The sequence below is a fragment of the Suillus subaureus genome (assembly GCF_016647635.1).
Source record: "Suillus subaureus strain MN1 chromosome Unknown BJ212scaffold_98, whole genome shotgun sequence".
In the NCBI taxonomy this organism is placed as follows: domain Eukaryota; kingdom Fungi; phylum Basidiomycota; class Agaricomycetes; order Boletales; family Suillaceae; genus Suillus; species Suillus subaureus.
The window spans coordinates 1-60,404 of NW_024538654.1; the positions used below are offsets into that span (position 1 = coordinate 1).

A 60,404-nucleotide genomic window follows, 5' to 3' on the forward strand; every position below is an offset into this window, starting at 1 on the left:
TTGCCGTAATGAAGCCATCTGCATCCATATCCTCTGTAGCAGATTTTTGGAGGTACCGATGTGCAGTACGCGCAGAGGCAGTTGATTCATAAACGAGGATGCAGCTATTGTCGTCAGCCATTCAAGGGCTATGGGGTGCGTGTCGAAATGGGTGGCATATGCAAAGATCCGGGTGGTGGGCAGGTGGGAAATTGGGGTGCCAGTGAGTAGCAAAGCATTTGCTCTTAAAGTCAGGGTGGTTTCTAATTGGTAGCAGTGGGTAAGTTACATGCCAAACACGGAAGCTAAACCCGTCTTCACCTTCTTCCATATCTACGTCGTCGTCATCGTCCCCCTCTGTGTGCTTGCGCTTCAGGGTCAAGCGGGGACAGACTCCCATGTCAGGGTCGTTTTCTGAAAGCTGAAGTTGACATACTATTAGCGCACCTTGGCAAATCTTGCCTGGGCAGTGTCAGAGAGAGGTACACTTTGGTGTTCCCTATGCGGTTGAGTAACGTGGCCCGCTCTGGATCATTGGATGGATGAGTGGGAACTTGTGATTCGTACGGAACGGATTCGTCGTAAGACAATGTAGTAAGGTCTGGCGCGGAGACCCCGTCAGGAAAATTGTCCATGGCGTTTGAAACAAACTAATTGCTCTAAACCGAACTAATGGCTACACGAGGTATACACCGCACCTGTTACCAAATTAGGTAATTTCAAGCCGGTAGTGCTCAGCATTCTACTTGCTTACACCCGAGATAGCCAACAAAGTACTACTGGCAGATGCCAATACATATACTGCCTCTGTCGAACTATCTCTTTACTGTGCAGATAATGAACAATTTTATAATTTAACCATGAGCGTGCATCTGGAAGGATCAATTGTATGAGTTAAATTCAAACTATATTAGCTAGGCATATGGAAAGTTGGTCCAAGAATCTAGATGCATCGCAAATTGACTTGATTTGCTAAATGTGTGGACGGCTGTGAGATTACTTCAGATGTTGCAACAGTGGTCGTGCATATTATGCGTCACGCTCCTATCCAGCAGATAAGTTTTGAGGGTGGGGAGTTCCATCCTACAAAAACCTCATTCATTTTCCGCCATTATGCCACATGAAAATCAATACAAGCCTTGAGTGATAACGTTCTCGAAAATTTTCAAAGGCGCGAAAGAGCAGTCAATCTATTTATTTGTATTTCGAAATTTTGGTTCACGCAATGGACTACAGGAGTCCTTTGTACTATCGCTCAATCGAGGTGAAGATGAGAGAATTCAATATAGTAAGGAGAGATTAATTGAATACAGAGATGATGAGCGAAGTAACGAGATTACTATGGCGAGATAAACAGCTAGACTGCTATGAAAGAGGTGAGAGCTTTGTAAAATGAATCAGGTCTGACGAAGTTTGGCTAGAAATTGATTCGGTTTGTGTGTGGGAGTGTCTGGTTTTTGCTGGGCCGGCGCAGGACCTTCGCCGAGAGCGTGATGGTCTGAAAATGTGCATAGACCTTATAAGAATCCGAAGAAAAACGAATCCAGACCAAAACACGCTGGAGTATAAGATAGGAGGTGGGTGCATGGGGTGGACAAAAATCGTCGAACGACACACAGATGGGGATGAGCGCAGGGGACAAGAGAGAATGCGACGTCGGTTCTCAGACCAGAGCCCTTAAGAACGAGGCAACCTGAATATGTGCTTATAATCGAAGCACACATTCAGGAGGATCTTCACGTGGTGAGTTTACAAAGGCCGTATTTCACGTGTCAACGTTCGCGGGCTCACGATCCACCCTGAAACGGTCACTTCTTTAAATTGTGACGCAGAAAATACTACACCATTTTCAGCACTCCCGACCTGGTACTGGGTGGAAGTGCTCTCCAGTGTGTTTCCTCAAGCGCCTTGTTGGTAATCTAGATGCCCTTAGCAAAGTTGTGGAGATGGGTCAGTTCAAATGATTCATGTCGCTAAATGTCCGCAGCTTTCACGGGGTTCTCACTCAGCTAGCACATGATTTGTCCTCGCTCCTTAACTCTAGTCTGCTTCTCCATCAAACGTAGTATCCAAATCCAGGTTCTGACTAGGTGTAATGCAGATGCTCTAACTCGTTAGAGGAGAGTTTATTCTTTGACAACAGGGGTCGCATACATTCAGCTTCCCAACATTGGCGACCAGTGTCTCAGCGGTCACCATCGTATCGTGCTATGTTCGTGCAGGAAGGCGAGAGGATAAGGAGATGAGCATGTCGGACCCTGTGCTAGCCCAGGTGTAGTCGTCCCACGTGAGTTTCTAGACCACCTGCAAGCAAGGGTTTGACTAACAGGAACAAATTCATCATGCCTGGGATGCAGCCAACCTGTGCATCTTGCAAGGACACGTGTACAGTACAAGGAGGTCTGGCTTGACTGGCTTTCAGTGATCACCATCCTGACGTGTGCACTTTTAGTGTCGCCACATTGCACTGGATACCCGTAAATGCCGCGTCGCGCGCCCCGCTTTCCATCATGAAGTCAGATGCACCAGAAGCTATGATGGCCATAGAATTAATCTGCGTGCCCATCGTAGCAAAATGCATTTGTCGTACGTATTTTGCACAATCACTCTTTGCTACACGTGTTCTATACATGCGCTTTTCGTTCTCCGTTTCAACAGGTTTCTCTGATTCTGGCATCCCAGAACGAACCCTCCTCAGTATCTCAATCTGAAGGCTGAGGTGTGTATTAGCATTTGGCGATACATATTTTCATTCTAACTACCTACATAGTTCTCTTTTCATTTATAGGTATGCACTGCCGTAGTATGAGTCTCTTAATCCGAAGACTGAGTTCTCCTTTCGTTTCTAGTCCGAGCTTACTTCATTTTAGACTGGCCTTTCTGTCTCTGCCTCCCATGGCAACGTCTTCCAAACCGACAGATGAAAGCTTACTTCCATATGACGCACTCCCGAATGACCAGGACCTTGACTCAATAATAGCTGATGCGAAGTTCACTGCTGATATTAGAACCGATTTCTACGACCGCAGTCTGGCGAGTCGCAGGAATGCCCTTGTCGGAGTGGCATGCTCGAGTATCTTTAGCTGCTCATGCATCGTTGCAGGCATTGTCACTTTAGCCAATCACGGAGTCTTCGGAGTAAACGTAACCAACATTCCCGCAGTGAGCGAGGGTGTTAATCCGTTGCCCCTGGAGGGGGAGATATTGTCCCTGGCATTCAACTTAATCGTCACGTTATGCACCGAGTCCATAGGCCTCGCACACGGCATCTCATTGCGCTCCGCGCTAGCCTCAGAGTCTCGGCTTCGTTTCAACACCAATCTGCGCCTTCTGACTGCAGCTCGTGGATGGTGTAACCCTAACGGCGTCCTGTTTAATGGTATCTCGGCTGTCCTCCTCATCATATCCTACACCTCGGCTTCACTCGTCGTATGTCCCAACTATTCCTTGACATATCAGAATCTTGCCATCGCAGGGATATCTCTCCTCGTTTTGGGCATCGCACTCCTCCTCCAGGTGATGATCGCATTGTCAGGGATGCGGGCTGTCAAAATATTGACATGGAGCTCCTCACCTTTCGACTTGACTGCCGCACTGGTACATCACACGCAATTGACCCCTGCTACTTTCCGGTGCATGCGTTGTGTGTCTGACCTAGACGCGTTTGGAGGTCCAGCGAAGCCATCAGATATACAGCCCTCTGCGTGGCATGCTCACCCTAACATCCGGAAAGTTGTCATTTTTCTCTGGGTGATCGTTGCAGCTTGCGCTGGATGGGCCGCACTCTCCACGTATATCCAGCGCAAGGACTATGCTAACATGGGTGCACTAATGTGGTCGTTCTTACCCAATATGCAGTCCAGTTACATCGCGTATGATCTACCGGGTGTCAATTTTGGTGAGGTGTGGATCCTTCTCTTGGTCAACATGGCAGTTATTCAGGGGTCGTTGACACTTGGGCTCCATTGCTCGGAGCTCATCGCGAATGTCATTCGAGACGAAACGCAGTGGAGGTCCGCTACCGGAAGGAAAGGACTTAGAACGGCAACGAATTCTATCTTAACTCATCCGATTTGTCTTGTACTTTTTGCCACAAAGCCTTTCCTGCGTGAGTCATTCCCGTCTAGTATCTTTTATAGGTGTTATTGAATACCATCCTCGACGATCACAGACTGGATTTTTGGGCTTTCATTCTCCGTACATGACGTCGCCTCTGACGGGACACTACGGATTTCGTACATAGTCATGTATACTGCCCAGGTTCGCACTTTACGCGTATGTAAAACTGCTACGACGTTTTCACACCCTCACGCAGATCTGGAACTTATGCATTGCACTGTTTATATTTGCCTCTTTCTTCACTTTTGTCGCACTGCGCCGACCGCGTGGCCCCCAGCCGGCTGCATACGGCCACCTCCAGACACTCGCCAACCTCGTGGACGAGTGGTCGCCTGTGATGTGGTGGGGACACAAGGAAGATGGAATTCCGTATTGTCATGCTGGTAGGGTGTTTCTGTGCTCATGATGATGCTACGTTGTCATTTTTACAAAGGGACGAGCGATCACCCGCTGCCGGATGTGAAGATGGACTGCGTTTATGCTGGCTGCGATACTGGGTCTCTGATACCCCTTTCGTGAGAGGTACTTGCTTTGCTTTTTTTTAAGGGCATTTCTTGATATCTCTTTTTAAACATAGGAGCTACAAGGGCTCCGTTCACCTTCGGACATTTTCCAATGTTAATTACAATAAGAGATTCCTGTATACCACGTTTCCCGTTGTGATTTCTTCTTCATCTCTTGCAAATAGCATTTGAAAGTCTCGCCGATATCGCACCCTCAAAAATGCGGTATAGCTGTCTGTGTGAAGGATGTCATCGAGGCGCAGGAAGGGCGGAAGGGATGCCATCAACGAAGCGCGAGAAAGGCTAGAATTCTGTACATGCCTGCGTAGCATTTAGTATATTGCCATTGGTAGATTGTCATCTGCAATGAAGGATCTTCCAATGGTACCCGAACTTGACGGAACTACACTCTAGTTGCCGAGGATAGAAATTGGAGATTGAACTGAGCATGGTATACATTACACAACGGCTAGCCTACTGGGGAACTTGAAACACCAGCGATGTCATACTGAGTCGGAGACGTCATTTTTCGGGAGGGTTCCGTTTCACCTCAGTGGCGGAGCAACGAGCACAGGCATTTAGAGAATGCTCGTTAGAGTCCAAATGTTTCTACTAAACATCTGGTGAACATTTGAATCCTATGTTATGGTGCTCGCTTCGGGGCGGGACTAGTGTCCTGTAAATTTGGTGTATGCTAATTTACAGGTGCTAATTAGCCGTGCTAATTAGCGCTAATTTACTGTGTTAATCTGGGAGGCCCAAAATGCCCTGTTAATTAGGGTTAATCTGCTTGATATGCTGTATCAGCCGATCTGCTTGAAGTGTTCATCTGCCGGAATAAGAATGTTGCAATATTGCTCGATTTTTGAGGCAAGCCATTAGCCAACGTCAAACACTGACCGAGGGTCACCAATGGTTGACTCGGAGACAGCACTTGCACACGAACACACCATGTCCACCATCGCATGGTTGAACTCTCCGTGTTGTGCTAATCAAAATCTCGGGACACTTCAAGATCATATCAAACTTCGACAGTGGCATCGTTATAAACCTGAGGTATGTGTTTCTGGCTAGCACCTCAACCTCAAATCAGTGAATCACACTCGTACTATGCAGAATGTAAATCCCGCCAAAAAAATTGCTTGTTTGATGGTGAGACATGAACGAAACCATTTTCCGTAAGCGCACAGCGTCAGATATGGATATGTTTGAAGACCTTCCGCTCCCTGGACGCCGTCCACCTCAACTGAGACCCTTCAACTCTAATCCACCCAACGATGCTGGTGATCCCAAATTTCCCGATGCTGGTGTTGAGTGGCTGAATGATGAGCGAGGACTGCCGAGCAAGCTTGAAAAGGTTGACGACTCATACTTCTTGCTTGGAGAGGCAAATGCAGATATTGAGTTGCGCTCTCCCTATCTCCGGGACTTCCTGGACGAAACACCCTGAAACGTGAATCCCCATGCCAAGGTGTTAACAACATCGTCCATTGTTGCGTCGTCGTCGTTAGAGGCACTTCCTGATGCAAAAACCTGGGATGTATGGCCGTAGAACCACATTTACCCTAATTAACAGTTAAATTCGTCAAATTTACAAGTAAATTAGCGCTAATCAGCAGACTTGCAAATTTACGCTAATTTACATAGGTTAATTTGACCTCCCGGATAGCCTCTGCTAATTAGCCCTGGTTAATCTGGCCTCAGACCAGATTTACAGGACACTAGGCGGGACAGTCTAAAGTATAACTTTGGAAGCCAACCATACAATGGATCATCGACCAAAATCATAATGCTCCAAGACTAGATAAGGTACTGGGACAGTCCTGAATAGTCTCATGTTGAATAGACATAAAATCGGAAAAAAAAGAATCACAACGATTCAGCAATTGCTTGAAGGTCGAATCTAACGTGTCTCCGCCAAAAGTTGTCCCAGATATGAATGGCATGAGAACAAGACGAACTACCCACAATGCAACAAGCAGCATAAAAATTGAACGTGTATCGTTCAACGGCATGGCTGGTTGTGTGCACCGTGAATGCATGGCCAGCCTGACATGGATATAGTTCCTCTGTTTTAAAAAAGAAAAAAACAAATGCCCGTTTTTAAAAAAGCAAAGCAAGTACCTCTCACGAGAAAGGTACAAGAGGCCCAGCACCAGAACTAGCATAAACACAGTCCATCTTCACATCCGGTAGCGGGTGATCACTTGTCCCTTTGTGAAAATGTCAATGTAGCAGCATCGTGAGCACAGAAGTACACTACCAGCATGACAATACGGGATTCCGTCCTCCTTGTGTCCCCACCACATCACAGGCGACCATTCGTCCACGAGGTTGGCGAGCGTCTGGAGGTGGCCGTATGCAGCCGGCTGGGGACCGCACGGTCGGCCCCGTGCGACGAAAGTGAAGAAAGAGGCAAATATAAACAGCGCTATACATAAGTTCCAGATCTGCACGAGGGTGTGAGGACGTTATAGCAGTTTTACATAGGCAATAGGTGCGAACCTGGGGAGTGTTCATGCTTACCGACAACCTTGGTGGTGCCCCGTCAAAGATATCGTTATATATCTGGAATGAAAGCCCAAACATCCAGTCTGTGATCGTCGAGGGTGATGTTCAATAACACCTATAAAAGATACTAGATAGGAATAACTCACGCAGGAAAGGCTTCGCAAGGAAAAGTATGAGACAAATCGGGCGAGTGAAAATTGTCTTCACTGGGTTCATCATCGTTCTAAGTCCTTTCCTTCCGGTAGCGCATCTCCACTGTCTCTCGTCTCGAATGACATTCGCGATGAGCTCCGAGCAATGTAGCCCAAGTGTCAACGGTCCCTGTATAACTGCTATGTTGACGAAGAGCAGAATCCACACCTCAAGATTGACACCCGGCATAAAATACAAGATGTAACTGGACGACTGGTTGGGCAAGAACGACCATGTTTTTGTGGTCATCGGGATGGAAGTATCCTTGGAGTGGTTGTGCGAAATATATGTGACGAGTGCGGCCCATCCAGCGCATGCTGCAACGATCACCCAGAGAGAAATCACAACTTTCCGGATGCTAGGGTGAGCATGCCACGCAGAGGGCTGTATTTCTGAAGGCTTCGCTGGACCTCCATCGGTGTCTAGGTCAGACACACAATGCATGCACCGCAAAGTAGCAGGGGTCAATTGCGTATGATGGACCAGTGCGGCAGTCAAGTCGAAAGGTGAGGAGCTCCACGTCAATATTTTGACAGCCCGCATCGCTGACAATGCGATGATCACCTGGAGGAGGAGTGCGAAGCCCAGAACGAAGAGAGGAGTCCCCGCAATGGCAAGAACATCATATGTGAAGGAAACGTCGAGACATACGACGAGTGAGGCCGAGCTATAGGATATAATGAGGAGGACAGCCGAGATACCATTAAACAGGGTGCCATTAGGGCTATACCATCCACGAGCTGCAGTCAGAAGGCGCAGATTGGTATTGAAATGAAGTCGAGACTCTGAGGCTAGTGCAGAGCGCAATGAGATGCCATGTATGAGGCCTGTAGACTCGGTGCATGATGTGACAATTAAATTAAGTGCCAAGGCCAATATGTCCCCTTGCAGGGGCAACGGATTAACACTCGTATTCACTACGTGCATCTTGGTCATGGTTACTCCGAAGACTCCGTGATTGATCAAAGTGACAATTCCTGCAACGATGCATGAGCAACTGAAGATACTTGAGCATGCCACTCCGACGAGGGCATATCTGCGACTCGTCAAACTGCGGTCGTAGAAATCGGTTCTAGTATCTGCAGTGAACTTTGCATCAGATATCATCGAGTCAAAGTCCTGGTCATTCGGGAGTGCGCCATATAGACGCGAACTTTCATCTGCCGGTTTGGAAGAAGTCGCCATGAGAGGCAGAAACAGGAAGGCTAGTCTCAGATGAAGAGAGGCTCAGACTAGAAATGAAAGGAGAACTATATAGATAGTTAGAATGAAAATATGTATTGATAAATGCTAATACTCACCTCAGCATTCGGATGGGGAGACTGAGGAGATTTCATTCCGGGGATGTCTGAATAAAAGAAACCTGTTGGAACGGAGAACAAAACGTTCATGTGCAGAACACGTGTAGCAAAGGGTTATTGTGTAAAGTATGTATGACGAATGCGTTTTGATACGATGGGAACGTAGATTTAATCTGATGACCATAGCTTCTGGAGCATCTGATTTCGTGATAGAAAAGCGGTTGTGCGACGCGGCATTTATGCGTATCCAGTACACTGTTGATTTACATCGCATTGCAGTGCGGCAATACTGAAAGTGCACACGTCAGGATGGTGATCACTGAAAGCCAGTTAAGCCTAACCTCCTTATATTGCACATATATCCTTGCAAGATGGACAGACCTGCCATTGTTTGTCGACCAAGTAAGGCCAATGATGCACAAGATTAGAAGTCAAATGAGTTTGCAGGTTAGAGTTATCGGAAAGCAGTGATATCTGACTGCATGTACGTAAATTGCGCAAATACGACTTCAATGCGACTTCGAAGATGGTCACCTTGGTAAGAACGTCAGGTTGATCAATTAATGCATCTCGGGCGTGATTGATTTGTCCCTATTAGTCAAACCCTTGCTTGGATGGCGTAAAAACTGATATGGGACGACCACATCTGGGCTAGTACAGGGTTCCCCAACACGTTTGTCTCCTTGTCGCTCTCACCTTCCTCTATGAACATTGCACGATACAATGGTGATTGCTGAGACAGTGGTCGCCAATGTTGGGAAGCTGAATGGATGCGACCCTCGTTGTCAGAGAAAAAGCTGTCTAACGGGTCAGTGCATTACACCTAGTCAGAACTTGGTTTGGATGCAACGTTCGATTGAGAAACAGACAAGAAGTAAGCAGTGAGGACCCTATGAAAGCTGTGTTGACTTTTAGCGGTATGAATCATTTAACAAACCTCGATCCACCGTAGAACCCCTGTTCACCAATACACGTGTAAAGAGCTCCCCAATTTTGCCAAGTGCATCAAGATTGCCAACAAGGCGTTCGAGGAACCACACCAGAGAGCACTTCTGCCCGGTACCAAGTCCGAAGTGCTGAAAATGATATAGTATTCATTGGATCATATAAAAGAAGCTGAGGAATCACACCGTTATATTGCATTGGATTCCGCAGTCTATAACAAGAAGGGTGAAAATACAGTAAACGTACAAGATCTTCACTTCACGAGCGCATCGCCCCTGCGCAATGTGTCAATGAGAGTTACCCGACGTCGAAGTTGCACATACCTATTAACCATAGCTTATTTGTGTGCCAGCTCATTGTTAGTAATGGCTTTGCATTGACAACAGCAATCTCTTGTACTAAACGCGCCTACACCGTCTTCCTACTCTTGTTTTTGCTGGCAGCTAATACAGCATGAATACCTGCTCTCATGTGCTGTTTTCTGGAAGCGTAGCAGGTCTCATGACATTCTTCTCTGAGCGCTTCTGTAATATGCACTTGACAGCGGGGGAAGCGGTGATGAGAGCATGGCAGAGGATATGCAGCGGCAGCGCGCAGGTAAGAATGCGAATATAAAGGAGCATACGGGAGATAATGCGCTCTACCCTTGCACACTTTCTAAGCAGGGAAGATGGGAGTCGGACGCTTGCAGAGTGAGCATTTGTGAAGCATCTGGAGTTGGAGGAGGGAGATAGTATATTTTATAGCAGTGAAGTATTCGAGTTGAGGCTTGATGAAGACCTCTGGTTGAGTGTTCGTTCAGCAGCAGTAGAAAAGAGGCAGGCAACAAATACCATGGAGGACCGAAAAAGCGAAGAAAGGTAGTACTGACTGCGTCTTGAGATGATGCCCACGACCATGCGCGGTCACTCGTTTGGAAGAAAGAAAATAACATTGTATGCGAAGGAATCAGCCTACAATGCAATATGAAAGATTGTTTAGCAACAAGGACACTCGAAAAAAAATATGGGAGACCTGACTTGCAGGAGTACTTGTGTGAATCTTGATGATATATTTGCGAGCGTGCCAAATGAATCGGTGCCCACTTGAAAGCACTGGGAGGTTTCAGTGACTAGCAGTAGATGTGCGCTCGCCGTTTGAACTTTGGGAGCCACAGTGGCACAGCATTTTCACTATGCCCGATACCTCCTGCCATATATAGGAACGACGATCTGCCAGTGCCTGGCTTCCGTATCCTTTATACTCCCTCAGTATATCGGAGCCTCTGCAAACATTAACATCGACCAGTACTTTCCGCATCGATTTCCATCAGTGTGTATGACATGTTTCAATACATCCTACTTCTAGGATCCCTCGATGAAATCACATCAGCGACACAATAGGATTCAAGTCCATCTGGCCATTCCCAATCACGATTGTCAGAAGTTACCCCTCACACTTTGATGTTGCCTTTGTCGTCAAAGGTCATGAGTTGTGGCGGAGTGGTACAGGATTTGATGGTAAGTCTTTTCAGTCACGCATTCAAACTGCAATACTCGGGCCAATGCAGGGTTACGCCTTGCACAAATTACCTTCCCACTATGGCAAATTCCCTCGCCTGCCAGTGCACGTCGAATGATTTACCCTCTACGTGATCTGCAACCTGCGACCGATTTGTATTGACTTGCCTGTTTAACTCGTCACTAACGGGGTTTTGCATCCGTCGTTGGTGTTCAAGATTTTTTGCAAGCAGGTTATTCGAGGCAAAGAATTGGATCACACGAGGTAGATGTCTTGTGGGCCGATGGTGATGTTCTCGAGCTTGCTGACATCAATCCTTACCTTAATTTTCACTTGTTCGATAACACATGTAGAGTGCATATGGCACAACTTGGTCTTCAGACCGCCGTTTGGCAATGACTTCGTACCAGATCTGTTCCCGTTGTGAAGAGAATTGGTGTTATGCGTGTTATGGTAATGGCAAGTTGTTGTAATCGACTAGCGCACTCTGAGACAGCAGAACGATGCATCGATGAATGTTGACTTTGAATCTCAATATTTGTACGAGATTTGAGGATATCATGACTGTTTCAGACAATTCGCAGTCTCGTTTTTATGGATGTTTGAATTGAGGGTATGACATGGTCCTCTGCTTCAGGTCAAGACCGCAGTTAATATTAATACGCACTCAGAACTCAGATACATAGTTGGTGGTGATTTGTTGGTTGGTCACTACATATAGACTGACCACAGGTCCTACCACAGCATGTAGTATGTACTATATGCGATACGATCCCACCGAGACTCTGATTCTTTAATGTCGGCCAATTTCACTCATAATCACAGCTCACCTGTGCACTTCCTATTCATATTCCAACTCAACACATCCTCCACAGCTCGTATAGATTTGTCCATTCATCCATTAAAGTCCAGGCTACAGCAATATTAAGACGAACTACCTACAATGCGGCAAGCACCATAAAAATTGTACACGTATCATTCGATGGCATGGCTGGTTGTGTGCCCGTCAATGCATCACCAGCCTGATGTGAATATAGCTCCTCTATTTACAAAGAGAAATTGAAAAAAATGTCCTTAAAAAGCAAAGCAAGTACCTCTCACGAGAGGGGTACTAGAGACCCAGCACCGGAACCAGCATAAATGCAGTCCATCTTCACATCCGGTAGCGGGTGATCACTTGTCCCTTTGTAAAATGTCAATGCAGCATCATCGTGAGCATAAAAGTACCCTACCAGCATGACAGTACGGAATTTCGTCCTTCTTGTGTCCCCACCACATCACAGGCGACCACTCGTCCACGAGGTTGGCGAGTGTCTGGAGATGGCCGTATGCAGCCGGTTGGGGGCCACGCGGTCGGCGCAGTGCGACAAAAGTGAAGAAACAGACAAATATAAACAGTGCAATACATAAGTTCCAGATCTGCATGAGGGTGTGAGGACGTCGTAGCAGTTTTACATACGCGTAAAGTGCGAACCTGGGCAGTGTACATGAGTACCTCAGGCCCTTCTATTTCCCCGTCAAGTGCGTAGTAGGATGGGACAAATGAGAGCCCAAACATCCAATCTGTGATTGTCGAGGATTGTACTCAATAACACCTATAAAAGATACTAGATGGGAATGACTCACGCAGGAAAGGCTTCGCGACGAAAAGTACGAGACAAATCGGGTGAGTGAAAATCGTCTTCACTGGGTTCGTCGCTACTCTAAGTCCCTTCTTTCTGGTAGCGCATCTCCACTGCCTTTCATCTCGAATGACATTTGCGATGAGCTCCGAGCAATGCAGGCCAAGTGTCAACGGTCCCTGAACGACTGCTATGCTGACAAAGAGCAGAATCCATATTTCGAGATTGACACCTAGCATATCATACTGGATGAAACTGGACGAGTCATTGAGCAAGAACGACCACGTTTTTGTGGTCATCGGGACGACATAAGGTTCCTTGTGCGAGATATATGTAACAAGTGCGGCCCATCCAGTGCATGCTGCAACGATCACCCAAATAAAAATGACAACTTTCCGGATGCTAGGGTGAGCATGCCACGCAGAAGGCTGTATCTCTAATGGCTTCGCCGGACCCCCATCTGTGTCTAGGTCAGACACACAACGCATGCACCGCAAAGTAGCAGGGGTCAATTGCGTGTGGTGAACCAGTGCAGCAGTCAAATCAAAAGGTGAGGAGCTCCACGTCAATATTTTTACAGCCTGTATCCCTGACAATGCGATCACCACTTGGAGGAGGAGTGCGATGCCCAAAATGAGGAGAGGTATCCCTGAAAAGGCAGTACCCGCCCCAAAAACTTGTAGTGGTGGTATTGGTGACGTGGATTGTACATCGAGAGATACGACGAGTGAGGCCGAGCTGTAGGATATAATGAGGAGGACAGCTGAGACGCCGTTAAGCAGGGCGCCGTTAGGGTTATACCATCCACGAGCCGCAGTCAGAAGGCGCAGATTGGTGTTGAAACGAAGCCGAGACTCTGAGGCTAGCGCAGAGCGCAGTGAGATGCCGTGTGCAAAGCCTATGGACTCGGTGCATAACATGATGATGAAGTTAAGTGTCAAGGCCAATATTTCCCCCTGGGGAAACCGAGTACCCAGCTCATAATCAACCAGCTTGGTCACGGCTACTCCTGAGACTCCATGATTGGCTAAAATGACAATGCCTGCAACAATACATATGCAGCTGAAGATGCTTGAGCATGCCACTCCGACAAGGGCATATCTACGACTCGTCAGGCTGCGATCATAGAAATTGGTTCTAGTATCGGCAGTGAGCCTCGCATCAGATACTATCCAGTCAAAGTCCTGGTCATTCAGGAGTGTGTCATACAGTGGATGCGAACTTTCATCTGCCGGTTTGGAAGAAGCTGCCATGGGAGGCAGAAATAGGAAGGCTAGTCTCAAATGAAGAGAGGATCGGACTAGAAATGAAAGGATGGCTCAGTCTTCGAATTGAGAGACTCGTACTATGGTTATGCATACCTAGAAACGAAAGGAGAACTATGTAGGTAGTGAGAATGAAAATCAGTATCGGTAAATGCTAATACTCACCTCAGTATTCGGATCAAGAGACTGAGGAGAGATCGTTCTGGGGATGCTGGAATAAGAGAAACCTGTTGGGGATGAACAGTGCATATTATGGACACCCAGATTAAATATATTTCACTTACGACCACAGCCCCTGGTGCATGGTGCGACCTCATGATGGAAAAACGGCCATGTGACGCGGTATTTATCAGGGTATAGGGTCGTTATATTGCATTAAAACAGGCTAAGCGTAAGCTTATCACTGGTAGAGAGTGATGCAGGAGCGGTGCTAAGCAGTGGTTGTGTGATATTGTTCTGAGGTGAATCAAAATCCTGTTCTAGGGTTAGATCCAATTGCCATATATGTGCCCTTCCGAGAGCAAGCATGATCGATTTGATGCATATGCTGGCTTCTTAGTACTTTCAGCTTTATTCTACGCCCATATTCCATGGCGTTAGTAACTCATCAACTTCAAACTCTGAGCAAACAAAGTCCCGGAGAACACCCTTACAGAACTCACAATGAAGTGACCCCAGACTCTATAGCTCGACCTATGTTGCAATCATCACTGAACAGCCAATGCCATATCATATCCACCAGCTAACTTATTCACGCACCATCCCAGATTTCAGCCTTGGTTTACACACCGACCTGGGCAGCACCTGTTTCTTCACTCTTGTTGCTTGCATCCCGCCTCCGACATTTTTTTTCCACAAAATCTGGTTGTCGTTTCAACATTAATCCTGCATCTCCATGACACGACTTTTGTCATCTTCATACCTGCCCTGCAAACATTGAAGTTGCCTTTGTCGTCGGAGATAATGAGTTGTGGCAGAGCAGTACAGGATTTAATGGTAAGTCTTGCCAGTCACGCATTCAAACTACGATACTCAGGCCACATTGACGCAGGTTTACGGATTACACAAAGACGTGCCATATTCTCCCACTATGGCAATTTCCCTCACCCACTGGTGTACATCGAATGATTTTGCCCTTTACGTGATCTGCAACCCCCGACTGCCTTGTATCAACTTGCCTGCTCAACTGATAGTCAACGGTGTTTCATATCCGTCGTTAGTGTTCGGTATCTTTCGCAAGCAGAGCATTTGATGCTGAGGTTTGGCTCAAACAAGGTTATGGATCAATGGTGATGTTCTTGAGCTTGCTGACGTCAACATATGGCACAGTTTGATATTCAGATTGCCATTTGACAATGACTTCTTCGTATCCGATCTGTTCCCGTTGCGAAGAGAATTGGTATTGTGTATTACGGTAGTGGACTCGATAAGCGCACTCTGAAACAGCAGAACAATGGATATTAACTTTGAATCTCAATATTTGTAGGAGATTTTGAGGAGATCATGACTGTTTCAGACAATTCGCAGTCTCGTTTTCATGGATGCCTAAGTTCAGGGTATGTCATGGTCATCCACTTCAGGTCAAGACCCTTTCCTATGCAGTTGTTATCAATCATGATGTACGTTCAGATCTCAGATACACTGTTGATAATGATTTGTTCGTCGGTCACTACATACAGACCTACTACATGCCTACTACAGCAAGTAGTACGTACGATGTGATACGATCCTACCAAGACCCTGACTCTTTAATGTCCGCCAATTTCACTGGCATTCACAGCCCCACCTGTACACTTCTGATTCATATTCCATCCTCTACAGCTCATATAGATTTGTCCAATCATCCATCGTGGTGTTATAAAGTCCGAGCTGGAGTAATGTCACTACCTACAGCGCAGCAAGCAGCATAAAAATTGTACGCGTATCATTGAACCCTTTGAAAAAAGAAAAACAAGTACTTCTCATGAGAGGGGTACCAGAGACCCAGCACCGGAACCAGCATGACAGTACGGAATTCTGTCCTCTTTGTGTCCCCACCACATCACAGGCGACCACTCATCCACGAGGTTGGCGAGCGTCTGGAGGTGGCCGTATGCAGCGGGCTGGAGACCGTGCGGTCGGCGCAGTGCGACGAAAGTGAAGAAACAAGCAAATATACACAACGCTATGCATAAGTTCCAGATCTGCACAAGGATGAGGATGTCGTAGCAGCTTTACATAGGCAGTAAGCACGAACCTGGGGAGTGAACATGGCTACCACCGACGTATCCATATCTATTTTCCCATCAACAGCATCATTATATATTTGGAGTGAAAGCCCAAACATCCAGTCTGTAATCGTCGAGGATGGTGTTCAATAACACCGATGAAAAATACTAGACGGGAATGACTCACGCAGAAAAGGTTTCGCGACGAAAAGCGCAAGACAGATCGGATAAGTGAAAATTGTCGTCACTGGGTTCGTCGCCACTTGAAGTCCTTTCCTTCCGGTAGCGCATCTCCACTGCCTTTCGTCTCGAATGACATTCGCGATGAGCTCTGAGCAATGCAGCCCAAGCGTCAACGGTCCCTGAATAACTGCTATGTTGACGAAGAGCAGAATCCACACCTCAAGATTGGCACCTGGTATAGCATACCGGATGAAACTGGACGACTCGTTGGGCAAGAACGACCACGTTTCTATTGTCATCGGGATGGCAGAAGGATTCTTGTGCGAGATATATGTGACAAGTGCGGCCCATCCAGTGCATGCTGCAACGATCACCCAAAGAAAAATGACAACTTTCCGGATGCTAGGGTGAGCATGCCACACAGAGGGCTGTATCTCTGATGGCTTCGCTGGACCTCCATACGTGTCTAGGTCAGATACACAATGCATGCACCGCAGAGTAGCAGGGGTCAATTGCGTGTTATGGACCAATGCGGCGGTCAAGTCGAAAGGTGAGGAGCTCCACGTCAATATTTTGACAGCATGCATCGCTGACAATGCAATTATCACCTGGAGGAGGAGTGCGATGCCCAAAATGAGGAGGGGTAACCCAGTGAAGAAAATGCCCTCATTAAATTTTCCTGGCGTTATCATTTCATAGTAGGTTCCCGTGAAGAGTGAGCTTGAGCTGTAGGATATTATGAGGAGGACAGCCGAGATGCCATTAAGAAGGGTGCCGTTAGGGTTATACCATCCACAAGCTGCGGTCAGAAGGCGCAGATTGGTGTTGAAATAAAGCCGAGACTCAGAGGCTAGCGCAGAGCGCAATGAGATTCCGTGTACGAAGCCCAGGGACTCGGTGCAAAATGTGATGATTAAGTTGAGCGTCAGGATCAATAACTTCTCCTGCAGGGGCACCTGACCCAGAAGTGCATCCATATTCGTGTTCGTCATGACCACATTGGTTTCTCCCGAGACTCCGCGATTAGCTAAAATGATAACACCTGCAACGATGCATGAGCAACTGAAGATACTTGAGCATGCCACTCCGACGAAGGCATATCTGCGACTCGTCAAACTGCGGTCGTAGAAATCGGTTCTAGTATCAGCAGTGAACTTCGTATCAGATATCATCGAGTCAAAGTCCTGGCCGTTCGGGAGTGCGTCATATGAATGCGAAATTTCATCTGTCAGTTTGGAAGAAGCTGCCATGGGAGGCAGACACAGGAAGACCAGTCTCAAATGAGAGAGGCTCGGACTAGAAAGAAAGGAGAACTCAGTCTTCGGATTGAGAGACTCGTACTACGGCAGTACATACCTATGAATGAAAAGAGAACTATGCAGGTAGTTAGAATGAAAATGTGTCGCTAAATGTTAATACGCACCTCAGTATTCGAATTGAGAGATCGAGAAGAGTTCGTTCTGGGTATGCCAGAATAAGAGAAACCTGTTGAAACGGAGAACGAAAAGTGCATGTGTGGAACATGTGCAGTAAAGAGCGATTGTGATGTAAAATAGAAATCCATACGGCGAATGGGTTTTGATACGATGGGCACGCAGATTAAATCTTATGACCATAGCTTCTGGTGCATCTGATTCCTTGATGGAAAAGAGGTCATGCAACAGGGTTCCTCTAATGGGTCGGAGCATTACACCTAGTCATAACCTGGTTTTGGATGCGACATTCGATGGAGAAGCAGACAAGAGTTGAGTGGTGAGGACCCTGTGAAAGCTGCGTTGACTTGTAGCGGCATGAATCGTTTAACGAACCCCGAACCATCGTGGAGCCTCTGTTCACCAGCAAGTGTACGAAGAGCTCCATAGTTTTGCTAATAGCATGAAGATTACCAACAAGGTACTTTTAGGGACCAGATCGGAGAGCGCTTCGGGCTGGTACCAGTTCAGAAGTGCTGAAAATGGTGTATTATTTGCTGCATCGCATTAAAGAACCTGGGGAGCGATTATACTGCATTGGATTCGGCAGTCTAGCATTACAAGAGGAAAAATACAGTAAACGTACGAGATCCTCACTTCATGAGTACAATATTACTCCTGCGCGATGCGTCAATGAGAGTCAATTTGCACATACCTATCAACCATAGCTTATTTGTGTGCCAGCTCCTTGTTAGTAATTGTTGGAAATCAATCCGTCAACATAGTAGTATAGATATTTCTTTTTGTTTGGTGTCACGTTCACTACCTTCAACGTACTTACTAAATACGGTAACTCCGCTCCAGGTACATTCGCTCGTCTCGTTTTCCCCTTCTTCCCCAGTCTGTTCATACTCGACTGGGGTAAGTCTCACTATATGATACTCACATTCCTTACTGACGTAGTACAGGACTTACGAAGTCCTTGTCTCTTTAGGTACATACTATATGAGTCTGTTCATACTTGACTGGGGACTTACAAAGTCCTTGTCTCTTTAGACGTGTGACGTCTCTCAGGTTATGAGCCCTGCTTGACGCAGGCACTGATATCGCTACCGAGACCCATCGGACACTCTCGCACATCATGAACTCCTGAAATATACCATACCCATTGCATATCACCAAGATCAATATAACACGTGTTTTGAACCATGACTGAAGACCTTCGAGGGCGTGTTGGAATGCTCGGACCCGCTACATTTGACCAACCAACACATTCACCCGCAAACCTTGGAATCCCAACTATGAACAACTCACGTTCGCCCTCGCGTTCGCGATCTGCCACACCTCACCGTCCAAACATCATTGACGAAAACACATCTGACGAAGATGAGACTCACTTCACACTGAAGAAGTCCATTGACCCATCAAAATTCACCCATCTCCTTCGTCTACGTCCCAAGCTCACATCTACCAACTACTCAACCTGGACAAGCACTGTATACTGTGCACTTGAGACCATTGGGCTACATGTTTATGTAGACCCAGACTTCACGCAGCCACTACACAGCTTACTCAATGAAAGACACCACCCTGTCCGTTGGAGCAAAGTGAACATGTTCGTCTGCTCAGTCCTCACCTCATGCATGACAGAGGAAGTTATGGCCCAATTAGCACACCTTCAGCATGCCTCCGAAATCTGGACAGATACAAAACGGCTATACTCGGGTACCACAGCGACAGATTGGACACTCGTCATGGCTTCTCTTGTCACCACCAAATATAATGACGGGGAAGACATCAATGCCCATATAGCAAAGATGAAGGGCTATCGCCACGATCTCATCCTAATGTGACGGGACATCGATGATGAGTTATTTGCGTGTTTCCTATGTATATCCATGCTGGCAGCTTGGAACTATGTGTTTGCAGCTCTCCCTGACCATTACAAATCTGTCGAAGTTGAATGGTGAATCAGGGACGAGTTCGGTGTCCGTACAAGCCAATCAGGCGCATCCAGTACCACGTACCAAGCCTCACGTGGAAACAAAGGCCGAAGCAAACTCAGCCGTACACCCATACCAGGCCAACCTTTCTGCAAGAACTGCAATATCTCTGGTCATTGGACCAAAGAATGCTACTCAAAAGGTGGTGCAAAGCAAGGTCAGGGACCCCATCGTGACAAGCAGAAGTTGAAGAGAGATAGTAATAAGGGGGACGAGAAGGATGACAAATCCCACAAGGGGAAATACAGGTCGAAGTCAGGCAAGAAAGCCAACCAAGCTGTTGTGGACAAAGATGATGTCAGCGACACCGACGAAGATTCCTCAGACACTGAACACTCATCCTATATCACCAGTCCTCCCTCTCGCTCCCATTTTGGCTGGATCCTCAATGGGGGATCAACCACTCACATATGCACCGAACGAACAGCCTTTGCTACCTTCACCCCATCAGAGGAGCATATCCAAGGGATCGTGAAAGACAGACCTGTACTCCAAATCCTTGGACATGGATCAGTACTAGTTAATGTCTCTGTGAAGGGATGTCCTGACCATATCGTCAAATTGATGAATGTCCGATACTGTCCCAATGCCCATGACAACCTGATGTCAGAAAGCCATATGGACCGAAAAGGGATGGAGATCACGAAGTGAAATGGGCGACTCACCATTAAGAAACCCAATGGTGAGATTGTGATGGAGGGAAGACTAACCAACAACCTATATGAAATCCATAGTGTCATTGCACCACCCACTGCGAGACACAATATTGCCCTCTCTACCTGTTCAGCACCCAACCTCGAATTATGGCATGCTCGCTTTGCCCATATCAGCCTTGATAACCTCCGCTACCTCACCCGACATAACCTCGTGACAGGTATGGACCTCCGAGGCAATGGTGACCTCCCACCATGCAACGGATGTGCGAAAGGGAAACACCCCCAGGCCCCCTTCCCATCTACTGCAACTCGAGCAAAGAAAACTCTTGATCGCATCCATATGGATCTCCAAGGTCCATTCGACAAATCCATTCAAGGCTATCTCTACACCCTTGCCATTGTCGATGACCATAGTTGAAAAGGGTGGAAAGAATACTTGAAGTCGAAGGACCAAGCCCCAGCCTTCATCAAGGCACTCATCAAACGACTCGAAACATACACTGAACATCATGTCAAGATAGTACGCTCTGACCATGGGGGTGAATTCATCAACTCGACACTGGGAAGTTATTTTGAGCAGAAGGGCATCACACACGAATTTTCAGCCCCTCGTACACCTCAGCAAAACGGAGTTGCAGAGCGCTTCAACTGAACCACACATGAACATGCTCTTGCAATGCTCGAAGATGCCAGCATGTCAAAATGCTTCTGGCCCGAAGCACATGAGTATGCAAGCTATGTCCAGAACTGAAGCCCAACCAAAGCACTCTCAAAAATTACCCCCAATGAAGTTTTCCATGGTCGTAAACCAGATGTATCTACCCTCCGCATTTTTGGCTCTTGCTGTCATGTCCGAGTCTCTCCCAAGTTTCAGAAGAAGCTCGAGGCTCATTCCATTGACGGTATCCTCTGTGGTTTTGAACGAGGCTCTAAAGCTTACAAGGTCTGGATTCCCTCTAAACACAAATTCATCTCGTCTCGTGATGTCATAGTCTATGAGAAAATCTTCAGCCAACTCAACGATGAACCTGTCCCTACTCCTAATATCTCCACTCCGAGTGAGGGGGTGCCAAAATTGACTACCATTGTTGACTCCCCTACTTGGACCGAGGGGGTGATGGATGGAGATGCCAATCCAACCACGAATGAGACACCAACACTCGTCAAAGAACCCCCAACACTCGCCAAAGAACCCCCAATGCTCGTCAAAGAACCCCCAATGCCTACACCAGCTACTCCACCAGCTCAACCTCGACATTCAGAGCGTGTCACACGACCATCGTGGAAGAAACAAGCAGTGGACACCCAGAAAGCCAAGTCTGAGAGGGAAAAGAATGATCAGAAGGCAAGACGAGAAACTCGAGCCCAAAGGCAATGTAAAAATGACACCGACACACCACTGGTTGAAAATACCACTGTCGGCGAGGTTGCCCAGCTCGCTTATCTCGCAGCCTATGGCCAACAAACCCCAGAACACTTTTGGGCAGCTTCTACCTGCACCAAGGCAGACCAATGGTGGAAGGCAATGCATGAGGAGATCGAGATGTTGCAGAGAAGAGGTACATGGGAGCTAGTTGAGAAGCCGAAGGATCGAAAAGTCATAGGGTGCCGATGGACATATACCCTCAAGCTTGGCCCAGATGGCAAAATCACACGGTACAAGGCACGGCTTGTCACACAAGGATATTCACAGATCCCAGGTGTTGACTATAGTGACACATTCTCGCCAACTGTCCGACTTGACTCACTTCACATGATACTGCACTTTGCAGCTTCACATGGCTGGTACCGAGGACAAGACGACGTCACCAGGGCATTCCTCCACAGTAAGATTGACCACGAAATCTATATGCGACAACCCGAAGGTTTCAGCGATGGCACCGACAGAGTCGCGAAACTCTTACTTAGCCTCTATGGGATCAAACAAGGCTCGCACCTGTGGAACAAACATATGCACCAGGCACTAATCTCCCGCAACTTCGTCCGCTGTGCCTCTGACCATGCAGTGTATACCCGCCATATGAAGACAGGCACGTCAATCATAGCATGGCACGTGGACAATGCCATTACTGTCTCTAGCAGTATCGAGACACTCGCGGAGACTCGTGCCGAGCTACACAAACTGTTTGAGATGAAGGAAGAAGACCCAGATTGGCTCATGGGATTCACGCTCACCGACAATCGCAAGAATCACTCCGTCGCTATCTCACAAGCCCAGTACATCAACACGATCCTCAAACATTTTAGAATGGACGGATGCAACCCCGTACAGACGCCAGTTGATCCAAATACCGTCCTATCGAGGGCAGATGGCCCTAAAACAGATGAAGAAGCTGCGGAGATGAAGAAGCTACCATACCGTGAACTCATCGGAGCAATCACTTGGATTGCAATGGTCTCGCACCCAGATCTCGCATTCGCCAGCAGCCACCTCGGACAATTCAGTGCAAATCCAGGGCAGGCACATTGGAGAGCCGCACTGCGCGTTTTACGTTACCTTGCAGGCACACACAGCTTCTGCCTCATGCTTGGGGAGAACAGCGAGAATGCAGATGTCCTCACCGGATACAGTGACTCAGACTGGGCATGAGATATTGACGACCGCCGGTCAATTTCAGGATACATCTTCACCCTTGGTGATCGCGTCATATCATGGAATAGCAAGAAACAAACCACTGTTGCAGCCTCGTCAACCGAGGGAGAGTACATGGCCCTCTCACATGCATCCAAACAGGCAATATGGCTGGGATATCTGTTGTGTGATATCAGAATGTATGACAAAGATCCTGGCACAGAGATATTCGTCGATAACACTGGATGCATTAGCCTTGCGAAGGAAGTGTGTTTCCACGCACGCACGAAGCACATTGACGTTCATTACCATTTCGTCCGCAAACGCATTGAAGATGGTACTCTCGAGCTCATACATATCCCATCAGCCGAAATGCTCGCCGACGGCCTCACGAAACCACTCGCACGTCTCGCATTCCAGAAAATGATTGATGAGATAGGTCTGTTGCCAGATTGAGGGGGTGTGTTGGAAATCAATCCGTCAACATAGTAGTATAGATATTTCTTTTTGTTTGGTGTCACGTTCACTACCTTCAATGTACTTACTAAATATGGTAACTCCGCTCCAGGTACATTCACTCGTCTCGTTTTCCCCTTCTTCCCCAGTCTGTTCATACTTGACTGGGGACTTACGAAGTCCTTGTCTCTTTAGACGTGTGACGTCTCTCAGTAATAACTTCCTTGTCCCCATTAACAACAGCAATAATCTCTCGTGCTAAACGCTCCACCGTCATCTTCCCACTCGTTTTGCTGGCAGCCAATACAGCACGAACAACCACCTTGATGTTTCTGTAAGTGTGGCAAGTTTCACAGTGTTCTTTCCTGAGCGCTCCTGTGATATGCACTTGACAGCGAGGGAAGTGGTGATGAGAGCATGGCAGAGGATAGATAGCGGCGACGCGCAGGTAAGAACATGAATATGAAGGAGGGTACGGGAGACGATGCGCTCTGCCCTTGCACACTTTCCATGGCGGTAGCGTTAAGCAGGGAAGATGGGAGGAAATGAAGAAGGGGGTTAGATGCTGGCGGAACAAGCATTTGTGAGGTGTCTGGAGTTGATGGAGGGAAATAATATACTTGATAGCAGTGAAGTACTTAAGTCAAGGCTCGATAAAGATCGCATTAGAGAGTCAAGTTACACCCACTGTTCGGGAGTCATGGTGCCTGGCTTTCATGTCCTTGGGATATCCCACCCCTTCAATTTCGCCACCACCGAGGCTATACTGTTAGATTGATACATTCAAAGTGGACTATAGGCCTAAAACTAGGATACATTATCTAGTTAAGAAGTTGTCCATGATCCAGATTGATATATCCTTGTGGTGGATCCCAAACGTTGCTTCTTGGAACTTTCCAGGCCGTGTTGAGAGGGGTCAGATACCAAACAGGCCAACCCCCCGCCGCTGCCAGGCCCTCATGTGCCCTTCTTTCTGATTCGCGGCTGTTGGTGGAATTTGGAATTTGGATCTTCAACTTGTTAGGGGAGAACACAGGTACCTGACCTGGACCAGGAACAAACAGACACATGGCCAGGTTGCTGCGGTGCTGCGCTGAAGACTGAGTACTGAGTTGTGCCGTACCACTGGGTGACTATCCGTAGGCTCAAATAATGCGGAATAGAATATAATAGAATAAAAAAACCCATTTAAGGAAGTCGTGCCGCGATGCCGCTGTTCATTTGGGATGAATTTGCAAAACATTATTTTCTTGACCCTCTTATAAACTCTAAATCTGTAAGGCCCCCCCCCCCCCCTTACAGATTAATCAGTCGGATTATATCTGTTTTAGGCCACTAACGCCTCAGCTATCCGCTGACTAATCCTGACTAATCCACAACTCAGGTTGCCGCCTCGCTCATCTTCAGCTTAGCGACAGTCATGGCTTCATCATAATGTCTTTGAATATATGGATTTTAACTGTGGTCCAATACCTACACTGGCTGGTGAAAATACTACAGTAATATAGCGGCATTTGCGTTTGTCTTGCACAACACTCCACTGTGACACTTTTTCATCAAACTTTTTGGTGGTTTACATAGGTTTCATATGGGACCATGTGTTGGCAGCATTAATAGGTACAAATGAGTGTAGATTCTTGTGCGATGTTATGTTTTGTTCTTAAATTTTCATAATTATAGGTCCCAATGTGTGACATGTTGACATCTGACTCCGAAACTGATGCAATACATGTATATAGCCTCTATATACAATACAATTGTATTCTGCAGGTGATCAAACAAGCGAATGCATTGCCAGAGCAATGCCAGTCGAGGATGTCTCGAGAGTCTCTAATCAACTGATAAGCGAGTGATAGACTTCGCGATTGTCAATCATTGCTAAGGTTGTGCTTCAATATGTAATCACACACTTCGTGCGACTCGGACTTGCAAGTCTGTTGACTGGCACAATGAATAAGAATACCTTTCAATCAACTTCACTCACATCTCATCATGGCCAAGCATACACAGTCATGATTGGAAAGAAACAAGGCATGCAGGAAAGCATACAAGGAAGAGTTGACTCAGTGGGAAGCAGAGCGGGCGAAAGCCAAGGTGGAGAAATGGTGTCTGATGTGGATAAAACCAAAACTTGGCAAACTTGAAGCACCATTACCAAAGCCGACAATTGTTCACATTGATGAGGAGGCAGCTGAGGAATCTGAGTCTGATGATGGTGAAGATGGCAAGGACAACTGTTAGGCATTGAGGGTCTGTCATCGATTAGTAATTTCGTAATGCGAACTGATTGCAGAAGTTCATTTACCATTTTCGAGTCGATGCAAATGACGGTGTGCAGGTGATAAGGGCTCAAATTTAGTGAACATTCATCGTGCAACAACAACTTATCTGATGTGCTTCAAAATTTGTAACTACGAAGTTTATGTATAATTAAGTTCATCGCCCAAGGCGATTTTCGAAATGTTGCGTTGTTGTGTTGCAGGTGAGTGCATGAAATTTGCAAACGCAAATGCCGCTGTATTACTGTACTGAAGTTTTAAGATTGGTTACAGCAGAACTGTGCAGTCACATATCACTGTGACTGAAGTTGAGCAATGCCGACCCCAATCTGCCTGTATCTGTCCAGTAACAAGCACTGTCCATCCTTCAAGCTTCAGTGAAGTTTTTTTCTTGTTAAATTCATTGATTCATATATGTCTACTAACGTATGACTGCAACCACAGGGTCTTTTCTGCTATCTATGAACTTCAACAATCACTTGCATGTCTGATGGCGGCAATTTGGGAGACATATAAAAGCTCGAGGACAACAAGGTAAGCTTTTTCTTGATTTAAACACTACTACAATCACACAATGTCTGACATTGCCCCTCTACAATCTATGATACCACCTGGTAGTAGCCCAGCCTACCCAGAATTACACTACAATGATGCTGGCAATGCCTATACATGCAATGCAGCTGGTGCTTGGGTTCCTCACCCAGGAATTTGCAAGGTGAGTTTCATTTTTCACCTCTACAGTTTCAGATGCTCATATTATTATAGGCTATTACTACATCTCAACAGTCTTTTTGCATCAAACATGGGGAGCCCCAACTGAGTCTTAGCTGTGAGGTATGTTGACAGCACCATACTATGATATCATTCGCTTAACTAATTGTGTTATGTACAGCTTGGCACCTACACACTCAGAACTCCAGCCATGTTCCAATCCAAGGAAGACACACCACTCTTACTGTCCAGTTATCATACTCCTCTGCACCAGATGCTGATGAACAGTATGATCGATCCTGCATTCCTTCCCCTACCTGAATCTGGTGATCTTGACTTGACTGACACTGTAACTATTGCAGAGGCTCAAGGCCACACTCCAGTGGTCAAAGCAGCAGGCTTGCATCACCAGGTCAAAGGCCTGAGGGGCAAAGGTAAAACCAAGGAAAATTTGACATCTGCTAACTCAAAAAAGCATTCCCGAGAGTACGCTGATGAAGATGATGAGGCACATGTGCAGCAAGGCTGCCCTCAAGGATCTAACAACTATATGATTTCAGATGTGACTATTCTTCTTGACATGGTCTGTCAGGAGCCCCCCCTTGGTCAATGTGGGTGGCAGGCTGTCCATGTCAAGTTTTGCCAATGGGTGAAAGCAAATGGCCATCCTGAGCACAAAGTCACTTCACTCGAGATGAAGTTCAAGCAGGTAAGGTTCGAATTGTCATATGGCTGCAAGATGGCTCACACATTGAACTACAGCTTGTAAAGACTATGAAGCCCACAGGAGATGGTGTCTGCCCTCCAGATGTCACATGTGCACTTCGCATTGATCAACTTATCAACGAGTGTGCGGGAACCTGTGACCTGGATGATATGGATTTTGATACCATTGAAGATGATGACAATCACTCTGTTGTCTCCAATGAGATCAACATTCAGGATGAGCCATACCATACCTTCCCCCAGTTCAGCACACTGCTGTTGCATGCTTCACTGCTCACACAGATGCCCCTGTTCCGCATTGCAATGCTCGAGGAGCTGCAGCTACAGATCTCCTCACTCACCTTTCTGGAGCTTTTGACCCAGCTGCCCAGTGCAACCATGATGAAGAACATGCCAATCGCAGCCTGGCTACTGTGCAACTACTTACCCAGAGCCAGCAGCTGTGTGACTCACAAGCCAGTGTGGAAAACTTGCAGGGCCAACTCTTTGGTTTGCACACTCACTTGTATGATGTCAAACGTGAACATGATCAGGCCCAGCTTCACATTGAGATAATGGAGATGAGCGGATCCACACACCATCGGCATATCCAGATGCCCAGATGCAAGAACTTGCATCAGGAATGGTACCCTGAGGGTGGGGGATCTGTTAGGTGGATTACTGATGAGGGTGAAAGTACTGTGTCTGAGGTGTCCAAGCCACCTTGCTTTCAAAGATGGGGGCCATCTGGACATCAGCAAGTATTCTGATTGCCTGCACTTTGAGGACTTGGCTGATGAACCTTCCAAGTCCCTTCAAAGGGAAGTGTCACAAGAGATTTGATTGTACAACACTATTTAGATAGTTTTGTAGTGTGTTTAGGGTACCAATGTACCATTTGAAAAATTGACTGTCCTCTTGTCCATCCTCTTGTCCATCCTCTTGTCTGTCCTTGTCCATCTCATGTGAGATGGATAACATGCAGCAGTACTAGATCACTTTTCTATCCTCTATACGAGATGGGCAACATGTAACAGTACTAGATAACTTTGATATCCTCTATACAAGACAGGCAACATGCAGCAGTACTAGACATCTCATATGTATCTACTGGTATTCCAATGTGACATGAAAGCGTGAAACTTGATCCTTCTTCCTCTGGTCTGAAAATAACATATTCTCAAAATCTCGCCACACATCCATATCATTCTCTGTAGCCTGCCAAAGGTTCATGTACACAGTCCATATCTGGTTGATTCCGACACATATGGCATGGAGATTGTGCAGGCAAAGACATATTTTGATGAGGTTGCTGCGAGCTTCTTCATTAGCAATGTTGAGTGGTAGATGTAGCCTTCCAAAGGCTCCTTGGATAGTGCACATACCCCATTCTGCTGTTTGACGGTATGAAAGTAGTTTCATGGTTAAATGCCATTTGTTCTGCCATCTCAGCAACTGCGCTGCATAAAACCTGACCATGTTTAAGAGGTGCACAAATGCGCCCATTAATGGAGGATGTCCCTCGAGGGAAGGCAGTATCCGCAATGATGTAATAGTTGGGAGGTGTGTGGAGTTGAAGTTGAGTGTAGATGTGAGATGCAAGGTAAGAATCATGCCAGCTACCAGGTGCATTGGTCCTTGCTATGATCACAATGCCTTTGTAAAGAAAGAATTAAGTACAGACTATTGCAAAAGAGAAGAAAACACACCTTCAGTTGAAAAAGTCATGATGGAACTTATGAAGTGCTCAGAGAGCCACCCATTGTAGGTAGTGTTTTTGATGTCATCATCCTTGGAAGTTTGCACAGGCAATTTGAGCCCATCAATGCTCCTGAAGGCACCTTGCAGTCGTGGGTGACGTGTGATCATGAGTACACTACACCATTTGAAATCAGGTCCCCATGGCCATTGAATTCTTGCATCAGTCATTGAATGGAGAGTTTGTAAGAGCATTGGCAGTCCAGAAGTGAGATAGCAAGAGACAGTGGCAGGAATCAATGCAAAGATCTGTTGAAGGCTAGTCTCCTGCATGGTGGAGTTGAGATAGTGAAGTATGAGGCCAAGTGCTCCACCAGCATTAAGTGAACACTGATTCAAGTGTGGAGTGCCATGGAAATTGATATCAGGACGGATGATGGGCTTCTTGTACCACTGAGTGGCAAAGCCAGAAGTAAAAATGAATTCAAATGTTTGGACATTGATGCCCATGGTTGTAATAAAAGCACAGTCATTCTGACTTTCATACAATAGTTGCCACAGAGTATTGCAATGTGGATCAGGGAGTAGCTGAGTGCGACAAAGGTAAAGTTGTCCTGGGTTGTGCTTTGATACAATCAAGTCAAGCAAGCTCAATGCCAGCAACCAATGTGGCTGCTAACATTCTTGCATCTTCTTCATCATCAATAAATTCCATTTCTTCTGCATCATTTACCAGAGCATGCTGTAGCAGTAGTTCTTCCATTGGAGTTCTCACCAAGAAAATCCAGATTATTTTATTTCATATGCATTACAGTTTAGTATTCTATATAGATTATCTTTTGCAAATGCATTTTAAAGTCCGTTATAATCTATTCTAGATTATTTAGCCTATGGATAGTCACCCACTATCATAGTGCAAGTTCAACATTTTGTCATGTGATGTCCGCATTCTCGTGGCTAAGTTCAAGTTCGCAGATGAAGGACACAGTTTCATGTCATCTTGAATGCAGATTGCAAAGGCAGACAGGTACTTATGATAACATCGGAATTTCATTGCTGTAGCACTGAAGACTGACTCGGAGTTGTGCCATCACTATCACAGTGCAAGTTCAACTTTGTGTCACGTGATGTTCGTATTGTTGCAGCTAAGTTTGAAATTCACAGATGAACATTAACTTTGGGCGCAGAGGGGGGCAGCTGGAGTGTTCTCATGTGTAAGTTACACAAATTGAGATAGGAAGAATGTTGATTTTATTATCAAGACAATGCAAGGATGAATTAGTGCATGAACTATGTATAACAATAGTGTGGAAGGTGTGGTACAATTGGACCTTCAAAATATCAAACTTTTCACCTCTTGTTTGTTAAAAATTTGCTCAGCTGACTAGACAAACTAGAAGATTTTATTGACTGACCTCTTTTTGTGGCCTGAGACACCAGTTTCAACCGCCACTCCACAATGCTTGCCAGCATTATGATCATTGCCAATGCTATTGGCAATAACATTGTGCAATGAAGGAACACATACACGACCAGTCCTGTGTGGATGCAAAGCTGGTGTAGGAGGCAGAGTGGTTGAAGGAGGTGCAGGTGAGCTCTGTGGCACGATGCAGACTGATTCATTTGGAGGTAGTGTTGAAACCTCAGGGAAAGTGTCTGCAGGAAGCTGAGATGAAGAAATTGATGGATGTGTGGGGGATTCATTTGGAGGTAGCACTGAAGCTCCAGGGAAAGTGTCTGTGGGAAGGCTAGGTGAAGAGAGTGGCAGAGTTGTTGGAGATGATGGTGAATTGAGGGCAGATGCAGGACTGTGTGGGTAGGGAGGTAAGAGCAGCAAGTCTGGATTCCCACCTGACATGGCAAATCCATCAACTTGAGTGGTGAGTCCTTCCCAGAAAAAATCATCTTGCCAGATGTCAGTGGAGTTTCCAGGAAGGTCGGACTTGGATGTATCTGGGACACTATCCAATGGTGCAGTAGTAAGCGAACTTGAAGTCACATGACTAAATATGATATTGTGTGATTCATGTTGATTTCCTAACTCTACACAATCACCGCCATCACCATCATTCAGATCTTCCACACCTCCTGCCTTTGCCTTTAAACTTGGTGCAGCATCTGCTGTTGATTTGGATATGTGAGTCAGACAGGCTATCACTGGAAACATCTGAACTTACGATAAATGTGGTACAGGTAATCTCAAAAAGGAGACATGATAGCATTCTCAAAGTCTGGGTATGCCTTGCCAAAGTCATTTCCGAACTTCATTTTGCCTACATGGAAACTTCATACCCAAGGTGAGTACTACATTCTACAGATTAGTGTAGTTGACTTGCCTGTGGACATCAATCAATCCACCAAGCTCTGGAGAAGGGCCACCTGCCAGGAGGGAGAACAAGAAGCCTGTCACATCTGCAAGTCCCTTCAAAAATTTGTTCACCATAGCAGCAAGTTTTTCTAGATTTCTATGAAGTCATGTTAACTGATTGACAGATCCAAATTTATGAATCATTACTTTTTGTAATCATCTTCTGACCACATCCCAACCTTCTCGTTATCTTTGCACATCTTTGCATCCTCGATGTACCTCCACACCTCCACCTTAACCTCATTGGTCTCTACTTTGTAGAGGTTTGCTGTCTCCTTTTTGATGATGGCAACTCGCATTCCATTTGTGAGTGCCTTATTTTTGGCTTGCAGTGCTTCAGCCTCTGCCTTTAGTTTGTTATTGACTATTGATTTAATGCACCTCTGGTAGTACAGTTTAGAATATGCCTCAACTTCCTGGAGGGAGTGCATGGGCTTTTTGCCCTCAGTGACACTCTTCAGCACTGCACTGAAGATGTTTGTGGCCTCGGCCCTTGCTTGGCGACCTGTCTTTATGGCCCCGAGGCTGTTTTTGAAACAGTTTTCTAATTTCTGTAAGCCCCCATTAGTTTGATCATGTCAACAGTTCATTTGTTGTGACATACCTTTTTCCTGTCAGCTTCAGCCTGATCCATGACAATGATCTTGTCCCTGGTCAGGGGCCCAATGAGGGGCAGTGTAGTTGGCCTTGGCTCTGGGAATACTTCAAGCCACTCTCCCACCAAGTTAGTAAAGAAATTTGCCCAGTTTTTAGCTTTGTCTGATTGTTTTTTGCAGTACTTCTCATACCATGGACTCAGCCATTCCTCTTGTTTGGAAGAGGTCCATTTCTGGGGTGCCATCTATATCAGGTGTTATGCAATGAGCCCTGTCATTTTGAAAAAGTTCACATACATTGCTTCACACGATCATGGGATGGGTATGTTTACTTGGCGAGGGTTGAACAATAACAGTTCAGCCATTGGGCCCCCAAACATCCCATGCATGGGCCATGACAGTAGCAAGTGCACCCATATTTTGTAAGTAGCATGCGCACTGGTGATTTGACTCTATTCATGTGTGTAGTCAATTATGTACTGACTACTGAGATGCTCAAATCTTGATCCCCTTCTGATACATCAGCTCTCCCAACAAGTGTGCTGCTGTAAGCTCGGGAACTCCTCCAGACATTTCAAGCATCTGAATGTCCTCCAAATATGCAACACTAGTCCTTAGGAATCGCGAGACTGTGTCTGCAGCATGCCACTCAGGTGAGACTCCACAGAAGTTGAGAATCTGGTCTTGCACAGGGATTACATGTTTGAGTAGTTTTTTGATATTGGCAATTGAGTTTGCAATTATTGAGATATCACCCTTAGTTGTGTGATCATCTGGGATGCTCTTGACAAACTTGGCCAATTCACCCTCAGTGAATTCGCATGGGTCAGCACCAATCAATTTGAGCATGTTGTCCTTGGCGTGTTTGATAGTGAGTAAGCAGCTTGGAAGATCTGATCTATTAGATGAGTCAATAGCTTGTGTTCCTATTTTTAAAACAAGAATAGAACTCACAGTGTGTCAATTTCATCATTGTCACTGGAATCAATGGTGTCCAGTTCAGATTCATTGTCATTGTCACAACCATGCAAGGCTTTCTTCACAGCTCTCGCAATCTCTTTTGATAATGCATCTGCTTCCTTGTCACATTTCTTTATGCACATATGAAGATCCTTCTGCCTTTGTAAAATATTGCCTCTATGTCTTCACAAGTTACAAATGGGTGTCAGGAACAGTGTTGGGAACAATTCATAAAACTATGACATACTTGGCATAATAGTGCCAGTGCTTTTCTCTTGCAGCCTCCATCTTTGCTTGGAGTGTTTTATGAATGACTGGACAAGCCATTGGTTGGAGAGTGTTTAAGTTGAAAATTGTAGTGGTGGTGGTTCAAAATTTAAAGGTTGAAAAGAAGCAGAGGTGAAAGAAGCTTCTGGAGTTTGCCTCACTCAGACACATAGCTGGAACTTGGTACGACCAAAATAAATACATTGTACTATGTGTGCTGTATATCCTATTGAGTCAATAGCAAAATGTGTACTGTATCAATTAAGTAGGCCTTCCAGAGTTGTATGTACAAGGTGCTTTATTTCATCACATTATTGCTGTGAATGGTGGCAGTAATGGTCGTACTAATACTTATAAGTACCACTACAGGTAATCATTACTGTCTTGATGATGCTCTTCAGTCTGACCAAAACTCATTGCTTGACCATTTTGGGTTTTTGGTGCTTAAAACTTAGCAGAATGCATGCAGTATCAACTACATAGGCCTTCCAGAGTCATACAGTGGACTTTTTTCATCAATATGACCACTATGAATGGTGGCAGTAATGGTCGTATCACAATATTAGCGCTCTTCAGTCTGACCAAAACTCATTACTCAACCATTTCAAGTTGTAGGTGAATACAACTTACTTTCACACAACTGTCAGTGTCTCTGGCCCTCCCACCTACTAGTAAGCTTTCAATTTCATCCTACAAGGCCATGACTGCAAATTGGTGCAGTCTCTGTAGCTGTACATGTATTATCTGATCATATCACTTGATCATGCTTGCTCACAAGTTCATTACATCAATTTGTAGCTTCTTTGATGGATTCATAATTCTACATGCTTGAATATATCGACAGCATACATACCGTGAGGCAACTGTGTGACAACGTCCACTACACCTTCAACTGTTTGCTCACCAATTACAATGGCAGCTAGAGCAGGTGGTCATCCCAGCAAGAAGCCCTGTCTAGTTTGCTCAAGCTATTCTCTGCCACATTCTGTTGGGTGGCCTTCTCAAAATGTCTACCATCACTGAATATTCACTGTACAACCTACTGGACAAATCAATCTATGCATGAGATATCTTGATGCAGTCCTACCTGCCAGTGATGTCTCTGACACCGAGAACGATGATGGTGCTAACAGTCATGACATGGATCCCTGGAATGAGACTCAATATGATGACAGTGAGCCTCAGGCTCATGACAATGTCTTTGTTGTGAAAGAAAAACAAAAGTGGACCACTGGAGTGAGTAGAAATCCTTTCTATTTTTCCCAAAGAAAACAATGAAACTGACTTCCATGTTATCTATTTAAATAGGATGATCCAATGGGCCTCTGGGTGCATGAATGCCAACATTATCTAGATGAATTCATTTGATTAGAAGGGCGTGGAAGAATGCATCATGCATGCCATGTCTGCGGAGACTCAGATGCACCTTATTGTTGTGAAGATTGCTTTTCAGTCAATTTATTTTGCTGCTCGTGCATGATTACACTGCACCAGAATTTACTGCTTCATCGAGTCAAGGTCAGCATTTTGAATATTTAGTGTTCTTTTTCTGATATCATCATTTCAGAAATGGCAGGATGGATATTTTCACTCTGCGACTTTGAAGCAACTTGGATTGTGCATCCAATTGGGAGACCACGCTGAGCAACTTTGTCACAATCCCAAACCTGCCAGAAACAACAACTTTGTCATAATTGATGTCCATGGAATACACAAGGTCGCACTTGACTTCTGTGATTGCACCAATGCATCCTCCCACTACAGACAACTTCTCCACAGGCAGTTGTATCCAGCAACTTCAACTGACCCAAGGACTGCTGCAACATTCGCAGTACTCGAACATTTTCACCTCCTATCATTTGAGTCCAAAGGCCCTGCTTATGAGTTTTACCACTCCCTCGCATGTTGAAGTGATAACACAGGCATAGCACCCATCAAGGTAAGATTCATTCCTTACTTCAGTTGCACCATGCCAGCCACTTAACCAATCTATGCACACAGGATTGCTATTCAGTTTTTTTGAGAATCATGAAACAATGGCGGAATCTCAAGTCATTGAAATGATCAGGTAGTGGTCACGACCCTGCCGGAGTGGATGCAACACAAGAAGGTCAATTAGCAGTCCTATGCCCTGCATGCCCACAGTTCGGAAAAAATGTCCCTAACGACCTGGAAGATATCAGTCCAAACCAACAGTGTGTTTCCTTCTATCTACTTGTTCTAATTATTCACTGATGAGCTATTCACAGTTGGCTTTACTCATTATTCTTGGCAATCAATGCCAATTTTCATCTCAAGTGTCATTTCGTATCAAATGATGTCAAGGATCCCGGACTAAGTCATGGATGGGGTTATTTCATGGAAGAACGATGGTATAAGGCACACCTTCACGATCATGCAGACAAGGTGCAAGAGGTATGTCGTTGAAACTGAATATAATTCTTGTAGACTAATATATAGTTTAGAAGAGCTTGTGCATCAGCCACAGCACTGTCAACATGGCAAACACAAAAACCTCCAAAGGACTTGCTGCGACTGGTGTAGGTTCAGTTGTTTGCGCACAGCATGACATGCAGCTAGCTAATGGTGTTGGTGATTTACAAAAGGGCGAAAGTAAGTGATTTCAAAGATGGCATTGCGACAGGTGCTTATGATAGTCTGTCAGATATACAGTTGCTCAAAAACTGTATATCTGACAGACTATCATAAGCACCTGTCGCAATGCCATCTTTGAAATCACTTACTTTCGCCCTTTTGTAAATCACCAACACCATTAGCTAGCTGCATGTCATGCTGTGCGCAAACAACTGAACCTACACCAGTCGCAGCAAGTCCTTTGGAGGTTTTTGTGTTTGCCATGTTGACAGTGCTGTGGCTGATGCACAAGCTCTTCTAAACTATATATTAGTCTACAAGAATTATATTCAGTTTCAACGACATACCTCTTGCACCTTGTCTGCATGATCGTGAAGGTGTGCCTTATACCATCGTTCTTCCATGAAATAACCCCATCCATGACTTAGTCCGGGATCCTTGACATCATTTGATACAAAATGACACTTGAGACGAAAATTGGCATTGATTGCCAAGAATAATGAGTAAAGCCAACTGTGAATAGCTCATCAGTGAATAATTAGAACAAGTAGATAGAAGGAAACACACCATTGGTTTGGACTGATATCTTCCAGGTCGTTAGGGACATTTTTTCCAAACTGTGGGCATGCAGGGCATAGGACTGCTAATTGACCTTCTTGTGTTGCATCCACTCCGGCAGGGTCATGACCACTACCTGATCATTTCAATGACTTGAGATTCCGCCATTGTTTCATGATTCTCAAAAAAACTGAATAGCAATCCTGTGTGCATAGATTGGTTAAGTGGCTGGCATGGTGCAACTGAAGTAAGGAATGAATCTTACCTTGATGGGTGCTATGCCTGTGTTATCACTTCAACATGCGAGGGAGTGGTAAAACTCATAAGCAGGGCCTTTGGACTCAAATGATAGGAGGTGAAAATGTTCGAGTACTGCAAATGTTGCAGCGGTCCTTGGGTCAGTTGAAGTTGCTGGATACAACTGCCTGTGGAGAAGTTGTCTGTAGTGGGAGGATGCATTGGTGCAATCACAGAAGTCAAGTGTGACCTTGTGTATTCCATGGATGTCAATTATGACAAAGTTGTTGTTTCTGGCAGGTTTGGGATTGCGACAAAGTTGCTCAGCATGGTCTCCCAATTGGATGCACAATCCAAGTTGCTTCAAAGTCGCAGAGTGAAAATATCCATCCTGCCATTTCTAAAATGATGATATCAGAAAAAGAACACTAAATATTCAAAATGCTGACCTTGACTCAATGAAGTGGTAAATTCTGGTGCAGTGTAATCATGCACAAGCAGCAAAATAAATTGACTGAAAAGCAATCTTCACAACAATAAGGTGCATCTGAGTCTCTGCAGACATGGCATGCATGATGCGTTCTTCCATGCCCTTCTAATCGAATGAATTCATCTAGATAATGTTGGCATTCATGCACCCAGAGGCCCATTGGATCATCCTATTTAAATAGATAACACGGAAGTCAGTTTCATTGTTTTCTTTGGGAAAAATAGAAAGGATTTCTACTCACTCCAGTGGTCCACTTTTGTTTTTCTTTCACAACAAAGACATTGTCATGAGCCTGAGGCTCACTGTCATCATATTGAGTCTCATTCCAGGGATCCATGTCATGACTGTTAGCACCATCATCGTTCTCGGCATCAGAGATGTCACTGGCAGGTAGGACTGCATCAAGATATCTCGTGCATAGATTGATTTGTCCAGTAGGTTGTACAGTGAATATTCGGTGATGGTGGACATTTTGAGAAGGCCACCCAACAGAATGTGACAGAGAATAGCTTGAGCGAACTAGACAGGGCTTCTTGCTGGGATGACCACCTGCTCTAGCTGCCATTGTAATTGGTGAGCAAACAGTTGAAGGTGTAGTGGACGTTGTCACACAGTTGCCTCACAGTATGCATGCTGTCGATATATCCAAGCATGTAGAATTATGAATCCATCAAAGAAGCTACAAATTGACGTAATGAACTTGTGAGCAAGCATGATCAAGCGATATGATCAGATAATACATGTACAGCTACAGAGACTGCACCAATTTGCAGTCATGGCCTTGTAGGATGAAATTGAAAGCTTACTAGTAGGTGGGAGGGCCAGAGACACTGACAGTTGTGTGAAAGTAAGTTGTATTCACCTACAACTTGAAATGGTTGAGTAATGAGTTTTGGTCGGACTGAAGAGTGCTAATATTGTGATATGACCATTACTGCCACCATTCATAGTGGTCATATTGATGAAAAAAGTCCACTGTATGACTCTGGAAGGCCTACATAGTTGATACTGCATGCATTCTGCTAAGTTTTAAGCACCAAAAACCCAAAATGGTCAAGCAATGAGTTTTGGTCAGACTGAAGAGCACTATCAAGACAGTAATGATTACCTGTAGTGGTAATTATAAGTATTAGTACGACCATTACCACCACCATTCACAGCAATAATGTGATGAAATAAAGCACCTTGTACATACAACTCTGGAAGGCCTACTTAATTGATACAGTACACATTTTGCTATTGACTCAATAGGATATACAGCACACATAGTACAATGTATTTATTTTGGTCGTACCAAGTTCCAGCTATGTGTCTGAGTGAGGCAAACTCCAGAAGCTTCTTTCACCTCTGCTTCTTTTCAACCTTTAAATTTTGAACCACCACCACTACAATTGTCAACTTAAACACTCTCCAACCAATGGCTTGTCCAGTCGTTCATAAAACACTCCAAGCAAAGATGGAGGCTGCAAGAGAAAAGCACTGGCACTATTATGCCAAGTATGTCATAGTTTTATGAATTGTTCCCAACACTGTTCCTGACACCCATTTGTAACTTGTGAAGACATAGAGGCGATATTTTACAAAGGCGGAAGGATCTTCATATGTGCATAAAGAAATGTGACAAGGAAGCAGATGCATTATCAAAAGAGATTGCGAGAGCTGTGAAGAAAGCCTTGCATGGTTGTGACAATGACAATGAATCTGAACTGGACACCATTAATTCCAGTGACAATGATGAAATTGACACACTGTGAGTTCTATTCTTGTTTTAAAAATAGGAACACAAGCTATTGACTCATCTAATAGATCAGATCTTCCAAGCTGCTTACTCACTATCAAACACTGCCAAGGACAACATGCTCAAATTGATTGGTGCTGACCCATGCGAATTGCCTGAGGGTGAATTGGCCAAGTTTGTCAAGAGCATCCCAGATGATCACATGACTAAGGGTGATATCTCAATAATTGCAAACTCAATTGCCAATATCAAAAAACTACTCAAACATGTAATCCCTGTGCAAGACCAGATTCTCAACTTCTGTGGAGTCTCACCTGAGTGGCATGCTGCAGACACAGTCTCGCGATTCCTAAGGACTAGTGTTGCATATTTGGAGGACATTCAGATGCTTGAAATGTCTGGAGGAGTTCCCAAGCTTACAGCAGCACACTTGTTGGGAGAGCTGATGTATCAGAAGGGGATCAAGATTTGAGCATCTCAGTAGTCAGTACATAATTGACTACGCACATGAATAGAGTCAAATCACCAGTGCGCATGCTACTTACAAAATATGGGTGCACTTGCTACTGTCATGGCCCATGCATGGGATGTTTGGGGGCCCAATGGCTGAACTGTTATTGTTCAACCCTCGCCAAGTAAACATACCCATCCCATGATCGTGTGAAGCAATGTATGTGAACTTTTTCAAAATGACAGGGCTCATTGCATAACACCTGATATAGATGGCATCCCAGAAATGGACCTCTTCCAAACAAGAGGAATGGCTGAGTCCATGGTATGAGAAGTACCTGCAAAAAACAATCAGACAAAGCTAAAAACTGGGCAAATTTCTTTACTAACTTGGTGGGAGAGTGGCTTGAAGTATTCCCAGAGCCAAGGCCAACTACACTGCCCCTCATTGGGCCCCTGACCAGGGACAAGATCATTGTCATGGATCAGGCTGAAGCTGACAGGAAAAAGGTATGTCACAACAAATGAACTGTTGACATGATCAAACTAATGGGGGCTTACAGAAATTAGAAAACTGTTTCAAAAACAGCCTCAGGGCCACAAAGACAGGTTGCCAAGCAAGGGCTGAGGCCACAAACATCTTCAGTGCAGTGCTGAAGAGTGTCACTGAGGTGCAAAAGCCCATGCACTCCCTCCAGGAAGTTGAGGCATATTCTAAACTGTACTACCAGAGGTGCATTAAATCAATAGTCAATAACAAACTAAAGGCAGAGGCTGAAGCACTGCAAGCCAAAAATAAGGCACTCACAAATGGAATGCGAGTTGCCATTATCAAAAAGGAGACAGCAAACCTCTACAAAGTAGAGACCAATGAGGTTAAGGTGGAGGTGTGGAGGTACATCGAGGATGCAAAGATGCGCAAAGATAACAAGAAGGTCGGGATGTGGTCAGAAGACTGATTACAAAAAGTAAGAGCTAGTATGGTAACTGAAGTTCAGCTGCACTGTAGCCAACTTCAGATGTGTTTGCTTAGCACAAGCCAGTGACTGAGTTTCAATGTGCCAGTCAGCATCGTTGACTGATTGTGATGAGCTCACTGTGTATCGCAACATGGTTCCATTACCCCTCAACCATTTGTTCAATAGACCATGTTGATTTCTGACCATTACTCAGTCAATTCATTCTACCATTGGATCAGGCAAAATCCGCTGCATCAGTGGTCCATGAACTGACTCACTCAATATGTGATCCTCATGATCAGTATCATTATCGCTACAACTGAATTGTTTATACAAACCGGATTACCAAAAGACCCTGAACCATATCACACATCAGCACTCAAGGGTGAAGAATGGCTGATGGAATTGATCATTGGCCATCCTCAGTACATCTGCTGTGAACTTGGCATACATACACATGTCTTCAAGAAGCTGATTGAGGAGCTTTGTGGTCTCAGTCATGGTAACTCTCACTATGTCTCACTGGAAGAACAATTGGCCATTTTTCTGTATACTTGTGTCACTGGTCTGACAATCAGACATGTTGGAGAGTGGTTCCAAAGATCCAGCAATACGATTTCAAAGTAAGTCTTGGATCTATCAATAACAGTCAGCCTTGACATTGTATCAGGTACTTTCACAAAATATTGTTCATTTTCACATCCCCTCCATTTTATTCAACACATGTATGCTTTCTGGATGGCAGTGTCATCCCTGACAAGATTTGCAATGACCTGAAGTTCTGGCCCTACTTCAAAGGTGCTATTGGTGCCATAGATAGCAGCCATATTCATGCGTCCCCCCCTTCATGTGATCATACATTCTACTGCAATTGAAAGGGCTTTGTATCTCAAAATTGTCTGTTCACCTGTGACTGGGACCTCAAGTTTATTCATGCAGAGACTGGCTGGGAGCGTTTGGTGACAGATGCATGTCTATGGGAGGAGGCTCATTCAGATGACTTAGACATCCCCCATCAAAAGTATCTCCTTGGTGATGCTGGGTTCCCATCCTGCAAGGAGCTCCTTGTCCCTTACCATGGTGTCCGATATCATCTTGCAGAATGGGGCTGTGCCAGCATAAGGTGCATTTTTATTTTTCTTTGTAGTGTTTTCAATTCTAATGGTCAATAGACCTGCCAATAAACAGGAACTATATAACCTTTGCCATGCCTCTGCACAGAATGTTATTGAAAGAATATTCAGCATACTAAAATGGTGCTTTTGTATCCTCCTCTTGTCACCTGAGTACAAGATGGAGGTTCAAGCACGCATTCCCACTGTTCTATGTGCTATCCACAACTTCATTTGCACTCACAATCTCAAGGAAGGCCTTCTTCCTGAGAGATGCATCGATTTTGACAATGACAACCCAGAATATCAAGGGCAGCCTGCTGACATGCCAGTGGCAGGGCAGCTTAAGGTCATCAACAATGCGAATGTACTACGGGACCATATCACACAGAAAATGTGGGATGATTACCAGTTAATTTTAGCTGAATGAGGCATTTTAGATGACTTTTCCATAGTTGACATTGATGATGACATTCTTGACGATGACGATGAATTGTAGTACTGTACATGTAGTGACTACAAATGAGAACTGCACTTATTGTACATGATATGATGCTCGGAAAGACTTGAACTACATGCTGGCAAATTGCTGGATGACAGAGTGAATGAAAGTGTGTTGCAAAGTGGGATCTGTGGTTTCAATGTAAAAGCTAGTAACTCCATTGTTTCTCACAAATATATTCATCAGTGCCACTTTATCCTCCAGTGACAGGTCAGCATCTTGTTCCTGCAGGATATGAATAGCAAGCTTTCACTCATCAGTTGTCCGGCTCTTGTCAGTGGCAACCATCTGTGTCACTAATGTATCAGTGAGGCGGTTGAGGGCACCTTGCATGCCTATCATTGCGACGGTGTTTGTGGGTTTGATGACCTTACTAGTGCTAGCCTCAGGTTGAGGTTTGATGTGTGCGACACCACCGTAGCTGGAGACCTTGGCTTTCTTCAACTCTGACTCTTGCTGTGATACTGATGTGAATGTTGTGGATGGAGGAGGTGCAAGAGATTGTGTGTCTGTGCCAGTCATGTCTGAATGGGTCCATTTCCCAGCGCTTGGTGTCCTAGTAGAGAGAGAAGGTAGAGAAAGCAGAGCAGCAGCGACTTTGGAACTTCCAGCAATCACAGCATTATCATGTGGCACATGGCCCCAACCAACTTCTTCAGCCTCAAATTCACCCATGTGAGCATCCACTGCAGGCCCAGCAACAACATTGGCATCCATGTGAGCTGCGGAACCCTGGTCAGATGAGTCATCCACAAGGGCAGGTGCTGCAGCCCTAGATGGGCGATAGGCAGCATGACCTCGAGCACCACTGCCACTTGGCATAATCTCTTGCATTTGAGTGTAATAGGTCCATCCAGTGTTTCTGTAAGGACACATGACATGGTTGGCCTACAGTGACTCAAGCATAAGTAACAGCTGTAGATGGTGATACCAACTGACCTTCTTCTCCATATATGCATCCCATACATCACTCGTAGCCTTCCCCTCAATACCAGCTCCGATCTGATTATCCCAGTGAGTGCCAGATGTGTGAAGGCAGTAGTTTTCAATAATGTGGTAAATGGTCTTCAACTAGGGATCTCAAGATCAGTAGCCATTACTAGATAGATAGATCAATAACATACTGATTGCCATTTGGTCTTACAATGGCCTCCAGTCTTTATTGGGCCAAGGGTCAAGTGTGCTGTGATGGCAGTTGCAGTGTCATTGTAAACCTGTGGTTTGAAATTCCTGCTGTCTCCTATTTTCGAACGTTCTGTGTGGAGGTATGTGATAAGGGCATCTGTCTCTGCATCATTCCAGATTGCCTTTGGAGCCTTCTTGGGCTTTGACTCTTGAGACATGAGAAATAGTTGGTAGTGGATAGTAATGAAAATTCCAATTATAATTGGTATGATTTGCCTGCGCTGCTCCTGCAGATTAAGGTTATGAGGCACATGCCACTGGAGTGAGGTCATTGCAAGAGGTCAAGAAGGTTCAAGCTCTGTCTTGGCTCGATGTGAGCTGAGACATCTGAAGTTGGCTATGGCAGCTGAACTTCAGTTACCATACTAGCTCTAAAGGATCATGGATCCTTACATCACCCCCTTACTTGAATATTGACTGCCCTTGGTTGATCTTCCAATGAATAAACTAAACTATTTCTCTATCATATTCTGAACAAAATGGAACCGGTCAAAGAGGAAAGGAAAAATATCGCTGACTATGTAGTACTATATGGTTTGAATCGACCATGTAGCTCAGTTGTTACTCCCCCTGTATATAGAAAGTAAGGCAACTATGTCATGCTACATAGTGCCATGTAGAAACAGGTAGCACTACCAGGCACTACTGTAGTAGCCTGTAGTTCATAGGACTGCCTAGTACAGAGAGCTACCAGCTGCTAGTAGCAGCTATATAGAGGGATACAGTAGCACACAAAATAGCATGGAAACAAATGAATTCAGAATGCTTAAAACAGAGCTACTGACAGATTCTTGCATGATCCTCCATGTCCTCTTCACATCTGTGAGCCTCAACTCTCATTAGCCTCTCCATCACCATGCTCCTTGAGCTGGTACTCTCAAATCACATCATCAAATGCCTTGTCACCAATCTGGGATGCAGGCAACAGCATAGCGAGTGCTTCAACACCTGCATGCAAACTTAAAGGCACATATGTTAGGTTGGCACTTGTGAAAATACAGTGTGATGTACTGAGCCCTGTCATGCAAACTGTCACAAAGTCTTTCAAGGAGTTTGTAAGGTTCCATATGCTCATGGAAGTGCTGCAATGAGTCAAAATGAGCTTTGTAAACAGATGCATAAGCAGCCGAAGTGAATTTGATGTCTTCCTTCAGGCCTTGTAACCACTCATCAATACAACATTCAATCTATCAATAATCAGCACTGTTGACATTAATATAAGAATACAAGACTTAACTCACAGCTGTAAGCACTGAGGGCAACAACCTCAATAGGCATGGGGTTGAAATACTTGTGGTAAATGATACCCTTGTCATTTCAGTTTGCAAACCACATAATGTTGATACCATCTTGCAGTAATTCAGATTTGTAGATCCCTGTCTTCAATGTCCAGTCCTAGTATCCAACATTCAGGACTCAAAAGGTCATGTAGGCCATTGTGCTACACACCTTGAAGGCAAATGCTGAACTGTCCCTCAAAGATTCAGCCAGATCTCAGTTTTTCCTTATCACCTCCTTCAAATGACTTGACCAGAATCCAAAAAATGAACCAGTGAGTGATTGCATCTTCATTTTGAGTTCACTGTGCACATGTGATATGTGCAGCAGTAGCTTCATAATATATAATAAAAATCAGATGAGCCATGTACTAAGAATGGAGAGCTTACCATTTTGACCACTGAAGGTGTTAATTTGACTTTGATGCCTTTGATTTTGCATGCCTCATGCCAGGCCTCTTTTGCTAACCTCATCTCAACAACCACACCATCAGGAAATGGCGCCTGTTTGACAATTAGGCACCAGAAAATAGAGGTTGCAGTTCCAAGGATCTCCTTTGAGATTTCAGTTGAAATCACTAGCTTTCATGTGTTGATGTGGACCATTGAATATTTTCTTTATCTTCAGCACTACCATGGCTTCTTCTGATACAGTGTGCCATGGTTGTTTGGTCCCTTGAGTAGCAGGTAATATTTTAATGGCGTTGTTGTCATTGGTGTGGTCAGCCTTGGTATTGATATGTTGGCTCAGTGTCAGCTGCTGATATGTGTGACTCCAAGCTGTCAGGGTCATCCAAGTCACCAGACTCATTGCTAGTAGTGTCATCCACTAGAGTTGCATACATAGAAGCATGTTAGTTTTGCTATAGTTAATGAAACAGTTACCAGTACTTACCTTTTTGAAGCTTTGCGTCCTGGTGAGTAGTCAGCCTGCATGCACTGCCACTGATGGTGTGTGATGCTATTGGAATCTTCCCTGCACTGAATGTTAGGACCTTGGCATTAGACAGCTTTGTCTGCATGCTGTGATCTGAGAACTGAATAAAAATAATTAGCCATTGTTCTAGTTGAAAAAACAAGTGATCAAACCATAGTGTCTTCTTCCCTGTCTGCATCACTATGCAGCTCCAAGGGCTCAGTCTCAAAGACTTCAGGGTTGCCTTGATAGGCGGTCTTCAGCACCCTCTTTTTCTGCTTTTCCAACTTCTGTTCCTTGCCTATTTGTCAACAGATGGTATGTTGCAATTCAGATACTGTAGAGTGAGGTTGTGTTGTGAGTGAGTGAAATATGACATTGTAGTAGTAACAGATGGCAGTGACTTACCTCAGTAGTTTTCTTTTTCAGTTAGTTGATGTTGTCGACCACTTGTGGTGCATGGAAGTGTCTGTGCAGCACTTGATGTTAGTTGCTTAGAGGTGGCCTTGTAAGGAGGCATGATCACTAGTTTGGTAGGATCGAATGACCTGTCATTCAGCTAATTTATACTGCTGTGCAGGACGCAAACACTCACAATTTAAACCTTGTTTCATTGTTGAATCCAGGGCTAAAAGCTGTGTTAGATTGAGAATAATAAAAGGTATGAACATACCATCAGTTACCATCACAATATATACTGTTGTGGATACTTCTAACTCAGCCAGAAAACAGTATGGAGCTCAAGTCAAATACTCACCATGACCATGCTCTGACAAATGACAGGCCAATGTCACCAACTGCTAAGGCTACCTATAAAGACAAGAAAATTGGCGTCAAAAGGTGAATCAAGTTACCCCTCCTCATCACCCCAAAATACTCACTAGCTTGCAGGCTGAAGCTCGAAGTGCCTAATGCAGAGCCTGGCATACCAAAATGTGAAGTGCCAGATGCAGAGCCCATGTACCTGCTCCCTCCTTTTTGTCAAACACCTGGCCCTATCTCAGTTTCTCAAACATACTTACACAAACTCGTCTTGGAGTGTTGGGAGGCAGAACTGAAGGCCTGTCAGAAAGCTAAATAATTGCAACTGTTAGAAATAGTGCCTGTCAGTGGCATGCCTGGCCATGCAAGACTCATCACTGCCTGCTGGGATGCAGAAGAAAAATGTTGTGAAGAGGCAAAGTGGGTGCAACTACTAGAGATACTTCTCGCCACCCATGGCATTTGCAGACTAGCATAGTTCCATTATCTGTAGTAGTGTCAGCCACAGGACCTGAAAATAAGAGCACCAGGACCTGAAAAATAAACTGCACGTAATCAGTGATCATATTACTTTTGCTCTTGCACTTTGTGAGACTGGTAGTACTCACCAGCGATGTTACCAAGTGACTAACCCTAAAGTGCCAAGACCTGAAAAATAAAGTGCACATAATTAGTCAGGGATGAGGATGAGGGTGCATCTGGTATTACTTACTTTTGTTCTTGCACTTTGTGAGGGCATGTTACTTACCAGCAATGTTACCATTTTGTGAGGGAGTGTCTGGTAGTAACCTGTGCTGTGAGTAGTTAGTCTCAAAACAGAGCCAGAATGCCCTTGAACAACTCACCCAACAATGCCTCACATTTGCAAATTCTGTGGCAAGGAGTTTCCTTCAAGAGGACGTGTTAGTAAACATATAGCTGCCTGCCCTGAATGTAGAAGACAATGGGAGATGCTGGTCAGTGAAAATACTACAGACAATGAAGGTGGCCTACCAGAGGTCTTGTTTTCCCCACTTTGGTGCTCACAATCCAATTCTTTCAATGAGGACAACCCAGCAACATCCAAAAATTGGCAGGTGACAGTTGAGGATGCTGTCGACTGAAGACAAGGATGAGGCCAATGAAGACAGGACAAGGCAGGGCGATATTTCAAGCCATGTCCTGATGCTGGCTGGACATTGCGGGAGGGTCAAACTAGTTTTGAAGAGTATTGGAAATATAAGGAGGGTGAAGGTCAAAATGAGTGGGCTCCCTTCTGTGATGCATATGAGTCAAGTTAAATTTGTCGTGTCTGCAAAACAATTAACTTTAGTTGCCAGGGAAGAATGGGAACTTGCTGCATTGTTGATTAAAAGCCTCAGGCAGACTCAAACAGATGAGTTTCTGAAGTTACTGATAGTGAGCCCAGCATTGACTGCAGAGAAATTGGCACTGACCATAGTAATAGACAAAAAATTGAACGAGACCTGTCATTCCACAACAATCATTTGTTCCTTCAGAAGGTCAATGAGCTGCTGCATGGAGCTGCATGGAGCTGCAAGAAGGTTAGCATCCAGGGAAATTAAACAGACTGAGACAGGCCAGCAAATGCATGAGGACATTGACCTTTGGATGTGCAATCCTGTCAAATATATCAAAGACATGATTGGAAATCCTTTGTTCAAGGACCATATGGTGTACACACCTGCACGAGCATACACAGACCCCACAGGACTTCACTGAGTGGTTGATGATATGTGGACCACAGACTGGTGGGGTGACAAGCAAGTAAGTACCTGGCCCAAAACATCAAGCAAAGAAAACAAGTACTGACCTTCAATGACCAGAAAGAGTTGCCAAAAGGAGTGACCATAGCACCTATCATTCTTGCATCAGACAAGACATGTCTGTTGCAGTTCCATGGTGATAAATCAGCATGGCCTGTATACCTTTCTATTGGCAACATCACAAAAGAAAAAAGGCAGCAAGTGTCAGCACAAGCGACAGTCTTGATTGGGTACTTGCCTGCAGGAAAGCTTGATTGCTTTACATCTGATGCACACTCTCTTGCTGGTTACCAACTTTTTCACCATTGCATGTCCCTCCTCCTCTAACCTCTCATTTCTGCAGGTCAAGATGGCATTGAGATGGTTTGTGCAGACTCACTTATCCACCGAGTATACCTGATCCTCGCTGCTTATGTGGCAGACTTTCCTGAACAATGTCTTGTTGCATGCTGCAAGGAGAACTGGTGTCCAAAATGTCTGGTCATGGAGGATAAAAGAGGTGATCCACTGAGTTCATTGATGTGGGACCCTCAGTTGATTAAAGAGGTGTTGGAGAAGTGGAAAAATGGTCAACATCCGGCTGAGTTTGAGGAGTATGGACTATGCACTGTCTACAATCCTTTCTGGGCTGATCTCCCACACACTGACATTTTCCTCACCTTCATGCCTGACCTCCTACACCAACTCCACAAAGGCATCTTCAAGGACCATTTGGTGAAATGGTGTCTTGATATTATTGGTGAAGAAGAATTGGATGCACAGTTCAAGGTGATGCCTCATTATCCTGGTCTTTGGCACTTCAAGAAAGGGATATCTATGGTAAAGCAGTGGACAGGCACTGAACACAAAGAAATGCAGTGTGTTTTCCTCGGGATACTGGCTGGTGCTGTCCCAAGGTACAATCCAACCTTATGTAATGAAGTCCTGCACTGATACATTTGTTTACCAGTCAAGTATTACTAGTTGCATGCGCCATTCTAGATTTTCTTATTATGCACAGCTTCGAATCCACACAACTGAATCCCTTGATTGTCTGAATAATGCCCTTTCAGTATTTCATGCCAACAAGAATATCCTGCTAGAACTTGAAGTTTGTGAGCACTTCAACATTCCGAAATTACATCAACTTTCACACTACATTCAGTCAATCTCATTGTTTGGTACCACTGATGGATTCAATACCAAGCTTCTGGAATGACTCCATATCGACTTTGCGAAGGAAGCTTACTGCACCAGTAACAAGTGTGACTATGAGGAGCAGATGGCCCAATGGCTTCAGTGCCAGGAAGCAGTGTTCCTATGCCGTTCCTACCTTGATTGGCTCTCTCAGTTGCCCACAGTGACTAGTTGTGTTGATGATGAATGCAGATATGAGTCTGAGTCTTCAGACTCTGACTCTGAGATCAAGGACTTACAAACCCAGCCATGCAGTGCTGTACACCCTGCCAATATGGCACCAATGACTGACCCTTGTTTGGTCCATTCTCTTGCAAAGAACCCTGCATACCCTCAGCAATCCATTCAGCACCTTGTCACCACACATGGCACAACTATGTTTCTCCAGGCATTCAAATCCTTCCTACAAAAGCACATCCCACACAACACAATTGTCCCTGGTCCACAAGACCATTTTGATGTTTTTCATCAAGTTGTAATTGTTGCTCCATCTAATCTGCAGGCCAATGATTCTCAAAAGTGGTGGTGCATTCGAGCAACACCTGAAGTACACTCTGGTCCTGGTCGGAAACCTGGAGCTCTGGCTTAGTTTGATATGGCATTGATAAGTGATGGTGTTGGGACATTGAGTTTGTGCACATTAGATAGTAAGTGACTCTGTTACTCTTCCAAGCTTGAGGTCTTACCTTGATACTGTAGACTTGCAAGTGGCCCAAGTTCATATCATTTTCATGCTGCCTCGTCAGTTTGGGACTTACTCCCAAGCTCTGGCTTACGTTGAATGGTTCACTCCACTTAGAGAGCCAGACCCCTCTTCTGGCCTGCGTCAGGTGTCACATTCGACTTGTTGACTGCAATGAAATGCAGCTATTATACACATTGATGAAATTGTCCATCCATGTCATCTGATTCCAAAGATGGGACAGTCTGTTGACTGCAGGTGGACAAGTGCAAACACCTATGAGTTGGCGAGTGATTTTTACTTAAATTCCTATATTGACCTTGATACATTTTGTATGACTGCTATGGTTGATTAAATTACTACATAATACCAGTTTGACTTGAGGTACCTGCTGTAGCTTTATATAGCCTGACTGTTAGCTACATAGCTGGTGTAGAACCATATAGTGACCTGCTTGCCTACATTTCACTATAGCAGCTATCAGCACTATGTAGCCATCACTAGGGCTACCAAGATTTCGAGTTTTTCCTGATGTCTCTAACTCAGCATCCACTGAACATTTGAGGGTCAATATACTATGTGACTTCAAGAGAAGTTGGAGAATGAGGGTGATATGGTATAAGATGGAACACTGAATTTGAGATGTGAGATTGAGCCATCCACTTCAGCAAGTCAGTAAGAACCTTCTTTTGATCTTGAAACAACAACCATTGGGCCAAAATAATGGGGCTTGCACTTAGCATTCAAGGCTGCCTCAATCTTCTTGTTAAGGATGAGAATGAGAGCTCCTGGTGCGAAATTATAGTCGACTATAGTGCTAGAGGCTCATTGTTCGAAATCTTTGGCTGAAGTTAAATGGCTTTTGAGGAGTTGCTCATGTGCTAAGGTGAGATCATCATCTCGTTTGGTAAGTTGGCATGCATGGATGGCTATGAGGTCATTGGTCAAGAGGATAGAAGAGATTTTGGGTAGCATGAAGGTAGTGTTGATGAAATCAAAGGGGAGAAGGGGTTCTACTCCATGGGCTAAGTAAAATGGTGAGTACCCAGTTGACTTTTGAGTAGTGACACGATCAGCCCAGAAAATGTGATGGACCATCTTTGGCCATTGCATGATATCGCCTTCACATGTTTTGACAAGTGAGTCTTGGATAGTGTGATGCTGTCATTCTATGACACCATTTGCAAGGGAGTTATATGCCAAGATTTGGATATGATGAATGCCATATTTCTTCTTCAGCCATTCTACTGCAGCTATGAAGGGTGAGCCATTATCAGTGACTATTTCATCTAATCCTCCCCATCTACACAGTATGTCCTCGAAAATAAATGCTCCTAGGGTTTGAGCTGTTTCAGTTTTCAACATCCTCCATTCAGGCCAAGCTGAGAGGGAACAGCATGCCTGGACAATATGGTCATAGCCATGGGATCTGGGCATGAACATTGTGTCAATGTATGCCTTGCGAAATAATGGTGCAGGAATGGCGACAGTAGGTGGGAGTATGACTTTGGCAATAGATCTTGTCTGACACTGATGACATGTTTTTAGGTACCATGCTAAGTCCTTGTCAAGCATTGGCCACCAAAACCAATCAGCAATCATACATTGATGTTAAGAACCATGTTGCTCAAAGGAGAGAGAGACTGACTCAGAGGGGCTTGGCCTCAGCTTGTACGCTGTGCCCCTTACCTGAGTATGTGTCCTTCATTTCAGAGGAAGTCCAATGATGGTCTGATGAAGTCTGGAGGCTGGCTACACTGGTGGAGTGCTAGAGGACTTCCAGAGGAGCGCAGGAAATGTCTGGAGGAGCATGGAAGAGTTCTGGAGGAATGCAGGAAGTGCTCAGGAGAGTTCCCACTGCAAGGTAGTACTTCTACAGGAAATGGGATGGAAGGGTAGGAGGTCCAGAGGACAGGAGGACAGGAGGACAGGAGGACTGAAGGTCTGGAGGTACACAGGACAGAACATGGAGGTATGAAGGACAGGATGTCCGAAGGTATGGAGGGCAGAACGTCCAAAGGACAGGACATCTGGAGGTCTGGAAGGAATAGGGGCTACATTGGACAAAGTCCAATGCAGAAGTAAACAGAGGTAGACTACCCTTAGGTAGAGTCAGAGAGACAGGAAGTGGACCAAAGTCTGGAGAGAGGGTAAGTGCTGGAAAAGCAAGACTCCAGCCTAGGGAAGCAATCTCTAGACTTGGGACAGAGACATAGGGGACAAATCCAAAGGTCCAGAATTCCGGCCTAGGGAATCCATCCCTAGGCCTTATGGAAAAGGACAAACTCAGATGGACTGAAGTCCAGAAGAAGATTGGGCAAGTAGAACAGGATCTAAGATGATATTCAAACTGAGGAAACTACAGGAGTATCTACAAGGGTTATATACTGGAGACTATCTGAGGGGATCAGTAAGCAAAGGAGCAAGGCTATGTATGAGCATGTGGAAACACATTAGTAAGTAAGATGGAACATAACTAAATGAACCCGGAGATGAAGACTCATACAAGGATCAATAAGCAAGACAGAAGAAGAGGTAACCAAATGCTGGAAAGATGGAGATGTCTAAATGGGGATAGGCGCAGGATATCAGACAGAGGGTGGGAATAGGTCTGGAGATCTGGGGATCTGGAAGACAAGGTGGATACAGGACTGGGATATGAGAAGGTGGATATAGTCTGGAATCCAAGATGAGGTGAAGTCTGGATGTCTTGCTGGATGGAGTGTGCATAGGGTGGATGGGACAGGGGGGTATGGATCAGGTTAGCAGTGGAGATCCAATGGTCCAGAGCTCAGGGGTAAATCCAGAGTGTAGTTGATCCTGCTGAGGTGTGGAGCACACAGTGGAAGGGGATCTGGGAATGAGTTGGATATGAAGTGGGGTCTGGATGTAGGCTCGGAAGGCATGGGAATATGATGGAATGTGGGTCCGGATTGTGGGATATGACAGTTGAGTGGAGTAGAGGCCTTTGTGACTGAGCTGGTCATGAGCTTCTCATAGGATGCATACATGATCTGCTCTGAACACAACTAACTGATGGCATCCTTTAGGTTCTTTTTGCCATAGCCATTTTCCTTGTGCAAAAAACTGGTGCAAATGCTTAACAAGGTGAGACCGATCTTGGCTAGATATGGTTGAGGGGAAGGACAGAGTATTGAGATAGGTTTGAATGGTGTATAGATTGTTATTGAGGTGGGAGGAGGTGGTACTTGGAGGGATTTCATCATTTGGTGAGTGTGGTGTGGTGGTGAAAGCTAAAGTGCTGAACATTCTTCCAGCAGACCATTCCTTATTGACTTCTTTCGCCAGCCAGACTCCACACCCTAATATTTCTTCAATCCATTCCTCAATGTCTTCTGCTATTTCATTTGGGTCATCTTCATCTCTGGGTGCCATGGATCATCAAGACAGACCATCTGGGGCTGCATGTCTCTTTCCAGGGACATGTCTAAGGGTGAAGTTGAAAAGGGAGATGCCAGCTATCCAGCAATTGACAGTGGCATTGGGATGAATGTTGGGATTATTGAGCATTCCACAAATATACTTTGCATCAACCTCTACAGTGAACTGCTTAAGTCCAATCAGCCATACTTTCGTGGCTTTGAGGGCTCTTAGAAGGCCATACAATTCTATCTTTGCCTGAGAGTACCTTGATTCTTGTTCATTCCAGGTGATAGACCCAAAATGCGATGGATGTCATTCCCTGTTACAGATCTGCAATAGGATCCAACTGCAGGCAACATGTGATGAGTCAATGGCCAGGACCACTTCATCTTGTGACCTGTAATTGATAGGACGGATTGCAGGGCATGAGACAACAGCATTTTTGAGGGCATCCATAGCCTGTTGTGCAGCTGAGTCCCAGATGAAAGGGACATTGAGGTGGGTAAGGTTTGTTAAGGGTCTGGTGATATGGGTGTATTCTTCAATCTAGTTATGCACTGTTCTGGCTGTACCTAGGAATCTGTGGACTTTGGCCTGAGATGAACATGGTGGCCAATTCTTGATTTTGGTGATTTTCGAGACATCAGGGCTTCATCCTTCATATGTGCAGAGTTGACCAACTATGAGAACTTTGGGAACACACAAGAATAACTTCTTTGCTGATACTGTTGCTCCAGCATGCTTGAGTCTGTGAAGAACACAATTAGTGTCTACACAGTGTTCCCAGACAAATCTGTGAATGCCTGTATTTTCTGGAATGACTTTGAATGAGCCATCTGCCTTCTCATATTGTGTATGTGGCCCTAAGACATTAACATCATCCTGGAAGTTCAGTGCGATCTCGATTTCTGCTTGTAAGATAAAGGCAACATCATTCTGAAAGACAGCAGGGGAGTCTGTCCATCCCTGAGGTAGTATGGTGAGTTGGAAGGTGCCTAAGGGCATTTGGAATGTGGTTAAGTCTTGTGATTTGTCTGATAGGGCTCAGTGGTCAAAACTGATGAATAGATCCATCATGGTGTAAATTGAATGTCCTGCAGATTGTTCAGCAAATAGCTCGATGTATGGGAGTGTGGTGGCATCTTTCACAGTGATAGCATGCAAGGGTTGGAGATCATGATGATGCATACTGAGCCATTTTTCTTCACTATGCAAAACCACTGGGACTGATATGAACTATTAAATGCCTCATAAACTCCCAATGCAATTTTTGACTTTATGAGTCGGATGACCTCATTGCGAATTCCAGGAGGGATGGGAGGTTGATGGTGGGCCCATGGGGTATGCTCAATGGTGGGAATGACAACAGGTGGAAAATAATCATCTCAGAATTGTCCTTTCTTGGTCTCATCCCAGGCCAAGGCATATTCATTGTTCATCAAAACATGGGCTGTGAGTTTGTATTCTTCTGGCCATAGGAATTCATTCCTAAATACTCTGAGTTCATTCATTCATTCTTGGGTGAGGCACATCCCAGGTAGGAAATTGGGAGGATTGGGAGATAAAGAAAAAAGTGAGAAAAGTGGGTCTTCAGGGAATTGTCAGATAATACATGCATGGGCTGGCATTGTAGTGGCAACTGGTTTGACCTTATTAGCTACTTTCTTGTAGGCAAAGAATTAATTTATATTGACATTGAAAGTTTGCTGTAGGATGAATTCAGCATAGGTTGAGAAGGTGATACAGGATGTGAAGGGGCATGATGATGGCAGGGTAGATGTCTGTTGAGTTGGTGGATAAGAGGGTTTGGTTGATATGTCCGTTGAGCTTGTTGGTAGGATGGCATGGTAGATATCTGTCAAGCTCATCAGTAGGATGGCAGGGCATGCTATGGCTTGTTGGGGGGTGATGGAGATTGCTGCTGCAGTCAGGGCTAGGGATGGGTGGGGCCAAGGACAGGGGGATGTAGCCATGGTGCAAATATTTGAACTATCAAGGGGATCCTGAATGGTGATGTAGACATTGTCTGTGTCTTCGTACTTGGACAAATGGATGAGCTTTTGCCAGGGGTGTCCTAAAAGTAGGCAGTAGGGTGCTTCTGGGATGACATATGCATGTGCCCAACTTTTGATTCCCTCTACTTCTATCTCTAACATTTCCAGACATCCAGCCATCTCCTGCAAGCTTCCATTAGCTGTCTGCATGTGCATGTGGATGTCGCAGTTGATAGGTGTGTTCATCTTCTTCTAAACATCTTCTTGAGTAACAACTATCTCTGATCCCTCATCTAACAGTCCTAGTTCCAAATGGGTCCTGTTCAAGGTTACCTGGAGTTCCCTTAGAGGAGCAGCATGCTCGACCTGGGGTGTAGGAGACTTGCAGATCGCCATGTTGATGGAAATGGACACCATAGTCATAGGAACATGCTGTGTTTGACAGTGATCTACTGCCTCCTTGCGCAAGTCTGGGCTGATAGCAAGTAGATTAGCAACAGTTAGGTGAGGTACAACTGTGTTTAAAATATTTCTATAGATGTGTGGTGTGGCATCAGGTGTGGCAGCTTTGGACTCATACTTGAATGCAGGTGCTTTCAAGACTTTGGGAGTTGGGGTCATTTCTTGACATTTGAATGTTGTGGCTGGTTTAGGCATGTCTGAGGGCTGTTGACTGCTGGCTTCAGCTACCTTGGCCCTTGAGCATGTGACAGCGAGTGCATCAGTTTCTTCTTTGTCCTCAAGTGTGACTACCACCACATGATTCTCTGCTACTGGTGTGCATTGGAGAAAGTAGGATTCGGATATGAAGGTGGAGGAGGGGATTTCAGTGGAGGTTTGTGGCACTGCGTCACATCAGGGATTGTTTACCAGTATAGCATTGGATCCAGTGGCAGGAACTGAAAGGGCAGGCAAGGCATATCTTGCATCAATTCCCTGTTGAAATGTCTCATTCCCATATTGTCATATTCAGGAATTATCTGGAAAGGCAAAGAACTGCCCTTCTCAGATGATTTGCCCAGCCCATAAGTATTCACCAGCAGTTGAGCGAGCACGCATGACATGGGGACCTCCACAGAAGAAACATGTGGGACCTGGCTGTTGGCTAGATGCAGATGGAAGAGGCAGGAGGGGTAGGTATGACATTGGAGCTTGACTGGGTGCAGCACTGACGAGGTGATGCAGGTTGGAAGGATGATGCAATGCTTGGGTAGGTGCAGTACTGATGAAATGATGCGATTTAGGTGAAGGCCATGCTTGAGCTGCAGTTGGCATTAAGCCAGCAAGGTGAGTATAGCAAACAGCATAGGCGGCATCCATAATATCAAGCCCATGCATCTTTCAAGCTAGGTTGTCGACTTCGTCCTTGGTTGATTTAACGGGGGCAGAGGTTCTAAAGGCCACTTGTTTGGTCTGCACCTCTCATCGCACATCTCACCATTCATCTTCTTCATCTGAGTCCAGATCATGGTGGGATGCTTTGGATTTGGGGGCTCACACCTTGCATATCGATCTAAGGCAACTGGTAATAGGTTCATGTAAGTCAGCATCATATGCATCATCTGAAAGAATGAATTGCCCAGCCTCTAAGGCTTTCTCGATATCTGGGGCTTCATTACAGGTATAGTTCGTCTCCTTAAGTTCCAATTGTCAGTCAATAGCTTGGCATACTGACTGGGGCAGTCCTTGTAGGAAGTACCAGTCACATTCACGAGCCATAATCTTAGAGTTTGTGATCAGCCAAGCTGCAATAGGACAGAGCTGATGGTAATATTGGAGGAGCTCCATTTTGGTGGAGATTTCCGATTCTGTGGTGTTGAGGATAAGGTGCTCTAAGTCTCGGATTGTGTACTGTATGCCCCAATTAGCATGGGGGTACTTGGCCAGGATATTCCTTTTGAGGAGCGCATAGTCCTTGCTCTCATATCCAGATATCATAACCCAAAACCGTTTGGTGAGAGTGTCAGTATATCTCACAATGGTCTTGCATTTTTGCTCATCCATGAGTGCACAGGAGGCAGCTAAGTCCTTGAAGAGTTCAAAGAAGTTGAGGAGCTTGGATGTTTTGCCCTCAAACAATGGCACTTTGTGGGATCCAGGTCTGGGCATGGCCACCATTCCTTTAGTCACATTTGACATGACTGGCGAGGCTGACATTAGAGTGGAGGGTGTTGGGAGTGTCTGAGATGAGGAGGATGGTGGTTTGCAAGAGGGAGGAGCATTAGGGGTAGGAGCAGTAACCTGAAGAGCTGGGGTAATGAAGGGATTTGTGGAGTTTTTGAGTGGTTTGGATGGGAGTGAAGGAGGTTTGAGAAATTTGGGCTGGGGTATAGGGGGTAGTGTGGTCACCAGAGGTGCTGTTTCCTCAATTACTATGTCAGTCGACGTTAGGGGAAGGATAGGAGTTTCCAGATTGAATACGGCCGGTCTGAGGATAAACATAGGTTGGGGAGGAAGTGAAGGAAAGGGTGAGTTGGTGGGAATCAGTTGGTTTATAGTGTTGTCATCTGATAGGGAGGACTCTGTTTGACTCTCAGAGGAGTCTCTAACACTTCTAAGGCACTGTTCCTGCTTTTGGCAAGTCGGGGTAACAACAGTCATATCAGGAGGTTGTGCAAGTGAGGTTGAGAGGGTGGTGAGGGGACTACTAGTATAGGTGTTAGCACGATTCTGGTGCTTCTTTGGCAGTATGGTGTCTGTTGAAGGGGCCAGCACAGACAGTGCATCTTGTTGAAGACATAGCTGTGTGTTGGGGTGGTAATACTTTGAAATGATGAGAAGGGTGGTCAGATGACCAGGTGCTTAAGAGAGAGAGACTAGAAGGTCAGTAATAGACTGACAAATCAGACTTGGGATGCAAGGGATCGTTTAGGAACAATTCCCTTGCAGTGGGCTCCAAAGTATGTAAGGCTAAGTGTGAGTTCGGTAGGGAATTGTGAACAAAAATGATTCTGAAGAGAGATGAGTTGGATAGTTTTGAGACAAGTTGGGAAATGGCCGTGACAGAGACTTTCTGAGGGACTTTTTGGTCATGCTTGGAGTGGGGATCTGACTCTAAGATTTGCTGTAGGTAGGAGAGTACATGAGCAGTATATATATGTTTTTGAATACTTGACTAGGCCAGAACAAGAACATGAAGTGTATGGCAAGGTGAAAATACTTTGGTGAAACAAGGAGATGGTGAGGTCTAAGCACAAGGTAAGGTAATGAAAGAAAATGGAAAAGGGGAGATGAAGGAATGTATCCATGTAAGTCGGATATGAAGCATTTGAGCTTATTCACATCAATGAGTCACATGGACAGGTTTTGCCATTTTTGATGTAAAGGTAAGGTCTGTGCATAAAGGATCATGGATCCTTACACATCATTTTTCAGGAGGGTTCCGTTTCACCTCAGTGGTGGAGCAGCAAGCACAGGCATTTAGAGAATGCTCGTTAGAGTCCAAATGTTTCTACTAAACATCTAGTAAACATTTAAATCCTATGTTATGGTGCTTGCTTCAGGGCGGGACAGTCTAAAGTATAACTTTGGAAGCCCATCAGTGAACTCATGAAGAAAGTACAAGGCCATATATCACAATATATAGTACATAATCACAAGAACCAGCGTAATTCTGCTATTGACAATCACATTGTTATGTTTGGCCTTATTGAGGAAAGAAGCTTCCCTGATTTTCTTACAAAATTTTATGGTTGAGAAAAGGTCCTGATTTCACTCAAACTCGCAGTTGAAGTGAAGGTGTGACAGAAGTTGACAGTTGAGCTAGATTAATCAATAATGCCATAACAGAAGGAAGGTTCACAACTATGAAACATCAGGTAATTGACTCGAAAATATAAAGGTTTACAAAGCTTTGTCTACCCCTAAAATTTATATAATATCTATCAGAATGATACTATCTGGAGTAAGTTGGACAGAACTACCAAAAATGCGAACATGACAAATTGCCTGCAACCACCTGCCATCTTATCACCAGCACCAAATAATTCTCAACCTTAACACTCATTTTATGAAGAAAATCAATTTTATATATATTAGAATACATATATAGTTACGGACAAAAAAAGAAATAGGGAAAGATAGTGGAGAGGGAATAGCACAAGATGGATGACAGAGCAGCCACAAAGAACAGCCAGGATGGGACCATGAGGAAGGGCCAGGGAGGAACCACAAAGAAAGGCCAAGGAGGGACCACCATGAAGGGCCAGGGAGGGACCATGAGGAAAGGCCAAGGAGGGAGCACCATGAAAGGCTGGGGAGGGAACACAAGGAAAGGCCAGGGAGGCCAGGAAACACTGAGCTCAAGAGGGTGGTAGTAGTAGTGGTGAAACAAAATTGAAAGGAACTTGCATGAAATTTTTCAAATGGCTTACCTAAGCATCCTATAAGCTCGAGCACTCTAGCATTGCTGACTTTCACCTTGCTCTGTCCTGCACAAACAATGACAAATCAATTTCAGCCACTTGCACTGGTCACATGATTTGGGGTTACCCACAATAATTCATTAGTAAAATCTGAGGCTGTCGATGTAAACAGTCATTGACAATGAATTTAGCTATACCTGTAAATGTTTGAACCCTAGAGGCTGATACAATGGTCAAAAAAATTGATTGAGAACACCACAGTAGCACCAAAGAACTAGTCATTTACTGTGAAAGAAACAGGACACATACATGTACAAATAAATCATCATTTGTGAATGAGTGTTTGGGTCCTGATTTTCTGGCCTTGCAGAGCAGGGTGATGATCACGTGCATGACCTTGGATGACATTGTAATTTACACAATATTTGAACCCACTTATATAGTTTTGTAAATCAAATATAAATGAGGGAATATTATATGGCTCAATGAATGGTACCTAATTACACTATCATACCTCACCAGCCATGATGGCACAAAGTCATGGCCTTGTCGGAAACTCTCATAGGAATCTACATTAGGTTACAAGTGCTAATGGTGCTTTCCATGATAAAGTCTTATATCACTTGGTAGTTCAAAACATAAATGAAGGAATATGGTATGAGTCAACAAGTGTGACTAAATGATGCTACTGCACATTGATCGCTGCAGCGGTACAACATCATGATCTTGTCACAAACTCCTCATGGTAAAATGGATTTTCAAACATCCATGGCTATGTACCAATCACTCATATTTTTCGCCATATATATAGGTATATTCAGCAGGAGCAGAATTATATCATCCTATATTTCTCACGGCTACCATATCACGGACTCATCAATTCACTGATGCCAACCATACGATGGATCATCGACCAAAATCATAATGCTCCAAGACTAGATGAGGTACTGGGACAGTCCTGAATAGTCTCATGTTGAATAGACATAAAATGGGAAAAAAGAATCACAACGATTCAGCAATTGCTTGAAGGTCGAATCTAACGTGTCTCCGCTAAAAGTTGTCCCAGATATGAATGGAATGAGAACAAGACGAACTACCCACAATGCAACAAGCAGCATAAAAATTGTACGTGTATCGTTCAACAGCATGGCTGGTTGTGTGCACCATGAATGCATGGCCAGCCTGACATGGATATAGTTCCTCTGTTTTAAAAAAGAAAAAAATGCCCGTTTTTAAAAAATAAAAAA

At 45.0% G+C, this 60,404-nt stretch overlaps 20 protein-coding genes across 20 annotated transcripts; 7 read left to right on the plus strand and 13 right to left on the minus strand.

The window, feature by feature from the left end:
* Positions 1-221: 221 nt before the first annotated feature.
* Positions 222-629, minus strand: BJ212DRAFT_1399378 (uncharacterized protein; the record flags this gene model as incomplete). The annotated part of the gene is made up of 2 exons (XM_041337294.1): positions 357-629; positions 222-260 (listed from the first exon to the last, which is right to left on the minus strand). A coding segment is annotated over exon 1 (197 nt), but the record flags the coding sequence as incomplete, so codon positions are not given.
* A 2,527-nt stretch (positions 630-3,156) lies between these two features.
* Positions 3,157-4,453, plus strand: BJ212DRAFT_1210928 (uncharacterized protein; the record flags this gene model as incomplete). Its single annotated transcript, XM_041329230.1, has 3 exons — positions 3,157-4,087; positions 4,151-4,176; positions 4,223-4,453. Coding segments are annotated over 3 exons (1,188 nt in total), but the record flags the coding sequence as incomplete, so codon positions are not given.
* Positions 4,454-5,355: 902 nt separating this feature from the next.
* BJ212DRAFT_1399394 (uncharacterized protein) lies at positions 5,356-6,188 on the plus strand. The gene is made up of 3 exons (XM_041337295.1): positions 5,356-5,657; positions 5,718-5,745; positions 5,853-6,188. Exons 1-3 carry the CDS (start codon positions 5,514-5,516, stop codon positions 5,921-5,923), a joined length of 243 nt encoding a protein of 80 aa, XP_041186024.1. The 5' UTR covers positions 5,356-5,513; the 3' UTR covers positions 5,924-6,188.
* A 182-nt stretch (positions 6,189-6,370) lies between these two features.
* BJ212DRAFT_1470412 (uncharacterized protein) lies at positions 6,371-7,051 on the minus strand. Its single transcript, XM_041339011.1, has 3 exons — positions 6,865-7,051; positions 6,726-6,814; positions 6,371-6,670 (listed from the first exon to the last, which is right to left on the minus strand). The coding sequence occupies exon 3, from the start codon at positions 6,641-6,643 to the stop codon at positions 6,386-6,388; it is 258 nt and encodes an 85-aa protein (XP_041186026.1). The 5' UTR covers positions 6,644-6,670; positions 6,726-6,814; positions 6,865-7,051; the 3' UTR covers positions 6,371-6,385.
* On the minus strand, positions 6,371-8,489 carry BJ212DRAFT_1591432 (uncharacterized protein; the record flags this gene model as incomplete). The annotated part of the gene is made up of 6 exons (XM_041342517.1): positions 6,371-6,670; positions 6,726-6,814; positions 6,865-7,051; positions 7,128-7,195; positions 7,259-8,281; positions 8,312-8,489. The coding sequence occupies 5 exons, from the start codon at positions 8,487-8,489 to the stop codon at positions 6,729-6,731; spliced, it is 1,542 nt and encodes a 513-aa protein (XP_041186025.1). The 3' UTR covers positions 6,371-6,670; positions 6,726-6,728.
* A 714-nt stretch (positions 8,490-9,203) lies between these two features.
* Positions 9,204-10,173, minus strand: BJ212DRAFT_1305109 (uncharacterized protein; the record flags this gene model as incomplete). Its single annotated transcript, XM_041333716.1, has 5 exons — positions 9,204-9,307; positions 9,543-9,681; positions 9,736-9,761; positions 9,874-9,958; positions 10,057-10,173. The coding sequence occupies 5 exons, from the start codon at positions 10,171-10,173 to the stop codon at positions 9,204-9,206; spliced, it is 471 nt and encodes a 156-aa protein (XP_041186027.1).
* Positions 10,174-12,147: 1,974 nt separating this feature from the next.
* BJ212DRAFT_1487730 (uncharacterized protein) lies at positions 12,148-13,925 on the minus strand (the record flags this gene model as incomplete). Its single annotated transcript, XM_041341311.1, has 4 exons — positions 12,148-12,233; positions 12,283-12,469; positions 12,525-12,613; positions 12,677-13,925. The coding sequence occupies 4 exons, from the start codon at positions 13,923-13,925 to the stop codon at positions 12,148-12,150; spliced, it is 1,611 nt and encodes a 536-aa protein (XP_041186028.1).
* A 1,973-nt stretch (positions 13,926-15,898) lies between these two features.
* On the minus strand, positions 15,899-17,577 carry BJ212DRAFT_1487731 (uncharacterized protein; the record flags this gene model as incomplete). The annotated part of the gene is made up of 3 exons (XM_041341312.1): positions 15,899-16,120; positions 16,174-16,268; positions 16,332-17,577. 3 exons carry the CDS (start codon positions 17,575-17,577, stop codon positions 15,899-15,901), a joined length of 1,563 nt encoding a protein of 520 aa, XP_041186029.1.
* Positions 17,578-26,279: 8,702 nt separating this feature from the next.
* Positions 26,280-27,590, plus strand: BJ212DRAFT_1487734 (uncharacterized protein; the record flags this gene model as incomplete). Its single annotated transcript, XM_041341313.1, has 5 exons — positions 26,280-26,420; positions 26,471-26,539; positions 26,598-27,125; positions 27,179-27,512; positions 27,574-27,590. The coding sequence occupies 5 exons, from the start codon at positions 26,280-26,282 to the stop codon at positions 27,588-27,590; spliced, it is 1,089 nt and encodes a 362-aa protein (XP_041186030.1).
* A 2,622-nt stretch (positions 27,591-30,212) lies between these two features.
* Positions 30,213-32,028, minus strand: BJ212DRAFT_1487736 (uncharacterized protein; the record flags this gene model as incomplete). The annotated part of the gene is made up of 4 exons (XM_041341314.1): positions 30,213-30,940; positions 31,178-31,284; positions 31,335-31,738; positions 31,792-32,028. The coding sequence occupies 4 exons, from the start codon at positions 32,026-32,028 to the stop codon at positions 30,213-30,215; spliced, it is 1,476 nt and encodes a 491-aa protein (XP_041186031.1).
* A 250-nt stretch (positions 32,029-32,278) lies between these two features.
* BJ212DRAFT_1487737 (uncharacterized protein) lies at positions 32,279-33,070 on the minus strand (the record flags this gene model as incomplete). Its single annotated transcript, XM_041341315.1, has 3 exons — positions 32,279-32,681; positions 32,738-32,920; positions 32,991-33,070. The coding sequence occupies 3 exons, from the start codon at positions 33,068-33,070 to the stop codon at positions 32,279-32,281; spliced, it is 666 nt and encodes a 221-aa protein (XP_041186032.1).
* Positions 33,071-34,396: 1,326 nt separating this feature from the next.
* BJ212DRAFT_1286743 (uncharacterized protein) lies at positions 34,397-34,919 on the plus strand (the record flags this gene model as incomplete). Its single annotated transcript, XM_041331958.1, has 2 exons — positions 34,397-34,528; positions 34,578-34,919. 2 exons carry the CDS (start codon positions 34,397-34,399, stop codon positions 34,917-34,919), a joined length of 474 nt encoding a protein of 157 aa, XP_041186033.1.
* Positions 34,920-35,083: 164 nt separating this feature from the next.
* Positions 35,084-35,631, plus strand: BJ212DRAFT_1286739 (uncharacterized protein; the record flags this gene model as incomplete). The annotated part of the gene is made up of 3 exons (XM_041331957.1): positions 35,084-35,205; positions 35,260-35,425; positions 35,479-35,631. Coding segments are annotated over 3 exons (441 nt in total), but the record flags the coding sequence as incomplete, so codon positions are not given.
* Positions 35,632-35,746: 115 nt separating this feature from the next.
* BJ212DRAFT_1286728 (uncharacterized protein) lies at positions 35,747-36,294 on the minus strand (the record flags this gene model as incomplete). The annotated part of the gene is made up of 3 exons (XM_041331956.1): positions 35,747-35,899; positions 35,953-36,118; positions 36,173-36,294. Coding segments are annotated over 3 exons (441 nt in total), but the record flags the coding sequence as incomplete, so codon positions are not given.
* A 2,285-nt stretch (positions 36,295-38,579) lies between these two features.
* On the plus strand, positions 38,580-40,037 carry BJ212DRAFT_1305115 (uncharacterized protein; the record flags this gene model as incomplete). Its single annotated transcript, XM_041333717.1, has 6 exons — positions 38,580-38,640; positions 38,697-39,075; positions 39,144-39,156; positions 39,351-39,403; positions 39,543-39,588; positions 39,642-40,037. The coding sequence occupies 6 exons, from the start codon at positions 38,580-38,582 to the stop codon at positions 40,035-40,037; spliced, it is 948 nt and encodes a 315-aa protein (XP_041186036.1).
* A 2,430-nt stretch (positions 40,038-42,467) lies between these two features.
* Positions 42,468-42,994, minus strand: BJ212DRAFT_1286727 (uncharacterized protein; the record flags this gene model as incomplete). The annotated part of the gene is made up of 3 exons (XM_041331955.1): positions 42,468-42,539; positions 42,591-42,722; positions 42,776-42,994. Coding segments are annotated over 3 exons (423 nt in total), but the record flags the coding sequence as incomplete, so codon positions are not given.
* An 861-nt stretch (positions 42,995-43,855) lies between these two features.
* Positions 43,856-44,023, minus strand: BJ212DRAFT_1246223 (uncharacterized protein; the record flags this gene model as incomplete). The annotated part of the gene is made up of 1 exon (XM_041329661.1): positions 43,856-44,023. A coding segment is annotated over one exon (168 nt), but the record flags the coding sequence as incomplete, so codon positions are not given.
* An 812-nt stretch (positions 44,024-44,835) lies between these two features.
* BJ212DRAFT_1305117 (uncharacterized protein) lies at positions 44,836-47,230 on the minus strand (the record flags this gene model as incomplete). Its single annotated transcript, XM_041333718.1, has 16 exons — positions 44,836-44,942; positions 45,009-45,150; positions 45,203-45,330; positions 45,510-45,577; positions 45,625-45,664; positions 45,703-45,726; positions 45,787-45,798; positions 45,911-45,949; positions 46,052-46,091; positions 46,235-46,324; positions 46,400-46,439; positions 46,504-46,516; positions 46,540-46,585; positions 46,637-46,662; positions 46,785-46,890; positions 47,228-47,230. 16 exons carry the CDS (start codon positions 47,228-47,230, stop codon positions 44,836-44,838), a joined length of 924 nt encoding a protein of 307 aa, XP_041186039.1.
* Positions 47,231-47,378: 148 nt separating this feature from the next.
* BJ212DRAFT_1450096 (uncharacterized protein) lies at positions 47,379-49,770 on the plus strand (the record flags this gene model as incomplete). The annotated part of the gene is made up of 8 exons (XM_041338791.1): positions 47,379-47,465; positions 47,618-47,843; positions 47,901-48,453; positions 48,539-48,717; positions 48,781-49,321; positions 49,343-49,347; positions 49,433-49,579; positions 49,601-49,770. The coding sequence occupies 8 exons, from the start codon at positions 47,379-47,381 to the stop codon at positions 49,768-49,770; spliced, it is 1,908 nt and encodes a 635-aa protein (XP_041186040.1).
* Positions 49,771-56,443: 6,673 nt separating this feature from the next.
* BJ212DRAFT_1487743 (uncharacterized protein) lies at positions 56,444-57,394 on the minus strand (the record flags this gene model as incomplete). Its single annotated transcript, XM_041341316.1, has 1 exon — positions 56,444-57,394. One exon carries the CDS (start codon positions 57,392-57,394, stop codon positions 56,444-56,446), a length of 951 nt encoding a protein of 316 aa, XP_041186041.1.
* Positions 57,395-60,404: the final 3,010 nt, after the last annotated feature.

Bases quoted from the DNA above. Each gene is read 5' to 3' on its own strand.
- BJ212DRAFT_1399394 (XM_041337295.1), top strand. From the start codon at position 5,514: ATGGTTGACTCGGAGACAGCACTTGCACACGAACACACCATGTCCACC. The intron at 5,658-5,717 runs GTATGTGTTTCT...CGTACTATGCAG, and splicing joins GGCATCGTTATAAACCTGAG to AATGTAAATCCCGCCAAAAA. The intron at 5,746-5,852 runs GTTTGATGGTGA...ACCTCAACTGAG, and splicing joins TCCCGCCAAAAAAATTGCTT to ACCCTTCAACTCTAATCCAC.
- BJ212DRAFT_1470412 (XM_041339011.1), bottom strand. From the start codon at position 6,643: ATGCATTCACGGTGCACACAACCAGCCATGCCGTTGAACGATACACGT.